A 54,327-nucleotide genomic window follows, 5' to 3' on the forward strand; every position below is an offset into this window, starting at 1 on the left:
CTTGAGGCTACCTACCACACATGGGTCCTGAATACTTGAATGTAGGCTTAGCCAGCTAGTTTAAGGACTTTCCTTTCAGCTGACCTGAACAAGGGGGAGCTCATGGACCCACATACTGATAGCTGGGAAACCAGCATAGGACCAGCTCAGACCCCCTGAACATGGGTCTCAGTTAGAAGACCTGGGCAGTCTAAGGGACCTCTGATAGTGGAACCAGGATGTATCCCTGGTGCACAAAAGACTTTGGGAACACATTCCCCATGGAGGAAATCTCCCTTAACCTACTCCAAATGACTTGACAGATTTTGAGGATCCCTACATGGGGCATCACCCTACATGGGGAGTTGGGGGAGGGTGGGATGGGAGGAGAGGGTCTGTGGGACAGAGGAAGGGAGAGGGAACTAGGATCGATATGTAAAATAAGAAAAAATTATATATAAAGGCTTTCAGTTGGCTCTGGTGGGCTCCCCTTAACACAGAAAACAACATGAATTCTTCAGTTCCCTCACGTTTTTGAGCAAGAATTAAGAAGTTAAGAAAATATGCCATATCTATTTCCTCACTGCCTATCTTTCCCAGTATTCAGACAGAACCATGCTATAACAAAATAGTTAATGTTTGCAGTATCCTAAACCAATCTATGTTGTGATAGGAGAAGCTAAGATTCCACTGACCTTAATAAAGGGCTTTCTGTCTCTTCTTCTTTCAATTAGCAGAGTAATAGAGCCTGTCAAAAGTCCCCTCTGTAGCCTCCCCTCCAACCCTTTCCTCTCCACCCCCAACCCAACCCCCTCCTGCCCCCACCACCTACGTCTCCCCAGACAGTTCTCTTTGTCCCTCCCCGGTCCCTTTCTCCCTTCCTCACCCTTCTTCATTTACACCCTTCTCTGCCCCACCCTGCTCCTTCTAGTTCTTTCTCCCCCTCCCCACCATTTCCTGACCTAGCTTGAAGAATACTTAAAGCTGCCTAGCTGCCTGATTTCTCTCTTTCTGTTTCGATTTCCCAGGCCAGACTTGGCTTTTCAGAAGCAAGATGAACAGTCAGTGGATGCCTTCTCCTAACCCACCACAGTGTTCCCTCCAGGACACAGAGGGTCAAGAAGCAGTCACTGAAAACTGTGCTTTCCTCGTCCTCCCAATGAATCACACTTCTGGTACAGTGCTTACTTAAGAGCACCCAGTCCCATCCTTTCCAGTCCCAGGGGCTCCAGTGCTGCCAAGCTCCTGCCCACCCTGGAGAGGACCTGGGAAGCCTGTGCACTTATCTATCTGCTTGATGTCTAGCTCAGGGCCAGCCCCGACTGGGGTCAGCAATCTCCCGGAGACATAGTCTGGCCAATGAGAAAGCATCCAAGGAAACCCTGAAAGGGGAGTGGGAGTGGGGGTGAAAGGAAACTGCACCCTTCGAAACTGTCTCTGGCGAATCAGTTTGTCCCATGTCATTGCTGCTTTGACTTTGTTTCTCTCCATTTTAGTTTTGGCTTTTAGAAAGCAGGGGGACTGGGCCCCAAAGTACCGACATACAACTGGTTATTTTCTTTCTCTTTCAAACCTGCCAGGCTTTTTCTCTGCTCACCCTACCACCATATCTCAGCATTTCTGTTTCCCCCAGTCCTTTGCTTTTTGGAATAATTACAGAAGAGGGGAGCCTGGCTGTTTCCTGTGTTGCTAACAAATGGGTTGATTTTGTCTGTCAAGCTTAAAAGCATTTCAAAATGTAATTTTATAATTAAAGAAACTTCTGTAGCAGGGCATGTTGGTGCACTCCTTTAATCCCAGCACTCAGAAGGCAGAGGCAGGTTGGGAGGGGCAGTGAGTGGAGAGGAAGCTAGGAGAAAGAGAAGGGGAGGAGAGGAATGCCTGTGGGCCTAGGAAGATTGAGGCAGGGGAGGAAAAAATAAGGGAAAAAAGAGACTGAGAGATGCCATAAAACAGGGAGGTTCTGTGTAAGTTCAGAACCAGCCAGGTCTACATAGCAAGTTCCAGGACAGCCAGAATTACCCACATAATAGAGAAACCCTGTTTCAGAAACCAAAATCCAAACCAAAAAATCCTTAAAGGCATATTTACCTAATTTTCTCAGCCTTTGCCAAGCATAACTAAAGAAAATTGAAGCTACGCCTTCCTTTTTCTTGTCTCTGGGGATAGAGACACCCACAGAGAAGAGCTTAGAGCCCTGCACTGGTTCTAGCTAGGGGTGGGTAACATCAAATGGGGGCTCCCACAAATCTGTTATTAAATACAACTCAGCTTATTTGTCTTTAGGGTAGTGAGAAAAATGGCTTCATAGATTCTTGAGGGAGAAAGGTAAGGCTGAGCTGAGACAATGAATAGTACTCTGGGATGCTGAAGTCTGCTTTACTGTGGGAGATTGGTTAGGACTTGGTAGCAAAGTAAGATTTGTGGATACTAGAAACCTGAGATTTTGAGACAAAGGGTGAAGTAATCTTGGTTTGTAAGCTGTTTTTTGTTTGTTTGTTTTGTTCTTTAATGTTTTCTGTTGGTGGATATTTGGACTTTTGAGGAACCTACTGGGTCATAAATGTTCATTCTCGTCCCTGCTGGAACATTCCTGAGATAGCACACTCATTTTGATGGAAATACTGGGGAAACAGTCATATTAATGAAGTAGTCACCTATGTGACTGTAGATGTTTCCCACTCCTCAGAGCACTGCACATGCCTAAGAAAGAACTCAGTATTTGCCACTCAAGACACTCAAGAAAACACTGTAGGGCTGAAGTGATGCTTCAGTAGTTAAGCAGCCCACCAGCTGCTCTCCCAAAGGGCAGGGATTCTATTTCCAGCACCTACATGGTGGCTCACCACTATCTGTAATTCCTGTTCATGCAGAACCAATGTCCTCCTCTGACTTCTCCAGTCACTATATACATGTAGTTTGTGTACTACATATAGGCAAACGTGTATACACACAAAATTAAAAAATTAAATCTCAAGAACTATGTTTAAAAAATTGTAGTATTAACAATCTGAAAAATAGTGGAGAGGCTACCTTAAATGCCCTTCCCTGATATGAGATTGATGACTAATTTATATGCCATCCTAGAGCCTTCATCTAGCAGCTGATGGAAACAGAAGCAGACACCCACATCTAAACACTGAGCCAAACTTCTGGAATCCAGTTACAGAGAGGGAGGAGTGATGAGCAAAGGAGTCAAGACCAGGCTGCAGAGACAGCTGATCTGAACAAGAGGGAGGCCATGGACCCCAGACTGATAGCTGGAAAACTAGCATTGGACATACCCAGACCCCTGAATGTGGGTCTCAGTTAGAAGGCCTGGGCAGTCTAAGGGACCTCTGACAGTGGAACCAGGATGTATCCCTGGTATACAAAAGACTTTGGGAGCACATTCCCCATGGATGAAATCTCCCTTAACCTAGAGACAGGAGGGAGGGCCTAGTCCCTACTCCAAATGACTTGACAGATTTTGATGATCCTTCCTGGAAGGCCTCCCTGTGGAGTGGGTGGGGAATGGCACAGGAGGATGGGAGGGAGGGGGAACTGGGATAATATGTAAAATAAGAAAAAAGAATTTAAAAAAAATTGCAGTATTATAGGACCAACCCAGACCCCTTGAATGTGGGTGTTAGTTAAGAGGACTGGGAAGTCTATGGGGCCTCTAGTAATGGATCAATATTTATCCCTAGTCTACAAATGGACCTTGGGAGCCCATTCCACACAGAGGAATACTCTCTCAGCCTAGACACATGGGGGAGGGCCTAGACCTTGCCCCAAATGACATGACAGACTTTGATTCCCCCATAGAAGGCCTCACTCTCCCTGGGGAGCAGAAAAGGGATGGGCTGGGGTTTGGTGGGGCTGATAGGGGAGAATGGGAGGGTAAGGAAACTGGGATTGACATATAAAATAACTTTGTTTGAAATTTAAATAAAAAAAGGAAAAAACTTTCAGTATTTGCTGTACATAAGTATTTGCTGTACATAGACATTTCCACATTTCCATTTAGTGGTCAGAAGTTTTTTTTTTTTTTTTTTACAGAAACCCATTTTCTGATAACTAGAATGGATCTCCCTTGAGCACTGCTGAAAAACTTTCAGTGGTTCACTTTTTCTCTTCTCTTTTCTTCCCTTCTCTCCTCTCCCCTCCTCTTCCCTTCCTTCCTTTCCTCTCCCCTCCTCTCCCCTCCCTTCTCCCTCCCATCTTCTCTCCTTTCCTGCCCTCCTCTCTCCTCTCTCTTCTGCTCTCCTCCCCTCCCCTCTCTCCTTCCCTCTCCCCTCCTTTTCTCTTCTGAGCACTGCAGATAGAACACAAGTGGGGCTGCACTCCCCACTCAGGAACTATTACACAGGGATGCACAGGTCTGTCCCATCTGGTCTCCATCAGCCTGAGACTTTCTGCATCCTTCTATTGCCAGTAAGCTCTCCCAAACTCCAGGTCTGTACCAGAAACAAAGGAGTAACTAAGAGTATCTCTTCCAAACCAAGATGTTGCTTTCCCTTGACACACTGCAAGATCTACCTTGCTCCCCAGGTGCAGGAATCCAGCTACTTAAGAAAACAGAAACACTAATGAAACACACATCTGGCCAAGGCAAGGATATATCTCAGATTGATCATTTTTAGGTGGCTAGCAATCTCCTAAGCAAAAGTCCATCATTGACTGAGTTTGTACCATTCCTTGGAGCCAGGGGAGAGCCTTTGCCACTCGGAGTGGGCCACTGAGAGCTCAGCTCCTTCCTCTCCACCCCCCATAGTCACACACTTTGACATTTATTGTCCATCATTTAAAATGGTTAAAAACCATTAAAAAACAGATTTAAATTATTCATAAAACTAAGGCATTAGTTTTTATAGGAATATTGAGCAATTCTTTATCTAATAAGAAAATATAGATTGACATGGGAAATCAGCTTAGCCCTATAATTTCCAAAGATCTATATTCCAGACTAGACTTAAGCATTAGCCAGATATGAGAGGACAAACATGCAATGGAACCTGTCTATATAATGTTGTCCTTTTCTCCTTGAGGTCATCACTGTGTCCCTGAATCAGTGGAAGAAAACACATTATTAAAGATATTATTGGTAGCACAAAACTTTGCAGATCTTTCTTGGTGATCCTATACTAACCAGACACATGTAGAACACCTCTATATATTGAGGTCACATGTAGAGCACCTGTGCATATTGAGGTCACATGTAGAGCACCTGTGCATATTGAGGTCACATGTAGAGCACCTGTGCATATTGAGGTCACATGTAGAGCACCTGTGCATATTGAGGTCACATGTAGAGCACCTGTGCATATTGAGGTCACATGTAGAGCACCTGTGCATATTGAGGTCAAGTTTACCAAGCCTCAACCATGCTTACAATCCTTTTTTAAAAATGTAAATCAAGTTTCTCTCAGATCCTTCCCATCTCCCCACCTATCCAAATCCATACCTTTTCTATTTCTCTCTTACTAGTGTAAGACCCTCAGAATGAGGAGTCTTCCAGGTTCGGTCGATACCCCAAGAACTCAATGTCCAGTCCAGTTGCTGCAAAACTCAAGAGGCTTTAAAGAACAGGAAACGTTTGCGCAAACGGGCTCCTCCAGCACGCAGGCTAGGGAGAAGCCCCCTCCCTTGGGTCCAGGTGTTTTTAAAGGCAAACCCACAAGCTTAGGGAGGGGGTGGGACCCTCTGTCCATTGAGTACGTGACCCTTGGAGGCCGGATGGTCTCGCTATTAGGGTCAGCAGACCTTAGGGCTTCAGGTGTGTTAATTAATCTTGTCTGGGCAAACCAGAGTTACAGCTATCTCTTTGTTTCCTAAGGACCCTATTTACCACCTGTTGACTCACAGGAAAGGAGGGGCAGTGTGAATTCTTCTTATCTCAGGGCCTTGTGAGAGGAAGCTAGCAAATTCCAAGGAACAGATATTGGTTTCTAGGTTAGTCCATCATTAACATTACTTTTTAGGTCTTTCACTAGAAAGCAATCAGGCATCTAAAAATAATAACAAAGTAAAAAAAAAATAAAACAAAATTAAAAAAAACTTAGCGGCACTCTTGGAGGGTCTTTGTCTGAATGCTTTGTCTGGCCATTATTATTAAACCTTGTAGGTATTTTTCATGTACAGTATGGTTTCTGGTTTGTGGTTTGAGGCTTCTGTAATGCAAATGTCTTTCTGTGTCTATGTGTGCTTCTTGGGCTTCTTCTGTTGCTCTTTTTCTTCCATTTGTTTGTATGCTCCTGCCTCTTAAGCATAGCATTTGTCCCCAAGGGCAGGGTGGTACCTCACAACCAGAATGACCACTGGGTGAACTGTGACCTCTACCTTCCAGATTCCTCTTTTCTGGAGTATTAGATTGGGGATGGGTTGTGGGGAGATGCAGATTTGTATAACTGGGCTTGACATACCTCAGAAAGCCATCAGGAGGTTCATGAAGCACAGGACCTAGGAGTCTGGTGGTGGGTGTTGGTTGTCAAGGCTCTGGCCAGCAGCACAGAACAGTTAGCTTCAAGACTGTAGGAAGAACTTAGTCCCAGAGTGCCTGGACTTCATGCTTGTGGAGGAGTGCCAGGTCATGTAGTGCCAGCTGTTGCAGAAGGCAGGGACCACTGTGACTTGGGATAGTGAGAAATAGGGGAGGCCGGGGGTCTAAGGTGCTTCCTAAAGGGCACAATCCCCTGTAGAGGGCAGGCTCCAGGACTCTGTCAATCAGAAGCTTCAGGTGCCCTTGATTTTCTGAATGTACACCAGTGAATGCAGATGTTTCAACCCATATGAAAGAGAAGGTATTTAGTGACATAGTAGTGTGACTATATGATGTAAATGTAAAACAAACATATCACTGTATAGAAAGGAACAGTCTGAAAAACATGAATTATCAAAACATGTATGATGGGAGATGTCGTTCTGTATATGTTTCTCATACTGGTTAATGAATAAAGCACTGTTGGCCAATAGGAAAGCAAGATAGGAGGGACTAGGAGACAAGGAGAAAAGAGGAAGTAGGAAGGAGGAGTCAAGATGGAGCCTGGAGAGGAGAGAACCACCAGCCACCTCTCGCTGGTAAGACCACATGGAAATGGGTTAATACTTAAGACAGAGCTAGCTGATAAGAAATAAGTAACTGGCCAACAGAATTATATCAAATACAGAGTTTCTGTGCGTTATTTGGGGCTGGTGCGGTGGTGGGACAAGACCAGCGGTGGCTGGTGGAAAAACTGTACTCCTTACACATGTATATTTATCATTTGCTGAAATAACTTTTTTGGAATTGAGTAAAACAAAACAAAGTATTGAAAACGATTAACAATTTAAAAATAAAGGAGGCAGGAAGGAAGAGGCACACTTCTCACACATTTATCTTTTTAGTGGGGGCAAGCTAGAAGTTTACACACATCTTCACTTGTGTTGAGGACTGTGTTGTAGTCTGACCCAAGACACCTGCCATCTCAGACAGGCTAGAATTTCTATGATAACGAAGCCTGTGTGTTTGTCTGAAGAAAATGAACTCTTCTCTTATTTAAGCTAGCAGTTTTCAGCAGTTGCACCTATGTGAATTGTGATTGGCATAAAGATGTGGAACATCCAAACAAGATCTGAGTCAGGTGATGGTTCTTACATACTTGAAAAATGTTTGATGATTCAGGCATTATAACTAGTGTCTAATTGTCCAGGAGAAAGTTCAGTTCAACCCAGGTAAAAGCAATGTATTGTAAGGGATCAAGAAAAGGAAAGTTTTAAGATGCAAAGAGCAGGATTTAGGAGGCAACAATGGTATCTCTGGGTCCAAGAACACAATCAGAAGAGAGAAAACTGCATTAGGAAATGGTTGCCATCACGGTAGCTCTTTACAGCATCAAATCAAATGCCATACAATGAAACCCTGACTTAGTTCCTTCTGCTGCCACAGCTCATGGCACCTACAAAATGGATGGCCATACACCAACACCAAGGGAACCAACACTGAGTTCTACATGTTTTTTTGTGACTAGGGTTGTTTGGAGATTGAGCAGGAGAAAGCTGGCCTGTATTTCATTTCCATCCTACACACACACACACACACACACACACACACACACACACACCCCTACCTATTTGTATGGATGAATGTCTAACAATAATAAGTCAGGGAGAGATCATAAATTTGGGATGGAATATTGGGGAACCCAACAAGAGTTGAGGGGCAAAGAGGGAGGTATAAAAATTATGTAAATATAGTACTTGCATGTAAAATTCTCAAAAATAAAATATTAAAATTTAAAAAAGAACAAGGGTAGGAAGAATGATTAATAAAATACCAAAGGAAAAAAAAACTGAGTCTAATTCCAGTGTTTGAAGGTGTCACTTCTGATTATAGCATTCATGATGGCAAGTATACCAAGAGGTATGCTAGCAATTCCACTCTAAAAATAATAACAGTAATGATGAAGATTAATCCTGTTGTCATTGTACAACATTACAAAACATAATGACTGACATTCAATGTGTTAAAGCTCTTTTTGAAAAAAATCATTAATATCTAGGTTTAGAAAGAATATAATTTAAATTCATTTGTCTGTGCATAGAAACTCTCAAAATGCATCTTTTTGGAGAAAATGCTGTCCCAAACATTCTAGTCACATCCCACTGAAGTACTATAGTCAAATTCCAGCTATGTAAACAATTCTGGGACAGTGTTCTAATCTGATGTCTGTTATGATAAATAATATAACCAAAAGCTACTTGGAGGAGAAAAGGGTTTGTTTCATCTTATAGCTGACAGTCCATGATGAATGAAAACCATGACTGGAATTCAAGGCAGGAATCTGGGGTAGAGACCATGGAAGAAGGCTCTCCAAGATTATGGTCAGCTAGCTGTTTTCTGTACTCTAGGGCATTCTGCCCAGGAATAGCATTTCCCCCAGCTGGCTGGGTCCTCTTACATCAATCAACAATCAAGACAACTCCTCACACATAGGCACACAGGTCAGTCTGATCTGGGCAATTCCCCGAGTGAGACTCCCTCAGATAACTGTGGACTATGTCAGGTTGATGGTTGCAGGTAAGTAGGACAGGCAAACATACATAAACTTGCAGTTGTTTTGCTGTGTTTGTTCTTTGAAACACTATGTAGCCCAGACAGGCCTTGGGAAACATGCAGGTTTTCCCACCTCTGCCCCTGGAGGGCTAGGATTACAGCATGTGATGCTTCTGAATTGAAAGGGAAGGAGTACATGTGGTTATGAGGTTTCTTTGTGGTGGAATAGAAGACAGACAATCAGATCAAGGCTAGCTATGGATTGTCTAACTATTGGATATTCTAAATTCCTAGAACCTGGAGAAAGTAAGGTAAATGTTTTGAACTGCATGTCAAATATCTATCACTTCTCAGCCTTCTTGATCAACTCTTTGAGCATTTCAGATCCAGGTAGGGACAGTAGTTTGGAATGGCAGCAGAGCCTGGAGGGTAGAAACAGCTCTCACTGTATGTCAGCAAACTCAGGAGTCTTCGCTACTGTAAGCAACAGGATTTTCTCCTTTCTCTCCAGAAATAAATTGGAGGCAAAACCCTTCTCACCTGCCTAACAATTTTATACTAAGTATAAACATCAATTTTACAAAATGTAAAGCACTATACAAGTATAGGTTATTGTGGTTCAACAGACAAAGCCATATGTGAAATGATGCTCCCATGACATGGAATAGTATTGATTTTGTTCAGTGTACTGATTACTCTAACATATCACATATAACTTTTTGTTCTTGTTTCAAATTATGTCATGACATATTCATTACAACTCCCTCAAAGAAAGAATAACATGGGCAAGAAAAAGTTTAGTGTATGTGATAGATGTTTTCTTGGCCTAGGGCAAAAGGAGGCTAAGTCATCTATGAAGATGTTTTACAATGAGCATTTGCAGACTATAATGATTTATATGACTGTCAGTTCTTCAGGATCCTGAGTTACTAAAAAGTGTGAATGGAAGTTCACAGAAAGCATCTGAGCCTCCCACGGAGCCTTCTGCTGGTGCTGAGTAATTGACTAGAGCTTCAGTGGCTATGGAGAGGCAGTGCTACAGGTCCAGACTCAGCTGCAATTACCTTGTGCCTCCTTAATGGACGATTCCTGCCCACCTCAAAGTCTGCCCTAACTTCACATTACTAACAGGTAGCACACCTGGGGAAGGTATTAACAACTCTGGTTTCTACCCCCTGAAAGGTTGAGAGTGCCAAGATAGCAAATGAGGCCTATAACTGAGACTTCCCTGCCTTACTTAACACATCTATTTAATGTTTCCACCAATGTATTTGAAAAGGACCTTGATTTCTTACTTTCCTGTTTTGTTACTGTCAATACTTCATCAAACTGTTCCCCTGGAATTTGGGGCAACCTAAAGCTGTGTGGCCAGAACACAGTTATGCATATTTGCCTTCTGTATAAATGAGAATTTATCCCCTCTGGGTTAAGATTTATGGATTTGCACTCACACTAACTTCAGAGCACAACTGTGAGGAATTTTCTTGATGGATTGAGGTGGGAAAGTCTGCCCTAAATGTGGGCACATCATCTTGTGGGCTGGGGTCCTAACCTAATGAAAAGAAGTAATCTCCCTGAGTTTCCACAACCAACTATTCTACCACGAGGGACTGGGACCTCAAACTGTAAATCAAATGAACCCTTAAGTTGCTTTAGTCAGGCATTTCTCACAGCAACAAGGCAAGTAACTAATATATAGACATACCTCAGAAAAAATAGTAGTTGATTTTTCACATTTTTCTTCATATTAAATGGTTCTTCTGTGATCTGCACTTATCACAGCTCACAGTGACATAGATATGAAACAGATAGCTCAGCTGAGACACAAACTTTAAAATGGTTCAAGTGATGACTGTATCTTCACAGGGGTCAGAGATTGTACAGAGGACAAGATGAACTGGGGTCCCATAGCCCACATCCACTTTCTGTTCCAGCCTTGCTTGTTCTGGGATATTCTGTGTAAGCAGACAATTTTTCCACAAAGCATAATTGCCCTAACAATAAAAGCAGATCATTAGGAAGTAGACTTAGAGAAAATTATCTCTAACCCCAGAGATGCTGCAGGTTCTATCAAGGTTTTACTTCTAAAAAGGACATCTTGGACAGACCTAGGACATGATGTGCTCAAGCTCAGAGTTGACATAGAGATACAATTCAAATGGAGTTGTCAATATATCACAAAAATTTGCATTTTGGGATTCAAAACTGTGTCTCTCTGACATTGATGTCTTCCTTTAAGGTAGAGATGGGAAAGGGTGGTTGAATTTATATGGAAAATTGTAGAAAAAGAAGTGGGTAGTAGCTTGAAAACAGAAGATATTTGTGAAAAGAATTATGGAAAATGTATCCAATGTGAGACATCTCTCCAGTCATCTCTGCTTCCTTTCAGATACTCCTTTCCCTGCCTCCATTCTTGCCTTTTATGAGCTAATGGGGGCACACTCTAATTGGCCAGCTGCCTGCGTCTCAACGGGATTGCTGGTGCTTCCTTCTATAATAGCACTCCTGATTCAGGGGCTGGATTGAAGCTCAACAGGTGCTAGCTAGGAGGAAGGCAGGAGGCAGGTCTGTGAGCCTGTGAGCTGTGTCAAGAGGTACACAGTGTAGTATTGGCTCTGAAGCACTGGAAACTCTGTGGCTGGAAGAGGATGGAGTTGGAGGCCCTGCATGGCAGAGCTGGATATGCCACATGTCTGAAGAACCCACAGGGCACAGGCATATTTTCAGTGGACTCTTGTTCCACTGTGTGCTGGAGGGAGCCTGTGGTAGATAAGGCAAGGTTTAGATCAACTGTGATTGGTGGCTCTTAGGAAAACCTAACTGAACAAAACTGAAAGTTAAAGAGAACATAGGCATTAAAAAAACAGGAAGTCATGAGACAGAGGGAGCAACAACTGTAAGGGAGAGAGAGGAAGAAATAAGGAGGGGGACAGGAAAAGCAGGTAGGGAGTGGGGTGGTGGGAGAGAAGTAACCAGGGGAGGGTGTGCTGATATACTGTTTATGATTTAATAAAGCTTGTCTGAAGATCAGAATGCAAAGCTAGCCACACTAGCTAGCCATAGGAGCTGGGCAGTGGTGCTACACACCTTTAATCCCAGGACTCAGAAGACTGAGGCAGATGGATCTCTGTGAGTTCAAGGCCACCCAGGGCTACATGAGAGTGGATCCATCTAAACGAGTAACAGAGCTCACACCTTTAATCCATCACTTGGGAGGTATATAAGGAAGAAGCAGAGTCTCATGTGAGATTCAATTTCCAGACACACAGATGACAAGATTTCCATTTTAACCTTGGTAGAGGTGAGAACTACTGACTGGCTACTTTGCTTTTCTGATCTTCAGCTTGAACCCCATTGTCTGTCTCTGTGTTTTTATTATTCATGCAACAGGAGGGGATAAAACATTGCAGAGAAACTGTCAGTGGGGTGGCATGAAACCTTGAATAGAATGTGTCTCTTTATTGCTTTGCAGTAGGAAGGAAAGCAAGTCTTTCGAGTATTGAAGCTTTGCTTCTCCAAATATTACATAGGTAGATCTAGGGTAGCTACAGACATGTCGCATATTAATATAACATAATTTCACCGAATAGTGGAAGTCATGTGTGGGGGGTTAATGTTGGGAGACAATGTCCACATGGGATAGACTGCTCAGTGACCATTTCTGTTAGTGCTGTCATCAATATCAGTACTTAATCACAGAGAGAGTTATTGGCCTGAAGAGAATCTGAATAAGTAACCAAGCAATTGCATTGTGTTTTAAAATTGCTGAAGGCAGCAATTTATTACTTAACTAGAAAAACATCTTGGGGTTTCCCCCTCTGTTAATGATGGCTACTATAAACACAGGTAAAAAGGAAATACAATGAAGAGAGAAAAACATGAGATTTAAAGAGCCCACACCATACCCAAGATGCAGAGGAACTGTTTTGATTCCCAGCACTTACATGGTGGCTAATGACCATGTGTAACTCTAGTTTCAGCAGATCCAATATAGTACTTGTGAAGCTGGCATGCCCGCACACATGCACACAAATTGAATGAAGATTTTTCTTTCTCCCTTGGGGCAAAGACTTGAAGAGGATGCGGAAGGAACTTCAGAGGAGCACACTGGTTGTCACTGAAGGCCGATGATGGCTGCAGAAGTAAAATGTGGGCTCCCAGAAAGCAGTTGCTGAAACGGGGGTAACTAGATAACTGCACTGCAGTTGAAGTAATGAAAACGATCACTTCACAGAACCCTGACAGTGCTGAGGGAGAAGAGCAAGGCTGACCAGGGAGAGCAGCATTTGGGGATTTCAGTCTGGCTCAAGTTCAATCTTCAGTGCAGAGGGCTGGTGAGGACAGGCCAGCAGAGTGGCAAAGGAGGATTTTGAGACCAGAAGTCAAGGAATTCTTTCTTCTCTGTGTAGCCCTGACTGTCCTGGAACTCCCTCTGTAGACCAGGCTGGCCTCGAACTCCACCTGCCTCTGCCTATTAGGGAGGGTATTAAAGGCATGGACCACCATCACCAGGCTGGGAACCTTATTTTAAACTGTTCTTTGTGGTTTTCTAATAAAGAACAGCTAGATACTTAAGGAAACCACAGGAATAACTGGAGATGTTTGCAGTTTTGCAGGCCCTGGCAGAACATTTATGTTGACAGAAATAGCCTAAGTGAGTATAGATGCCTTCCTCTCCCCAGAATGTTAGGCATGTTTAAGAAGTGAGTTTTTGTCACTAACTCGATTTATCCTTGTTCTCCAAAGAAGCACAGCCAAGGAAACATAATTGACTCTGAGGAGGTATTTTCATAAAATGAGCCATAATTTTACAAAAACTGGTGTTTTTTTGTTTTGCTTTTGCTGTTTTGTTTTTGGAGGGGGTGGGTTTTTGTTTTTTGTTTTTGTTTTTCAGTTTTTAGACTGCAGTGTGTTTCTCTTGCATACTACTGAAGAGGAACTTAGGTTCATTTAAGCTCTGTTCTTTGACAACACCCCTCCCCCTTGCAAGAAGAGCATGCTAATAAAGCCTCATTCACCAAGGCAAGGGTCTTTCTAAAGTGCTTAACCATCCCTTTCATTTCATTCTACAGTCAACAAATCCAACCCAAACTTCACATTCTCCCCAGAACTGAGGGAGAAACTCACTCGTGTTGAGAATTTAAAATACTATGTTGTATTTCAGGGCACTTAGTAAGAAATGCACAAAACATCTCCGTAGAATGCACGTTTATTGCATGCTGAAATGCTAACATTTTGAAACTGAATTATTAAAACACACTATTAAAAGTTAATAATAGCAAGAAAAGGGGAAGGGGAAGAAGAGGTGAACTCTGCTGATACACATCTTCCTCTTCCCCGGAGGTTTTCAGCCACCTTGTCCTAGATCTGAAGACTGTGGCACAGCCTGATTGAAAAAAATCTAGTATCTTGTATAGATTAGAGTTTCTATAGGAAAGAAGATTGTAAGTCTGTATAAGAGAATTGACCTTCCTTTTTTAAACTACACACACACACACACACACACACACACACACACACACACACACACCATATAGGAGGTCACCAACAATTGCAAACAAGAAGGCAGGGACATGTAGTTGGTATAGTAAAAGTTATATTTTATTATGCTGAGGGTCATCACATCACATAAGGTTTACATGCTAAGTTCCTAACTATGGACCTAAGTCAATCTCCCCAAGGCTGCTCAGTAATGAATCTTAGCTCAAGGTCAGGTACAGTCTCTAACAGTAGGCTTTTATTTGAAGGTCAGGATCCTAGAGAAGGCTCTCCATCTGTAAGGAAGATCAAGATGGCACCTTTCTAGTATCTTCAACAGCCCTAAAGACGTGAAGAGTAGAGCATTGCTCTTGGTCTCTGCTTAAATACTGTCCAGTGGGTGCTGTAGAGTTCTAGTAGTGTGTTTGGTTATCTTGAGCAAATGATGTCACTGGACTCTGGCTATCAGGTACAGCTTTGGGTGTAGTGGGGTTCCTAAGATATTTTTATATGTCTAAGAGGCCTTTTCTTAAAGAAAAAAATCATGTTCATCACACCAACAATGTGATTTCCACACACTATTTTATCTCTGGGCATTTTATATCAGTTTCCCTAACCCTTTGCATCTGACTTCCAACCCTGTGTTCCTCCCTAAAAAAAAAAGAGAAAGAGAGAGAGAGAGAAAATTTTGTCATGGAAGCTGTACTCATGCTTTAGACCCCTTTGTCCAGAATCTTTATTTGCAAGTGTTCTTGCAGAGAGTCATTGGTCTGGTTTGAGGTTTCTGGTTTCTACCACACTATTGATACTGGACACTCACTAGTACTTTTCTTGGATATCCTATTGTTGCCTTGTGTTGTGGAGATCCTGCAGCTTTGGGTCTGTGGGTCAGGTTCCTTAATGTGCTCCAGGAGATCATAGATAAGGTGGATGTTGTAACCCTGGTGGGTCTGTGCCTGGGTAACTGTAGGTTTGATCTGTCAGATGGGAAACGGGGACAGCTCTCCCATATTCACAACTTCAGGACTGGCTTACCCACACCTGCACTAATAGGATTGGCTTTCTGTCTCTTATGACCATAGGGCAAACTTTCCCATCATGCTTCTACAAGACAGATGATCACCAAGTTATCAAACAATATCTACTCCTGCCTTCAGGGTGAACAGGTGTAATTTCTTTTGTTGAAGAAGAAAGCCTATGTGTTTAACAATTCTCTTTTCTCTACTGCTAGCTGTACGTACGTGAACCTCATGCCTTCTTGCATGAACAAATGTAATTTTTTTCAACATTTAAAAAATTTATTTTGCATCCAACCACAGTCCCACCCCCACTTCCCTACTACCACCCTAATCCACTCCTCCTTCTCCATTCAGATGGGGTAAGGCCTCCCATGGGAATCAACAAAGCATGGTATTCCAAGTTGAAGCAGGACCAAGCTTCTCCCATGGCATCAAGGTTGAACAAGCAGACAGAACTGGTTGCCCTGAGATTCAGGTATTGGTGTTTTAGACACTGAACATCATGAGTAGAGACAGAGACAGAGTAGACTATTCTTCATAGTTACCCAAGGAAGCTTAGTGATTGCTAAGCCCCATCAAAATGCAGACACCCTGGAACATTCTCCTTCTGCTGACAGGAGATGCTACCAGTGGAAAGAAAGGAAAGAAACTCAGATTGTCAAAGGTTTTTGAAATCTTGTTAGCAATCATAAATCACTCTGCCAGTTATGAACAAAGAGCAAACTGAATTTAGAAAAGGAAATCCCAGTTTCTATAAGAGTGTGCATGAACCTTTAAGTAAGGCTTGAGATGGCTTCAAAGTTTTTTGTTTTTTTTTTTTTCATCATTTATTTTATTGTGCATTTCAACCAGTTTCCCCTCCCTCCTTCTTCCCACTCCTCCCCCAACCCCCATCCACTCCTTAGTCTCCACTTAGTTGGGGTAATCCTTTCATGGGCATCAACAAAGCATGGCACATCAAGCTGAGCAGGACCAAGCTCCTTCTCCCTGCATCAAGGTTGAACAAGGCATCCCACCACAGGGGACAGGTTTTACTTTTTTTAAAATTAATTTTTATTTAAATTAAAAACAACCTTAATTTACATACCAATCCTAGTTCCCTCTCCCTCCCATCCTCCCACTGCCTCACATCCCACTGCCCCCATCACTCCTCAGGGAGGGTGAGGCCTCCCATGGGGGAGCCAGTTTTAAAAAGCCAGTGGGAACAACAATTTTGGAAATTGATTGGAGTGCTAATATCCATTTTTCACTGGGGACTAATCCCAGAATGCTGTGCATGCTAGACAAGCGCTCAACCAGTAAGCCATGTTCTCAGTCATCTTTACCCATTAAAATGGATGCTTTCAAAGCCAGAACAAATTCTCCCCATCCTTAAATGTCTACACTAGGCATTTCTATATCCTGCTGATTTATATAGGATTCACTGTCCATTTTTACATCTTGTTCATTTATATCAGCTTCATCACTGTTCATTTCTACATCCTGCTGATTTACACAAACTTCATTATACCATTCTTTATGTTTTTGTTTAATATCCTCAAGGATGGACTCCATCCTTGTGCCAAACTCAATGATATTATAAACTCCACTTTCATGTTCAAAACTGAAGCCAGCAGTGTGCATGGCCAGCAGAGAACCTTTACAATCAAATACTGGAGATCCAGAAGAGCTGCAATAAAAAATATTATAGGTAAAGTCATTAGAGTTGTCAATCTCTTGGAAACTTCTCTTCGTGTACATAGGGAGGGACTTCAAAGAATGGTTATGACTTGCTGCTTCTGTTCCATGAACACATTGTTGATTTTTCTCTTCTAGTTTACCTTGAGGGATCACTGTACAACGGTCAATAACCCTTTGTCCATTTTCATAGCCAATCATAAATACCAATTCATCACGAACTGTAATAGCTATTCCATTATACAGCCCAACAGGCACTTGTTGATCATTTTCCTTCAGTTTCAGGACAGCATAGTCAAGAGTTACATCAGATATGACAAACGAAGGTTCAATGCAAAAATAACTGTTGAAGTTTGAGTTTGGCTCTTTACAATCATCATCAAATGTCACTCTTACACATCGGCTAATTAGGTCTATGCATTCAAGTGGCTCCTTTCCTTCTCCCACAATGTCATTTAACACATGCCTACAAATGAAAATGTACAACCCTCTAAAAACAAAGCAAGTGGCACTACCTCGGTTTCCATTATTGTCCCAAATTAGGAGCCCAATGGAATCAAGGAATTGTGAAAGAAGTTTGTTGGTTGTCCCTGGAGTAGAATTTTTTGTCAGGTCCCCGAACTTTCTCTTATGGGTTTCGAAAAGAGACTGTTCTTTACTATTTTCACTTTCTTCCTTGATAAGTGATTCTATTTTCTCTCGTTCTCCTTTCAATGTGGGGTACAAATTCACAATGTATCCTTTTATCTCCAAGTTTCTGTCCTCCATCTCAGATTTCTGAGTTGCCGTAGCCACCCAAGGGCTCTCCTTTCTCTCGACATCAATCTGAAAGAGCTTGCCCTGTAACACATCAACTGGCTGGGTGTTTTCTATGATGGTGTCATGGTTAATGAGTTTCCAATGGGCATGCTCTACAAAGGAATCAAACCTGCCATCCTTCCTCAGAGTGGCCTTGATGGTCTCTCCTTTGAAGCCATAGACACAGAGTTTGGTCCCCTCCTGGTGAAGTTCCCTGCCACTCAGAATCCTTTGTTCCCTATTCCCAACTGCATGTATGTAAAATATAACACACTCAGCAGGTGAGTAGTCAAAGCGATAATTATTTTCTTTCTCCTCACTTTCAGTTTTGGAAAATGTAATGAGCACATGGCTGTCTTCTGGAAAACAACGGAGGGGCATGCCAAGGTTTATGTAGCCTTCTATTCCTTTTATGCCACACACCAGCATTTCTTTGCCTTGCTGTCTTTTTATCTCTCTTTTGACAGGGTCAAGGGTGTTCAGAGCTTCATATATGCTACATGTCCTCTCCTGGATGAAGTGGTACATATATGTCTTTGGGTTTCCCCCCAAGGTGATGTTGATTATCTTAGTTAGGGGAGTAGTCAGATCTCGTCGAGTTTTCTTAGAACAGAGTCCTTGCTCTTGGGTGTTAGGTATCTCATTTGATCTTTTTTGGGAACTCATTTTCATTTGCAACTTCTTGGGATCATTCTGCTCTTTTTGAGGGACCTAAAAAAGAAATGATAGATACTTTAAGATTTGGATTCCAACTCTAATCCTTAGTTCCTTGTATGTAATTTAAAGAATCAATTAATATGTTTAAATCAGGATCTAACCCAAGATCCAAAATTTAAGCCTAGCCTCTCTAGGTTATCCATCAGATAATCTCTTCCTATTGCACATGGCTCCTTTCTCAAACAAATGGACAGTAAGAAACACAATTGTTCCCCAGATGTTTAACTGTCTATCAGCTTCCATAAAACCCTTTTCAAGTATTTTATTTTATTTTCATCAATGCAGCTTTTATCTTTGCCAACTATAGCAAGCAATGGTATCTAAATTGGAATTTGTTCATTTTTGCTTTTGTAAGAGTTTTTCTTTGTATTTTTAATTATGTGTGTATGTAAGTGTAACTATGTGGGCTTGTGCATGTTAATGCAGTGCAAGCAGAGATCAGAAGAGGTCATCATGTCCCCTGGAGCTAGACTGGCAACCAGTTCTAGCTTCATGATGTCAGTGCTGGTCAATGAGCTCTAGTTCTCCTTAAAGGCAGAACATTCTTTTAAACAGCAAGCCATCTCTTGAGCCACCTATCGTAGTTTCTCTGAGACCAGATTTCATGCTGTAGTTTAGACCACTCTGGAATAAAATATCTAACCCAGGCTGGCTACAAACTCATGATTTTCATTCCTCTGCTGTGTTCAAGAAGCCAGGAATGTACTACCATGCCCACCTTTAGTGAAGTCATTAAAAAAAATTAGCAGGGATATGTTAGTGTGATTTATTATTTTATTTTCAATTTCATTTTCTTTGTGTATGCATCTGTTTGTGGAGTTTGAGAGTATATTTTTTGTGGGTATTCCTATGTGTATGTGCACATGTTTCCACAGCATATGGAGTAAAAGGCTAAAGTTGGGTATCTTCTTTGAACATTCTATCTTTATATATTGAGTCAGAGTCTCTTCAAAACAGAATTTTCTTATTAAGACAATCTAGCTAGCCAGTATTCTTCAGGAATTCCTTATCCTTCCTCTCCTGTACTGGTATTAGAGTTGGGCTACCATGCCCGTGTCCTGGGGATCCAAACTGTCCCACACACTTCTGTTGCCAAAGCTTTACATACTGAGCCACCTCTCCAAGTGCTATTTTATGATTTATTTTTTTAGCCAGGAGTGAAATCTAAACCAGTTGATCATTACTTAAGTTAATTACTTCCTCATGAAAAATCCATACATTGATTCATCCACAACTAACTACTATGCAAAGAGCTCGATGTATTTCCTTTATTACATAAGTTCACAAATCCCATGTATGGCCTCTCTTTTTGATGGAGAAATTGAGGATCAGAAATTTACCTTCTAAGTGCTTTTCCTAATGTCCCATAATAACCAATCTGAATTACAAATGCTTTGATGTCTTTTCCCATTAGACTACTCATGGTATTTGTAAACTTTGCACCCATATCTCCCATATTTATAGACTACTATCTTAAGATTCAGGGAAGAAGAAGGAAGGGAGAACCAAGGTTGATAATTGAATAGCAAAAGTGAACAAAAATAAAAGCCTTTTACCCCATGTTCCTACATCATATTTATCTTGGTAATGGTTCACATGCCAGCAGTATACTCACTGGTAATAGCAGGGACAGTGGTGGAATACAGTAATTATTAAGCCTGCCATCATTTTCTATAACTGTTATTCTGCTTTAAACAATGCCAGGTAATATAAATGTCCTGTAGGCATGCATAGAAAATCTCAGAAACCACCTCTTCAGTCTAAATGCTGTCAGAAGTATCTGTACACTGCCTTGCAGGGATGCTGTAGCAGACTTCCATCTACCTAGGTTTCTTGGACAAACATAGACACTTTTTAGTTGTTGTTGTTGTTTGTGTTGTGCATTTGAGACACTGTAACCCAGGCTGGCATGGAACTTGCAATCCTCTGCCTTGACCTGAGATTATAGGTGTGAGGAACCTTGCCTGCTTGACATTTTTGAAAGGGATAGACAGGTCGTATGTGCTGTTCCTAACTTGCTCTGTCACGGAGTAGAATAGAGAAAACAAACTGACCTAGAAACAAAACCCTCATAGATTTTCTAGCTGTTTGAATCATCAACCTTTCTAGAACTTGGACAAGAGGAAACAAGCCTAAGGACTGGCAGTCTCAGTTTCTTACTATCGATTCAAGAAGTGCTTTAGAATAAGAAGAGAAACAGAATCTGCCATGTCAGCAGAGCTTGCAGAGCTTTGACTTCAGGTGAGCAACCTTGTCCAAGGCTCTATTTTGCCTCAGGCTCTATTTATTGCCATAAACAAATTAGAGGTAGAATCCCCTGCATCCACTTAATGAGGTAAGGGTAGGAACACATGTACAGAAAATCATATTTGTAAACTGCAAAACACTTTCAGAAGATTAGCCACACTCAGGGTAGGATTTCCATGTTATTAAAGTACTATTAATTTTGTTATTTCTACAGTTTAATCTAACACTTTGGATATGACCTTGCAAAAAAAAATTTGTTTTAAGGATTGAAGTGTCAGCTCGGTGGTTAAGAATTCCTACTGCTGTAACAGGGGACCCAGGTTTGGTCACCAGAACCCATATAGCAGCTCACAACTGTCTGTAACTCCAGCTCTAGGGAATCAGATGCAATCTTCCAGTCTCACACATTTCAATGCACGTAATATTCCCAATACTAATGAGTCCTTGTCTTAGCAGGAGGATTATCTGGCCTGGGAGCTAGAATGCTATATTCTAGTATGAAGACATCCCACAAAGTACACAATTGTTTACAGACATACCTGAACTGGATGGTACTTGATTTTCAAGGTTTCTCTTAAATCAGGATGGACCTTCTGTGAGCTGTGCTTGCTGCAGCTCATGGTGGCTAGGAGATGTAACAGATGCTCCAACTGAAACAGTAATTTCAAAAAAGTTCTTATTACAGTAGTATCTTCCCAGCCATCACATGGTGTATCTAGGGAAAAAGTGCCTGAAGTCCCAAATCATATCTTTCTTCTTTGGCTTTCATGCTTCAGGATGGTGTTAGCATGAGGTAGTTTATCCACCAAGCATAATGAGCCAAATAGTAAAAGCAACTCGCTATATGTCAGGCATTATACCAAAATATCAAAATCTTAATAGAAATTGCCTCTAGCTTTTGTCCTGCTGGGACTGCTGCTCAGGGTGAGCATTGGACCAGAGTGTGGGTCCAACAACCCCTCCACCTCCATGGAACTTCCTGCATCTGCTCTGAGCACACTGGACCTACTTATCCATGCACTACCACCTTGAGGCTGCACTCACCTGATCTTTGGACCCCATTGCCTGCCTTCTGCCAAAGGAGAGACTTCCAAGAGAACTTGGATCATCCAGAGTTACATTGAACTCCTGACCCACCTACACCCACTGGGAGAGCAGGGTAGAGAGAAAGAGAGAGACTCCACCTGCACCCACTGGAAGAAGCAATGGGAAGACGACAATACAAGAAAACACCCAACAATAGAAAGACCAGTATGACCCCACCAGAATCTATGGACTCTACACCAAATAGATCTGAACACACCAAAGCAGATGAAGCAGAAGAGAATGACATAAAAAATAAATTCATAAAAATGATAGAGGCCCTCAAAGATGATATGAGAAGATCCCTTAAAGAAATGGAAGAAAAAACAAACGAAAATTGGAAAAAATAGAGGAAAAGACTAAGCAAAAAAAAAAAAATGCAAGAAATGAACAAATATCTTAAAGAAAGTAAGGAAAGCCAAGGGGAAAAAAAAAACATCAAACAGATGAAGGAAACAATTCAAACAGTTCAATACCTGAAAACTGAAATAGAGACAATAAAGAAAACACAAACTGAGGGAATGCTAGAAATACAAAAACTGGGTAAATGATCAGGCACTACAGATGAAGCATAACCAACAGAATACAAGAGATCGAATAATCTCAGGCGCTGAAGATAAACTAGAGGAAATAGATTCATCGACCAAAGAAAATCGAAAATCCAACAAATCCCTAACACAAAACATCTGGGAAATGTGGGACATTGTGGAAAGGCCAAACCTAAAAATAATAGGCATAGAAGCCTAGCTCAAAGGTGCAGAAAAACATATTCAACAAAATCATTGAAGAAAACCTTTCCAATCTAAAGAAAGACATGCCTATGAAAGTACAAGAAGCATACCTAATACCAAATAGACTGGACCAAGAAAAAAGAAAAGTTCCCTCGATAAATAATAATCAAAACACCTAACATACAGAATAAAGAAATAATATTAAGGGAAGTGAAGGAAAAAGGCCAGGTAACATATAAAGGCAGACCTATCAAAATTACACCTGACTTCTTCATGGAAACTCTCAAGACCAGAAGGTCTTGGATAGAAGTTCTATAAATACTAAGAGCTCAAGGATGTCAGCCCAGGTTACTATACCCAGCAAAACTTTCAATCACTATAGATGGAGAAAACAAAATATTCAATGACAAAGCCAGACTTTCACAACACATATCCACAAATCCAGCCCTACAGAAAGTTCAGAGAGGAAAACTCCAACCCAAGGAAGTTAACTATACCCACAAAGACATAGGTAATAGATAATCCCACTTTACCAGAACCCAAAAGAAAAAGTGGGGCAAATATACTCACAATACCATGGCCAACAACAAATCTAAAACAAACAAGAATTAACAATCAATGGTCCTTACTTTCCCTCAACATTTATGATCTTAACTCTCCTAGAAAAAAACACAGGCTAATGGAATGGATATGAAGACAGAATCCATCCTTCTGCTGTATACAGGAAACACATCTAAGCTTCAAAGACAGACATTACCTTAGGGTAAATGGTTTGGAAAAGATCTTCCAAATCAAATGGACCCAAGAAGCAAGCTTGTGTAGCTATCCTAATATCTAACAAGTTAGACTTCAAACTAAAATCAATCAAAAAAGATGAAGATGGTCATTTCATATTCATCACAGGAGAAGTCCATCAGTACAAAGTCTCAGTTCTGAAAATCTATGCCACAAATACAAAGACACCCACATTCGTAAAAGAAACCTTACTAAAACTCAAAGCTCACATAAAACCTCACACACTCATAGTGGGAGACTTCAACAACCCACTCTCACCACTAGACAGGACCACCAGACAGAGACTTAACAAAGAAACAAAGAACTAACAGAAGTTATGTCCAAATTGGGTTTAATAGACATCTATAGACTATTCCACCAAAACACAAAAGAATATATCTTCTTCTCAGCTCCACATGGAACCTTTTCTAAAATGGACCTCATACTAGGCAACATAACAAACCTCAGCAGAAAGGAAGAAAGAAAAGAAAAATGGAAATAGTTCCCTGTATCTTATCAGACCACCATGCTTTAAAGTTGGAATTCAACAACAACAAAAATTGCAGAAACCCTACAAACTCATGGAAAGTGAACAATGTACAATTGCACCATTCCTGGGTCAAGGAAGGAATAAAGAAAGAAATGAAAGATTTCCTAGAATTAAACGAGATTAAACTTATGGGATACCTTGAAAGCAGTGCTAGGAGGAAAGTTCATTGCACTAAGTGCCCATATGAAGAAAACGAAGCACACACAGCCAGCCTGAGTATCAGATTCCCAAGAGCCGACTTCTGCTCTCTGTGTCCTTGTTTTACTCAAGGATATTGCTGCTTACAGGTAGATTTTGGGGAGGCCAAACCTAAAAGCTTTTCAACAACTGATTATATAACCACACATATTCCTAAAATGCTCTTTACCAGTAGAAATAAAAATATCCACAAAACAAAGCAGAAGCAAAGTGATTAATATAACATCTACTTTCTTGTCTCTGGAACCGAGGCAAGGTTGACTTCACTACAGTACTCACAGGTACTGTGGATGTTGACTTTGTACACACAAACCTGGGGTTACTGCTCTTGGGGGAATGAGAACAAGAACTTCATACAGTCCTAGAAGTACTGAGAGAGAACATGGTTAGGCTGAGACAGAGTGTAGTACTATGGGACTTTGAGGTCTTGTTTAACTCAGGCTTTAATTGGGGAGGGTGGATGGGGTGGTTGGTTAGGACTGGGCAACAGATCTGGATTGATGTCTATACCAAACCTAGAATTTAGAGGCCAGGATTAAAAACTTGTGATATAAATTGTTCTTTGACATCTTCTATGAAGAGTGATTGGATACTAGTGGAATAAATGATAATTACATTTGCAACTTCGTAAGTCCCCCTCCCTCCCCGCAGAACACTCCTCAGCATTAATGGTGATTTAAAGAGCAGGAGAGTAAGTCAGGTTATTGTAGTAGCCTGCTATGCAAGAACCATTGGCAATTACTTTGCAAACTGAGCATGTCTAAGAACGAGATCGGCCTTTGTCACACCTTGTATCCTTATTCAAGACAGAGACCCACTCAAGAAAATATATTTGCAGATATTTGCTACACACACATTAAGACCCTGAGAAATTAATTTTAGGGGTATTTCTTAAAGTGAGTCACCTTGTTTACAGATGCCAGGTTTTACCATCAGAATGTGTACTTCCTTGAGCCCTGGTGTTCCTTTTATTTTTTTTTTTTCAGAACGTTTTTTAATTTGTTTTTTCTTATTTTACATATTGATCCCAGTTGCCTCTCCCTCCCATCCTTCCATGCCCCTCCACAGACCCCCTCATCCCATCCCCCATCCACTCCTCAGGGAGGGTGAGGCCTTCAATGAGGGATCACAAAGTCTGTCAAGTCTTTTGGGGTAGGACCTAGGCCCTCCCCCCCTTCCCCCCCCCCCCCGTGTTTCTAGGCTAAGGAAATATCCCTCCATGGGGAATGGAGCCCTGGTGTTCTTTTAGTACCCAAGAACTGCAGATGGATTCAAGTGGTTCCGAGCTCGGTGCCATCTTCCGGAGCCATGGCATCCAGGTGCATTGCTCTGCCTTCCTGACGCCCGTCTAAATGAGGTTTTTCTGCATTATTCCACCGCAAATAAATCCTCCCAAGATTTAAGTCAGCCCTGACTCTTAGAGTAACTCACCCAAGCAAAGAGTTCTCTCCAAATAGCGCTGTCACTGGTTTCTGTTTGACTAGGACTCACAGGCTGTCTGTCACAGCAGGCTCCGAGGACGTCTGCCACAGCGTCTGGGCTTCAGAAAAGCGCGCCAAGGGATCGTAGTAGAGTGGGAGGAACTTACAGCTCTTGGCGCCAAAAGGAACCTTACAGATCTCACTGGTAGCACTTGCGCAGCAGTCAGATGATGGCAGGAAAGGGGTGATGCCACTGGGCCACAAGAGAGCACTCCTGGCCTCTGAGCATGCTTCTCCGCGTTAGAGGATTGAGAATCACAGCCTGGCTGCAGCTAAGTAGAACAGGCCTTTCCTCTGCAAGGTTCCTCTTTATTCGTAAGTATTTGAACATCCCCCGAGGTCGGTAGAGGGCCAAATACAGATCTGACTGTGAGCTAAGGAGGGGAGCCAGGGAGCAAGAGATCCTGCCTCAGCTCTACTCACAAGGTGCCACAGGCAGGAACTTGGTCCTGAAGTCCTGGCTAGAGAAAAGATGGGGGCCCTGGTCATTCCTACAGGCACATCTGTTGCAGAGATACTAATCTCTGTGGCCAGGTAAGTGAGTGCATCCAGGGAAGGAGAGAGCGACAGCGCCCTGTAGGTGGCCACTGAAGCTTTTGAGGTCAGGGAGAAGCTATAGGACAGGTGCCTTCAGAGCAAATGCACTTAGCATTAATCTGTTTCCCCGAAGGAACCCGAGTGCCTGCTGGGTTTTTCAATCCTGATGAAGATCATGGTGCCCATTCCAGAGCCATAGACCACAATGTGCTGTTAAGCATTTGCCGTGTGTCAGTATCAACTGAGAAATGACATAAATATAAAAATAGACCACTGCATGAAAAGGAACTTGGTATGAAAATCGTGGGATATCCAAACACATGTAGTCACTATGCATTGAAATCATAAGGTTTTGCAATTGAGTTAAGTAAATTATAGTACAAAGAAACTAAGACAGTAAAAGGGGTCAGGGAGGAGGAGGCACACCTTCCTCATTTTGCTCTTACCCCTGGGTGATGCACGACTGTGCTGAGTAGAAGTTAGTTTCTTTCTTCTTTCCATTTTTTTCTTTTAGTTTTTGAGATTTATATAATTACATAATTTCTCCCCTTCCATTTACTCCTTTCAGTTCCTCCACAACCATTTTGTCCTTTTTCAAATACATAACAAAGTGTGTGTGTGTGTGTGTGTGTGTGTGTGTGTCCGTGCGCACGCGCGTGTGCGCACGCGCGCGCGCGTGAATATGTTCTGTTCAAATATCAAATAATGGTATGTATGTTTTTAGGGGTGATCATTTGGTATTAGATAACCAAACTGTATATTGGTGTCTCTTTCCCAGGCAAGACTATTGCTCCTGATCTCAGCAATCCTTAGTCACTTCACTCCTTTGTCTAGGTTGAGGCCTCATGAGCTTCCCCCTTTCCAAGCTAACATGTCTGTTGATGCCGTCTTCATTAGGTCTTGTTCAGGTACTCATGTTCGTGAGACCTCATAGGTATAACTTCAGACATTCTGGGAGAAACCATCACACAGCAAATCTCCTGTTCCCTTGGCTCATGTTCTTTTTGACCCCTCTTCAGCAAAGATCCCTGAACCTTAGGTGCAGGAGTTGTGATGTAGATGTCTGTTGGGACTAGTGTCTACAACTCTACATTTTGATCAGTTGTGGTTTTCTATAGTGGTCTCTGTTACAAAGAGAACCTTCCTTGCTTGATGAGGTGTGGAGGTACAGATATTTGTGAGCATAAGAGTACCATTTACAATGTAGTTCATGATTATGCTAGTTTAGTAAAGTAGCAGTTTCAGGTTCACCTCCAAGATCCATGACTTCACCCGCTCTAACTAGCTGGCTAGATTTCTAGGACCAGACATAAGTTCTGTCTAGTTGGGCAAGTCTTAAGTTCACTTTATGCCACTGTGCACCCTTAGGATTATTGTTCCATGTTGGCCACTATTGTGGTTTATATGCATTCTACCTGGGTAGCACTAGTGGTTGCATCCTTCCTCTGGAAGTTTACATGACATCTGATTCCATGAAAGTTTGTCCTCAAGGATGAAGCTTTCAAAGAGCTATCTACCAATCAAACAGGCATCTGGTCCATGTTGAGGACTGTGATTTAAGCTGCTTGGAAAAATAAACTAATTATCTTGGTCAGCTGGAATTTCTGTGAAACAGAAAATTGTATGTGTGTGTGTAAGAGAAGTTAAGAACTCTTGTTTAAAATCCATTTTTAAAGAAATTCAGCAGTCAGTGATTCCTGTGTAATTTGTGATAGACAGGAAAATCTAGAGTATGCAAACGAGATCCATGAGCCTGATATATGATTCTTTCATAAAGAAACATGTGCATACTGAGACAGTCCAACTAGCTGTTAACTGTCCAAGTCCGGAACACAAAATGAAGGACCCTGCGCAGAAAATGTTTAGGATGCAAACATCAGTGGGTTCTCATGGCAGCAGTAGAATCATTAAGTTCAAGAACTCGAGAGTCAGGAAGCTGTACTAGGAACCAGATTTTTATCAAAGTAGCATACTTATAGCATCAAAGAAAATGCCAGATCCTCCAACCCTGATGAGCTGCTGCTGCTAGGACTCTGGTTACCCATGAAGCTGACTGCTACACATGGACACTGACGTAATCTATACTGTGGTTTCTACACATTCACCTTTCTGTGGCTTAGCTTTCCTGGAAATGGAGTAGAAGCAAGATGGCCTGCACTTTGTTTCTGCCTTTCATACAGTATGGAACTGTAGACGAATCCAATTTAGATTAAGAAATTAGTTGCCTGAGATTCAGCCTTTGGTATTCAAAACGATGAACATCATGAGAAGAATGTGGCCCAGAGTGGGTGACTTTTCTTACCTGCCAGAGAAGGGTTAGTAGTTGCTGAGCTGAGGGCAAAGAGCAGAAACCCAACATTCTCCTTCTACTGATGGTAGAAGCTGGTGCCATAAATGATAAGAAAGGAAGAAAACACAGATTACCAAAGGACATTGGAATCTTACCAGAAAGTAAGACTCTCTCTGGCAGTTGTGATAATGCATCACCCTAAGCATCTAAAATAGGAAATTTAAGTGGTTTTGTAAGGTACACAGTACATGGACTGAGCATTTTAAGTAAGGATTGAGATGTTTTCTAATTTAAAAAACCAGTGAGAACATCTTAACTATTGTCTTGAATTCTCATATGTACTTTTCAGTAGGGATTAATCTCAACACCTTGTGTATGCTAGGTAAATGTTCTACTGCTGAATCACATCCCCACCCCACTTAAAATTTCCGATTTGGGGACAGAACTTCAAGGTTGGCCTTTAGCATACTCTGGAGCTCAGGCTGGCTTGGAACTTGTGATTCTCCCTCATTAGCTTCCGGAGTAACTGATTACCAATTTGTGCTATCAGGCTCATCTGTCAATATCTTTTTTTTTTAATAGTCCCTGGATCAGTGTTGTGAGTTTGAAATGAAGTCTTCTTGTTAGTTTTCTACTTATGGTGACTGTCTTTTGTGTCTTCAGTCAACATATTAACTAAGCTTTCATTTTTTTTTTCTATTTAATATTGAAAAGAATGGAGTACATAGACCAGCCACAGTCAGTAAAGGCATGAAGTCTATCTTGACATTTATAAATGTACCCAATCATATATCAGCAGGAAACCTTCCAGATTTCTACACTGGAGAACATGAAGATCCACTATAGTAAAAAGTTTTATGTGGATGTGTGCACACTGCAAACCCCTGACAGAAACTTTCTTTGTGTAAAAGCAGACAAGTGGAAGCATGGAATTCTTTGCTTGTCTTGCTAATGGCCTGGGGTATCTTCCTAACCTTGGTGTAAAACAGTTGATGAGAATGGCCAATAGTCGCTGAACAGGCATTTGAGGGATAGGGACCTCAGTTCTTGTATAGAAACTGGGTAAGTCCTTGATTCTGTCCTGGCTAGATGCCAGAAATGCCAGGAAAGCACCACAGTTCTTGTTCTGGCATTTTGTTACCTTCCTGCTTCATTTACATAACCTCAATGCAAGCCCCACTGGCTGGAAGGCACACTGACTTCATGATTGAACTAATAGGCACTTGGACACCTTGTGGTTAGGCTGACTGGGCTGAATACCCTCTTTGGCTCACCACAGTTTCTGCCAGCCCCTAGAATAATAGTTTTATCATGTCCTATTTCCTGGGATATCTGTGTTCTTTCCTTCTTCCTCTAATCCTATATTTCATCTTCTTTCTACAAACCATCCTCCCTTGGGCTATGAAATTCCCTTCTTAAGTTTAGAAGACATGGGTTTGGAGTGGTCCTGGTGGCTGTTGATTTATCAGGCATCTTAGCTCATCAAGCTATACATACCTGATGTGGGACAGTCTCCCTTGCATCCAAGAGCTACTTGTCCACCATTTCAGAATCACAGCAGGACCATTACTCCCATTTTTCTTTCCCTCTCTTCTCCCCCCTTCTTTTTCCCCAAGATTCTAGAAATATACTCAGGCCCTTGTGCATGTGAGTTAAGAACTCTACCACTGAGCTGCAATCTCCATACTTTTCATTCATTGGATTCTTTTTCTTTCTTTCTTTCTGTCTTTCATGAAACACAGGACAGGATCATCTGGTCATATAGATATATGTGTATATATATACATACATATATATATACACACATATATATACATATATCTATATGTATGTATGTATATTTTTTTCAAGAGCTGTTTGATTTACTGAACCTGTACATGGATTTCCAATTACTTTTAGCATGATAGATTTTTATAGAATATTTATTTTTATTGTCTCTATATGTATGTTTGCCTGTACATATGTTTGTGCAGCCCATGCATGCCTAGTGTCCTGGAGGAGGACAGAAGAGGATGTTGGATCCCCTGGAAGTGAAGTTACAGACATCTGTGAGCTGCTTGCTGTGAATCATACTGAGTTTCTAACAAAGCTGTAAATCCTCTTACCATTGAGCCTAGTTAGCTTTTCCATTGCTGCAATAAACCACTCTGACCAGAAGCAACTTGTGGGAGAAAGAGTTTATTTCACTTTATAGGTTGCAATCCAGCATCAAGAGAAGCCAAGGTAGGAACTCAAAACAAGGGCTCATGGGAGAAAACACATGAGCGCTGTTTACTGGCCTGTTCAGCTTCCTTCCTTATACAATCCAGATCCACTTACCTATGGATGGGTCTACACACAGTGCCTCTCCCCTTATACATCAATAAGAACTAAGAAAATGCTTCACAGATATGGCGGCAGGCCAGTCTGATCTGGAAAACTCATCAGTAGTTTTCCACTTTTTCAAGATGACTTTAGGTTTAGGTCAACTTGACAACTAAAGCTAATTATGATAGTATCCATTTGAGTTCACTTAGGTCAGACCACAGTTGGCCAACTTTGCAGAGCTTTTTGATAGTCTCGCTTCTCAGGCGTAGATACAAAATATACTTCCTTTTTACGAAATTCCTTCATCCTCCAGTATCTTTACCCTCCTCCCAGAGCCACTGCAAAGTAGGCATTTGATCTTCGATAACCAAAGGTTCCTTTAAACTGAGAACCTTGGAACACTTGGAACAACCACTTCAGAGACATCCTCAGATATATATATATATATATATATATATATATATATATATATGCGCCCTTGAATTGTGTCCATGAACAACATCAATCATATTAAAATAATTCTCTACACCAAGTGTTACTCGATCTTGGGGCTGAGTGGAGACCCAACAGCTTCACCATAGGCTGCAAGTACAGTGTGCTCTAAGTAGATGAAGCTTTCATTTCAGGCAAATGTGAATCAATATTGTTCATCATTATCCATATTTGAATCCCAAACTTCAAGGACTGCTTCATGCTTGTTGACATCATTTCTGCTGGCTATCTGAAGAATAAATGGAATTGTGGGAAAGCGTTGTTAGTTTGTTCTCTACTACCAACTGTATGAATATTTCCAGCATGAAACTCAGTTCTGGAGAATCAGTGCAATTGCTGACGAGTGGTATCTGCTCTCAACCTTCCCACACCATTGCTCTCAGTCCTTCCACCTTCTGTGGGTTCTTAGACACACCATAGCTGCCCCCCAGTAAAGCATTGTCCCTGACCCATTGGTATGATTGTGAGATTGCTTCCTCATCACACATCCTTTTCTCGAAGAAGCTGGACTCTGACTTTCACATATATGAATACTGAATTACTACACTGAAGTACCTACAACATTGCACGTCATATATATGTATGAATGTGTATACATATGCATATGTAGATATATAATTTTTCAAGACAGGGTTTCTCTGTGTAGCTTTGTAGATGAGACTGGCCTTGAACTCAGAGACCCACCTGCCTCTGCCTTCCGAGTGCTGTGCTATACTCTTTTGTAAGTCATAAAAAAGAATTTTAACTCATGCTTAATTTTCAAATTCTGAATTCAAAATTCTACCTGTTATTTTTTAACACAGATGAGATGAAAGTATGACAGACACTATGGGGAGTAGTGAAAATGAATGTTTAGGAAAGAATGATGACAGAAATTAAAACTGACCAAAAGGTCACACTGAAAGCTTTGGATGTAAATTTGGGTGGAGGTAATCATGGTTAGATGCAGGAACTAGAAAGGGGGTCCTTGAGATGGAGGGGCCAGAGAAGATCCAGAAAGACTTTGAGGGAGATGATCAAGGAGATCTTTGGGAAAAGACATCAAAGTGGAAGGAGGAATTCTGGGAGTAGGAGGGACATAAAGTGAGATGGGTGGGAGGAGGAGTGGATGGTAGGCCGAATGAGCCAAAACTATGTATGAAAATGTCATGAAGAAACCAAATTTTTGTAAGTTGAAGAATTGAATACATCCTTTGGAGAGCTGACTATGAAGTCCACTTGGTAGAATGCTTACCTAGCATGCTCTGAGTTTTGGTTTGGTTCCTGGCCCCTCACACACCTGATATGATGGCATATTCCTAGCACTTGGGGGAGGAAGTCAAGGGGGTCAGAGCTTCAAGAACTTGTGGAAGTGAGGAAGCAGCAGTTCCAAGGGTGGAGAAATGGTTCAGTCCAGAAAGTGTTCACTGCATGAGTATAACAGCAGATTGAATAATTAGTACACAGGGAAACCCAGTTGATTCCGAACTTGTCTGTAATTCTAGCATTGAGGAAGCCAAAGAGGCACAATCTTGGGGCTTGCTGGACAGTCAGTCTGGCCAAATCAGTAATCTCCAGGTCCTGTGAGAGAAACAGACTCAAAAATTAAGGTGAAAAATAAATGAGTGAGACACCTGATGCTGGCATATGACCTCCACACACTCACAACACATCTGTGCCCACATAGACATATATGCTCAATCACGTACATATGCACACACCCAAAGATATACACCCATGCCACACAGACACAGCTACACATACACAGAGATATAAGGTAATTCAAGGTCAACCTTGTAATTATGGAAAGATTGAAACTAGCTTGGAATACCCGAAATCCTGCCTCAAAAAATTAACTCATTAATAAAACGAATCAAGAGAAAATAGAAATGTCTTTGTCTCACTTGGAATGTCTACAGAGAATATAAGCAAAAATGGAAATATGGTAGTTTATTGTAGAAAAGGAAAAATTTTTATACCTGTGCCCAATTTTAATGACATTTTGAAAATTAATTTTAAATTAAATTTTAAAATTAAATAAAAAACAATCTTATTTTACATATCAATCCCAGTTCCCTCTCCCTCCCATGGTCCCACTCCCTCCACCATCACCCCACTCCACTGTAAAGGAGTAATGTTTTTCCGCCCGCCGCCTGGTCTTGTCCCGCTGCTGCGCCAGCCCCAATAATGCACAGAGACTCTGTATTTGATATAATTCTGTTGGCCCATTACTTGTTTCTTATCGGCTAGCTCTGTCTTAAGTATCAACCCATTTCTATGTATTTCCACATGGTCTTACCAGCAAGAGGCGGCTGGTGGTTCTGCCTTCTCCCGACTCTCCATCTTGACCCCTCCTTACCCCTTCCTCTTTCCTCCTTGTCTCCTAGTCCCTCCTATCTTCCTTTCCTATTGGCCAACAGTGCTTTATTCATTAACCAGTATGAGAAACAAATATACACAATGGCATCTCCCATCAGGTGTTGCTTCCCATGGGTGATCATCAAAGTCTGTAATATGACACTCTTAAGCATACTTTTCTATGATGGCAGCATCTGTTAAACAGGACAGATGAAAAGTCACCTATTTTAGCTGGACAAAAAACATTGACAGTTGGATTTTTTTAAAGAGCATTACTTGTGGGATAGAGAATCCATAAATGGTTTAGCATCAGTGGCTAGTAAAGTTGTAAGATGTTGTAATCTCTGTCACCAACACATTAAAAATGATAATTTATGATTATGTGTTTGTGTGCATGTAACACATAAGGTCTTCTTATCTATAAGCAATAGTAGTCCTCAAAATACAGAGTATTTTCCCCAGATTCCTGTATTTTTGGGGCTAACATTTGCCAACGAAAAACATGTATGGGCATCTTGGAAAGTGGAAACCTAGTGGTGGACATTATTACTCGAGTCAGGGACATGAGACACAGCATTACAATATCTTACTTATAAGTAATGTAGTTGTGATTGCTCCATAAGTGGTCAGTGTCATGGTAAGAAGTCACAGCAAGTCCTCAGACATCTTCACTTCTGTCAGGGTCTTTTCTCCCTCTTCTGCTTTGGGCTGACACTCTCCAGCTGCAGTTTAGAAATATCTTCTACCCCTCTCCTCCTCAAAGAGCCCCTAATGCCTAGAGTATCTGTAGTAGCCCTATTAGCCCTATTACATCCCATCTCACCCCAAACATTCTCAATTTCTTCAAAACAAAACAAACAAATGAAACCCTGGTAATCCTTGAAGATTTCCAGACATCCCAGTTATATTGATTACCTCAAGTACAAATCAATCACACAAACCACAACCTGGAAGATGATAATGCCAAATTGGTGGAGGAGGTTGGAATAGTATGTCTTTTGTTGAGAATAAGAAATGCAAAATTACAAGTACTTTGAAAGTTTGGCAGATTTTTGCAAAGTTAAATATTGTTTTAGTGTCGAATCCATCAACCACATCCTTTAACTGGTATTTAGTCATTAGTATTGATATATATCGTCAAGATAACCAAAACACGGAGATCTTTAGCGTTTTTATTAATAACCACAGCAACTATGAGGTTCTTAAAAGGTGAGTAAATCTTTTTAAGTGATAAATTCATCCAACATTTATCAATGACAAACAGAAATGAGCTGTCAAAGAACAAAATATAGAAGTCATGAGTCAGTCCCAACAGGTTACATAGTATATGATTCTGTATAATATGGCACTCTGGAATAGATGAAATTGTGAGCACAATAAATCTTTGGTTCACACTGGTTCAAAAGGGAGAAATGAGACAGACAAATCACAGGCTTTTAGGGCAGCCAAACTTCTGTATGGCAATCTAAGGACCAATGTGTGACTTTACCCACTTGCTAAATCCAGTAGAAATTTACAGTGCACAGTGAAACTTAAGGTGTGAAAACTTTCAAAATCATTTATGAAATCAGGGTGTCAAAGGAAAGAAAGTATGTGTGCTTTGAGAAGTTAATAAAATTTGATTAATTGTGCTCTAAATGTATGAAGAATCTCCTTGTTGGGAAGAGGCCCTGGCTCAAGCATGTTTAGAAAGAAATGGCATGTATAAAATTAAAAGCAAGAGAAAACTGGGTTGGAGATATGGCCCATTAATTAAAAGTACTCACTGCCTGCTCTTCAAGAGGACCTGGCAATTTCCAGGATCTACATGACAGCTCCCAATCGTATGTAACTCCAGTGCCAGAAGATATGATGTCCCCTTTTGGCTTTTTATAGACATATGTGCAGACAAAATATACTCCATACACATGAAAAGAAAAGCAAAAAAAAAAAAAAAAAAAAAAAGAAACAAACAAACAAAAACAGCCTGGGCACATTATCTAGTTGATGTTATTTTCCATCCAGGTACAAAATAACACACGTGCATATTTACCACTGGTGTCTTTATATCAACAACATTGATGCTCATGTAGATGTTTCTGTTTCAGAAATTATTACTGTACTTCCAGGACTCATTTATTGAAATATTTCTTAATTAACTTTTGATACTGGGAGACCCAGCCTGTTGCAGGGAATGGCACCTTTAGGCAAGTAGTTCTGAATTATAAAGAAAGCAAGCTGAGCAAGCCTTGAGAATAAGTAAGTCAGTCAGCAGCATTCCCTCCTGGCTTCTGCTTCAATTCCCACCACCAGGTTATTGCCTTGACTTTCCTGAATGATGGTCTACAAGCTATAAGCTGAAATAAACCCTTTCCTCCCCAAGCTGTTTTTGCTCATGGTGTTTTAGCATAGCGATAGAAACCCCAACTAAGACAGGTATTGATAGTTAGTAAGTAAACCCAAGAATCTGTCAGAATTAACTGATCCCTGCCCCAATCCTAACTATGGAGCTACGGAGAGTTGATGGCTTCTAGGAGAGTCAGGGTCAGTTTTCTGGGTGTGGCTTTTGGTAAGCAAACCACACTCCAGTGAGTGGCCCCACATTTAGAAGTATATGGGCAGAAAAGGTGGGAATCTGTGGATTACTAAATATAAAAAGAGAAGAGACCAGAGTTGGGTAGGTGGAAAGATGGGAGTGGATCTGGGACAAATAGGAATAAATATGGTCAAAATACACTGCCTGGAATTGATAACAATTATTTCAAACTAACCAATGCCTCACCATTTTACTGCCAACTTCTCTTTCCTTACTAAATCTCCACTGTCACCTCTGACATTTTTCCTATGAAGATGAATACTTTAGAACCCTTTAAGCAGTTGATGGTTGGAGACAGATAGCTTTGTTTAGTAATCAACTAGGTTAGTTCATAACTAAGCAGAACAATACTGCTGATGAGTTTACTCAAGAGGTGAATGTCTGGGTGTTAGAGTTAGGTTCCATTCTGTTTCTGTGATATAAAAAAATTAACAATGACAACCCCCCACCCCAGAAAAAACAGTATAACCAAAAGCAATTTAGGGAGCAGTTTTCAGCTTCATATGGAAAACAACAACAACAACAAACAAACAAAACCAGGAAAAACAAACAAAAGAAACTCCAGGATAATAAAAACACTCCTGACTAATAAAAGAACTTAGGATATCACTATGCCTGACCACTATGCCTGTACTATAGAGCTATAGTAATAAAGATGACATGACATGGTATTGGCATAAAATCAGACATGCTGATAAATGGGATAGAATTAAAGTCCACACACTTATGAGCACCTGGTTTTTGTTTTTGTTTTTATAAATAAGCTAGAAATATACACTGGAGAAAATACAGCATTGTCAAAAAATACTGTTAGTGATACTGGATGTATCTATGTAGAAAAATGCAAATAGATCCATATTTATCAACCTGAACAAAACTCAGCTCCAAATGGATCAACCTCCTTAACATAAAGACAGAGATACTGAGGCGAATAGTAAAGAACTCATTGGTACAAGAAAAGACTTCCTGAACATGACAGTAATAGCACATATACTAAGAACAATAATTAATAAATGAGACCTCATTAAACTTAAAAAACTTCTATATAGCAAAGGACACCATCATTTGGACAAAGGAGGAGGCTACAGAATGGAAAAAGATTTTAGAAACTACATCAGATAAAGGGTTCATATCTATATCTATGTCTAAACTTAAAAAAAAAAAACCTGTATATCAAGAAAACAGATAACCCATTTAAAAATGGAGTACATATCTAAGTGGAGAATTTTCAAAAGAAATTCAAATAGCCAACACTCTTAGTCATCAGGGAAATACAAATCAAAACTGCTTTGAGATTTCATCTTAATCCAGTCAGAATGGCCAAGATCAATAAAGCAAATGACAGCTCGTTCTAGTGAGGATATGGTGTAAGGGAAACACTTATTCCTTGCTGGTGGGAGTGCAAGGTTGTTCAGGCCCTAAGAAAAAATGTAATGGAGGTTCCTTAGGAAGCTGGGAATAAGTCTACTTCAGGATCTGGCTGTACCACTTCTGGGCATACACCTGAAGAACTCTATATACTACTACAGAAACACTTGATCGACCATGATCAGTTGGAAACAGCTTAAATGTTCATCAACAGTTGAATGGAGGAAGAAAATGTGCTATATTTCCAAATAGAATGTCATTGAGCTGTTAAAAAAAAATCTTCAAATCATGAAATTTGCAGGTAAGTGAATAGAGCTAGAACAAAGTCACCCTCAGGTAACACAGACATGAAGAGACAAATATGGTATGCATTTGCTTATAGCTGGGTGTTATGTGCTTTATACTTTTTATACTATTAATTTGTATGTTAATGTGTGTTCCTCTGCGTTTTTTTTTCTCTCTCTTTTTCTGTTTGGTCCTATTCTGTTTTGTTTTGTTTCATGTTATTTTATTTTTTTAGATGAGTGTTATAAGAGAGAGAAAAATTATGGCACAGATTTGGGTGGGTGGGAAGACCAGGACGATCTGGAAGAAATTGGGGGAGAGGAAGCCATGATCAAAATATACTGTACAAAAATAATTGTTTTCAATTAAAAATGGGTGGTATATACAGGAACTAGACTAAGACATCAATTGTTTATGAAAGAAAACAGCATTTAAAGGTTAGTAAAAATATTGTCAGTGCCTACAGAAAAACAATACAGAAGCAACTGCCTTAATAGTACAAAACTGACTGAATTCTCAGTCCTCAGTGTTCTAGACTCAGTATTTCCTGTTGAATACACAAATTTCATTGTACCATCTTTCATGTTTTTGTTTAATATCATCAAAGATGTGTTTTATTGAAGAGCCCAATTCAACGACACTGGAAACACCACTTGCATACTCACAAATGAAGCCAGCAGTGTGCATGGCTACAAGTGACCCTTTAGCATCAAATATAGGAGACCCAGAAGACCCACAATATAAAGTGTTATCCATGGTAACCAAACCAGGTTCACTGATTTTTTCCTGGAAACTTCTTTGGGTATACATATAGATATATGGTGTAGGATCACTGCCACCCATTGCTTCTCTTCCCTGAATGGCCTCACATTTCCTCTTTTGCTCATCTTGAGGTATCACAGTACAACCATCAATAACCTTATACTTTCCTTCTGGGTGACCTATCATATATATAAACTCACTAAGTGATCCAGAAGGTGTTCCATTACAGAGTCCTATAGGAATGTGCTGTCCACTTTTCTTCAGTTTCAGGACAGCATAGTCAAGAGTTACATCAGACACCTCAAACCAAGGTTCAACAGAACAATAGCTGTCTTCCTTTGCAGGGAACACATGAAAATCAAATGTCACTCTTATACACTCACCAATTATATCTGCCCACTTACTTGGCTCTATGCCTTCCCCTACAATGTCATTTATTACATGCCGGCAAGTGAAAATGTACAGTCCTTTAAAAAGGAAGCAAGTAGCACTACCCCTGTTCCCACTGTTGTTCCAAACTATGAGCCCAACTGAGTCACTGAGCTGTGAAAGGAGTTTGAAGATTTTACCTGGGGTGGAGATTTGAGTCACCTTCCTGAAGTTTTCTCTATGTGCTTTGAATAAAGAGGTTTCCTTTCTTTTCTCACTTTCTTCCTTGATGTATGCTCTCAGTTTTTCCCGTTCTCTTTTCAATGTGGGGTACAAATTCGCAATGTATCCTTTTAACTCGAAGTTTCTGCCCTCCACCTCAGATTGCTGAGTTGCCGTTGCCACCCAAGGGCTCTCCTTTCTCTCGACATCAATCTGAAAGAGCTTGCCCTGTAACACATCAACTGGCTGGGTGTTTTCTATGATGGTGTCATGGTTAATGAGTTTCCAATGGGCATGCTCTACAAAGGAATCAAACCTGCCATCCTTCCTCAGAGTGGCCTTGATGGTCTCTCCTTTGAAGCCATAAACACAGAGTTTGGTCCCCTCCTGGTGAAGTTCCCTACCTCTCAGAATCCTTTGTTCCCTGTTCCCAACTGCATGTATGTAAAATATAACACACTCAGCAGGTGAGTAGTCAAAGCGATAATTATTTTCTTTCTCCTCACTTTCAGTTTTGGAAAATGTAATGAGCACATGGCTGCCTTCTGGAAAACAACGGAGGGGCATGCCAAGGTTTATGTAGCCTTCTATTCCTTTTATGCCACACACCAGCATTTCTTTGCCTCGCTGTCTTTCTATCTCTCTTTTGACAGGGTCAAGGGTATTCATTGCTGTATATAAACTAGCTGTCTCCTCATCTGTGATCTCATGGGTTGCATGGTTTATACCAAAAGTGATGGTAATATTCCTATTTTGGGGAGAGTTCTGAACTTGTGGAGTTTTTAGTTCCAAATGTGATCTTTGTTCCTGGTCCATGGTCACCTCCTTTGGTCTTTGTCTACATTCCATTTTCATTTGAGAAATTATGGGATCATTTTGTTCTTTTGGAACCTAAAGAGAAATAATAGACACTTTAGAAAACTGGCTAAAACTGTATCCCTGATATTTTTGTGTATAATACATGTCATATTTTCTCAATAAGCAGGCAGAAGGAGCATAACTCATCCCGATGTCTCAAAATCTACCAGTTCCAATAGAAAGTGTCTCATTTGCATCTTGTTTATTATTTTAAATGGTAGATTAAAATTTTTAAGCACAACACATTGCTTAGAATTCTTTTGTAATTTCTTTGCACATATATACACACAACTGAGAGGCAGGGTCTCACTGAATAGCCATGGCTACTGTGGACCTAGATCTGTAGCCCAGGTTGGCCTCAAGTACACAATATTCATGGATCCTCGATAACTTGGTTTAACCAGCATCTACCACAAAAACACTCACACGATTTGCTTTTTTTCATGTCAGTTCTCAAACACCATGAAATATGCAGGAGCAACAACAACAAAAATGCCACTGTCCAGTAGATGAGAAGATCAAGTATGTAATGTTCATTTTCTAAGTTCTTTTTCGCATTTTAAAAATAACACAAGAAGATGGAACAAAGATCAACACATCAGAATTGAATACAACAAACAGAAGGAAGACAGCCTAAGAGGAGGCACAAGAATCAGAGACCTACTCATTGGCACACTCAGGAATCCCTTGCAAACACTAAGCCGGAAGCAGTGGTATATAAAGAGGGCCTGATGCAGACCCATGCTGGCCCTGTGCTTGCTGTGTCGTCCCTATGAGCTCACCAGGACTTCGGCTAAGTGCCTTTCTTAATCACAGGGTAACCAATAAGGAAGTGAGTTTCTGAAGCCCAGTCTAATATATTTTCCATTAGACTATGTGTTCTGTTCTGCAAATTTGTATTCAGAACATCCATGTTATGAGACATTATCTTAAAACCAAGAATGGGAAGAGGGAAGGAGCTAAAGGGAAGTTATCAAAACTGAGAAAATGATTTAAAAATTAAGGCATCTGATTCCCATGTCTGAAAGGTTCAATTTCACTGTTGGTGTAACAGGTACGGTTCACATACCAATGATGTCACCCATGACAAAGGGAACGACAGTGGTGGAGCATGGTGAAAACTAAGCCTGTCACCTTGAGTAACATCACTGATACCCTGGTTAAAGCAAAACAACATATGGTGATACAAATTTAAAGATGCTTGTGTGGGAAGTCTCAAAGAATGTCTTTTCAGTCTAAACACACCGAAAAACATTCACGTCTCACCACTTGAAAGAGCTAGGATGCACCTTCGACTATTCAACAGAGACACCTAAAACCACCATTAGTGTGTGAATGTAGGCCTGAAGCATGCTGTGCCCCTAATTTGGAGGGGAAAGAACAAATGTGTGGAGTCAATTCTCTTCTTACATTCCAGGTATCTAAATCAGGAGGTTAGGTTTGCACCTCAATGCTTTCATTCCCTCAGCCATGGCAGAAGCCCTAGATATGTATCTAAGAGTTCTGTTTTGATTGTTAAGACACTGTACCCCAGGCTGTCCTCATTATGATCCCCTCCCTTCTCTGTTCAGAGTTCTCAGATTACAGGCACATGCCATCATGCCTGGCCTGGTGCATATGAGAGAAAAGAAGAGGTTGTGGATGTGGATGTGGTTATGAGCTTGTGCATTCTTAGAAAACAACAGAGAAGGGGTTGGGGGGAGGGGCTGATCTAAGTTTCTCAGCCTTCTGCTCCAATCAGGGAGCCCTTTATAGTCATGTCACTGAGTCGGGGAGGAGACCTCACAGATCCACACATGCAACAGAGGTTTTAGAAGCAAGTCCTTCTCACATGCCTAACAGGGTTATAGTAAGAATGAATTACAGTCATTCTATAAACTACAAAGCACTATGCAGACAGATTCTTAGAATTAAATAAATCTGACACACTCAGAAAGATAGTTCCATGCTAGGGAACTTTGCTTTTTCCCAGTTTAATCTAACAAAATGCATCTGATCTGTTTTTCTTTATTGTTTCATTGACTTTTTTTTTTTTTTTTTTTTTTTTTTGGTTTTTGTTGTTAATTAAAGGCTACTTTGACACAGATGACATCTGTTCTACGATTCCCTCCTTCAGTACCATCCTCCAAACTAGAAAGAAGAAAGTGGACAAGAAAAGTCTGTAATACTCCCAATACACAATAAGATGGCTTCTTGGCAGGAAGAACCTTGTGACCTAGGGCCTAGGGTGGCTAAGTCTGCTATGAATGTGCAGTATTTGTAGACATACCTGAGAAAAATAGTGCAGGGTCTCCATATTTTTTCTTTGCATGAACTAGGACCTTCTGTGAGATATGCCTGATGGATTAGACATGAAACAGGTAGCTCAGATGAATTGCTAATTGAAAATTGTTTCAAGTATCTTCATAGACGATGTATACTGTATAGAGGGAAGTATTTCCTGAGGACCCACACCCCACCTTTCCCCTCTGTTCAGTCTTGCTTCTCATAGGGTGATAACTTCACAGCAAAGTTTGTACATCAAGCAGAGCCACCAGCAATCAAAGCAAGGTACTGTGTGTCAGGAACCAGAGTAAACAGCCAAGAGCAGATGCAAATCCCAACATAGGGTTGCAATTGGGGAGCCCAGCAGAGTGTTTAAATTCACATTGATGTTAAAATCTGGTCTTCACTTAAGGAGGGCATGGAAGGATGATTAAAATACAGGGGGATAGGCAGGAAAAAACTGGTTAGTACCCTGAGAATGAAAGAAATTTAGAAGGACATGTGGGGAAAAAAAAATCTTGAAGTTTTTCTAAAGTGATAATCAGGAAACATAATATCTACTTTAGAGTTTATTTTGTTAGTGAGGGGTGTTGTTTGTTACTTTGATTGTGTGTGTGTGTGTGTGTGTGTGTGTGTGTGTGCGCGCGCGCGCGCATGTGTGAATACTTTCCAATAGAAATGGACAGAACAGAAAGGGGATACAAACAGAGAAAAGAATTAGTTACAGTGAATTTCTAAACACCATTCCCATAATTTATTGTTTCTTCTTCTTCTCCTCCTCTTCCTCCTCCTCCTCCTTCTTCTTCAGAAAATGTCTTATGTTGCTAAGGCTGGCCTTGAAAACTGAACTTCTAATCTTCCTGCCTCCCAAGTGTTAGCATTACAATTATGTGGCACCATGTCAGGTTCATATGATGCTTAGGGTCCAAACCAGGGCTTCATGTGCTGGGCAAGAAAGCTACCAATGGACAACACCCTGAACCCCACACTCACTTTTAATTTTATCGATTACACTCAGAGACACTGAGACTATAACCATATCACTTTCCATCTCTAAAAGTTCAGGAGTTTTTTTTTCTCATAATAACAATGCCAGTTTGTTCACATCAAATATTAATATGGTACACATATCACCTTTACAATTTTTTAAAGACAAATGTTTCTCTGCTGCCTGGGAATGGCCTCAAAGAAATTTTTAAATAAACATACAGACATTTCAAAATCTGGTAATAGAAGGATGTATTAAAAGGTACCTTTACCTGTAGGAAGAAAATTAAGAACTCATGAAACAACAAAAACACACTGAAAAAAATCTAACACAATAATGCCTTTCTTACCTTTGGGGACAGAGTACATACACACTTGTTGTAGCTGGAGGTTGATAATGTCCAATGTAGCCTCCCAGAAACCTGTTGATAAAACCAAACTAAACTTATTGCCATGGAGGTGATAGCTACTTAACAACTGTTTGGTCTTGCTGCAGTAGAAGAGCTAGGTTGAGGAGAGACAAAGGGATCCCGTATTATAAACTACAGTGTAACTTGGACTATAATGTGGAGGAATGGTAAGGATATGGTAACAGATGAGGACTGTGGGTATACTAAACCTAAGATTTTGAGGTCAGGGCTACAAAGAAATATCTTTGATATTTTCTACTAAAGACAGTAGCTGTATCTTTGAGAAAACGACTGAAATATCAAAGGGACTTGCAACGTTGTAATTCCTGGAAGAACATTACTACTGCCTGGTGCGTTTGTGATGATGTTAACAGGTAACATAGTTAACTCAGAGTCGAGTTACTCAGGGACCTGCTAGGCCAGTACATGTGACTGGACCACTGGAGCATGCTGACCTTGCCTGAGAAAGAAGGTAGTTTCTGCCAGCTACTCCCTACATTGTTATACTGGGGAGAAGCACAGACAGGAAACCACATTTATGATGACTATTTGCAGCTCACAAACGCGGGTTGGTTCATTTTAGGAGGCATTTTCAGAAAAAAGAACAGTGGATTTTACAGATACCAATTTTTTGTTTTTGTTTTTTTTTTTTTTTCTTTTCTAGAGGCCTTATTTCTTGAGCACTGGGAAAAACAAACAAACAAACAAAAAACACCTTTACATCTTTTCTCTTTGGCTTTGTTCTTTAACTCACCCAAGAACTTCAGACACCACCCAAAAGGAACTGCCCTCACTCCCCCCCCCCCCCCGACACTTTCTGAACTAAAAATGCTGGAGGCTTTTCTGTCTGTGTCGTCCCACTGCCCGCAAGTCCTACCAGGCTTCAGGTCGGCCAGGAGGTGAGGAGACAAATCCTCACAAAGAGCTGAGTTTTCTGCAAATTCAACTGTCACTCATGCTTCTGTAGCGGCAGGACGCTTACCTCCATTCACAAAACTGCCTCACTGCCAGAAAAGGAAAGAAAAAAAAAAAAAAAAGCGCGCGTAACTAAGTAACTAATGGCGCCTCTTTAGGGGCTGGCAACTCGTGGATTGGGCTTCTGCGAAGCTTGTGAGGTGGAACACAGCCTCCGCGGAGCCAATCGCCAGCCGTGCGACACCCCTATTCTAAATCCACCCCCCACCTCCCATCCTGGCCACCTTGCCCTCTCATCCCTAGTTTGTGAGATCCAAGGCAAGACCAACCAGGCTGCGCAAGGGGTCGATGTCAGTTCTACTTTCCAGATTTGTCTATCTGGGGTTAGAGTTGTCTCAAAGTGGCACAGAACCCAAAAAGATATGACTGGGCGGGGCTTGAAAAACGCGCGAAAAGCCAGGAACCTGCTACTGTGCAGCCTTGAGTTGGGCACTCGGGAACCACCTACTTCGGGATGGAGGCAGGAAGCTGAACTCTGATTGCCTCATCATCAAGGCTAGGGCGGAGAAGTCAAGACTCTTGGTTCTGCAGCGCCATCTATCGCGGCAGAGGGTCCTTTGCGGCCTGCTGAATCAGCAGGAAGATGGGAATTAGGACAACTCAGGATCCAGGATCGAGGTGACAGACCAAATACGCTTGTCACGAATCAATTTTCGAAACAAGCATCAGTCTATGTCGCTTTTTCTCCTTTTTGTTTCAGACATCATAGTAATTTTAAAAAATTAAACGCTTATTTAATATAGATGAAATCGTTTAACAACTGTGCTCCCCATACCCATCTACCATAACAGAAAGAATAAAAGTGTCTGAGAATGTTTCAGTGATATAATATTCCCACTATACAAGGAGGCAGTGTCTAAGCAGACATCACCATGTGACTCAGAACATAGAATGGCTGAGTCTACTATGGTTATAATGTAAAAATAGTATGTATAGACACACTTCAAGAAATCTCAAGAAAATAATGTGCCAGAAATGATCTCGGCTTGCTAACTTCCACAACTGCATGGGAAGTGGGTCCTATGTAGATTTTGCCTTAGGTGAAAGTATCTCCTCCAGCTTAAGGGCTGATGTGTCCAAGCCCACAGCTTGGAACAGAGACACAATTCAATTGCAAACATCAGTTCCTTGTAAAGCTAAGGATTTCAAAAATATAGTCTACTTACCTTGATGCTAAAATCTGGACCTCCTTTAAGATAGAGGTGAGGATGGTAAACTATGGGAAAACAGGTAGAAAAGGAGCTAGTTAAATGTGGAAACAAAGTTGTAAAAAGATATCAACAAGAACTCAAGAAAGCTTATCTAAAGTGATAGTTAGGAACCTAGGTTACTATTTGAGTTTTGTTTGAAGAAGTATGTCCTCTGTATCTTTCAAACAAATGAATAATTTAAATAAAACATCCAAAACTTTAACAGTGCCAAATAACACTAGAAAAAGAAAGACCATTAAGGATAAGAGGAACCAGTCTTTAATATTTCACCATCTAAACAATGCCTGGGAATGGCATTAGTTATGAAATTCTCATGGAATTACTAAAAAAATCTATTTGAGAACACATAATCCACAGATGAACAGAGTAGGTATGTGTTATGCCATACCATGTTTTAAGTGCTTTTCATATAAAAAGCCTCACATAGTTTGTTCAATCCTAAGATATGACATCATTAATCCTACTTTATCTATAAAGGACTGAAAATCCTAAAGAGGTTAAACTCTTACTCTAGGTCACAGAATTCCAGAGAGCATATTCTAGAGAGCTTCTACTGATAACATTTTTTTTTCTCCAGGAGATGAAAATATGGGAGGAAGAGGAAGGGGGAGAAAAAAGACCCTTGAACTTCGGGTCTTCTCAACTGTCCTTCCACCTGCCTAGACTGAAAGCACATGCCACCACATTTGTGTTTTACAGTATAGGTGACCAATCCCAGGGCTTCATGAATGAAGCACTCTACCAGCTGAGCCAAAACTCCAGTTCTCTGCTGTTTATTTTACTAGACTCCAGAAACAGGCATTGCGGCTTTTTAACATTAAAACTTTCCATCTCCAAAAGTAAGGAAATTTTGTCATAGCAACACAATGACAATTGTTTCACATCAAAATATTAGTAATATTATAGAAACCACTACCTATAGTTAGAGATTAAAGAAGGCAAGGTTCTTCAATGGTACTTATCTGGCCCTGTCTACTGCTCAAAGCTAGCCTTGAATAGAAGATTTTACTATGTATGCCTGAGGCTTGGGCAATCCACATTCACTGTCATCCTTAAATTTCTCAGGTCCCCACCCCAAGTCACACTTTTAACAGTTTAAACAGAGACAGGTGAATGTAAGTCCTTCCACTTTTAGGCAGTTGAGAGATTTTTATTGCAAAGATATTGCCAGAACAATTTCTTAAATACACCAGTTCTGGGTCTCTCTCTCTCTCTCTCTCTCTCTCTCTCTCTCTCTCTCTCTCTCTCTCTCTCTCCTTCCCTTCCTCTCTCTCTCTCTCTGTCTGCCTCCCTCTCTTCTTCCCTCCTTCCCCCTCTCTGTGTGTCTGTCTGCCTCTCTCCCTCCCTCCCTTCTGCCCTCCCCCTCCCTGAAATAACTTTTACTTCACTTTTCATGCCCACCTGAATAAAGCACTGGGGACTTAATGGCAGAACAGGATTTAAAGATGTTTGTGACCTCTTGAGCTGCCTACTAGAGGCTTGTCCTTTGATATGGGAATGCACCTAATGGCCTGTTGGAGGTCAGGATAATTGTCTCCTTTTGCCATGAGAAAGCAGCCTAATTGGAGGTCAATCTTGGTGAATAAACATTAGCAGAAACCTTTTCAGCAAGCCCCCTTTCAACTATGGTACAGACTTTTCTTTCTCAAGGTTTCTAACAAATATGGTGAATACACTACTTATCTTTCAGTTATATTGGAGGTAGTGATCATTTAGCTAAATTCTAGTTTGTATAACTTAATATTCCTAGGCAAGTGTATTAGTAAATTACTTTTTTTTATTTATTCACTTTTTTCTATTTATTTATTTTTCCCATCCCAACTAGTTTTCCCGCCCTCCTCTTCTCCTTTCTGTCCTTACACCCACCAAACCCCTGTCCATTCATCCTTTTTTCTCTTCAACAAAGGGCAGGCCTCCCAGGTATACTAACCAGCTATGGTATATCAAGTTGCCACAAGAATAGTCACCTCTTCTCCTATTAAGGCTAATTGAGGCATCCGTGTAGGAGGTAAGGGTCTGGATACAGGCGACAGAATCAGAGATAGCCCGTTTCTACTGTTAGGAGTTATACAAATAGACCAAGTTACACAACTGTAATATATTTGCAGAGGGCCTGGGTGAGTCCCATGCAGGCTTCCTGCTTAGCAGTTCAGTGTCTGTGAGTCCCTTATGAGCCCAGGTTAGTTGGTCCCTCTGACTCCTACAATCCTTTCTCCCCCTGTTCTTCACAATTCCCCAAGCTCTGTCTATTTGGCTGTGGGTCTTTATATCTATTTCTATCTGTTGCTGGGTGAAACCTCTCTGATGACAGTTGGGCTAGGCACCAGTCTCTGAGTATAGCAGAATATCATTAAGAACCATTTAATTGACTTTTTTTTTCTTTTTTGCCAGTTGTATTTGGTTCTATCATAGATCTCTGGGCTATCCAGCCTGTGGGCCCTGACCTTCTGGGAAGTGTCAGGGGAGGGCTTCCTCTCATAGTATGGGTCTCAGGTTGAACCAGTCATTGGTTGACCATTCCCACAATTTCTTGCCACCTTTATCCCAGCACATCTCATAGAAAAGACAGATAGGTTGAAGGTTTTGTTTCTGGGTTGTTGTTTCAGTCCCTCCACTGGAAGTCTTGTCTGGTGACAGGAGATGGCTGGTTCATGCTCCATATCCCCCACTGCTAGGAGTCTTAGCTAGGATCACCCTCATAGCTTCCTGGGAGTTTCCATTGCACCCACCAGGTTTCTAGCTTGCCCCAAGGATGCCCTCCACACACCCCAATTCCAGCTGTCTCTTACAGTACTCTTCCCTTTATCCTATCTCACCTGATCATTCCTATTCTCACCACACCCACCCCTATCCAGACCACTCCCCCTTACCACTAGCACTGTCTATTCTATTATCCATCACAATGAGATTCGTGTTTTCCCCTGCCTTGAGCCTTCCCTGTTACTTAGTTTCTCTGGGTTTGTTGATTATAGCATGTTTACCTTTTACCTTACAGCTAATGTCCACTTCTGAGTGAGTACATGCCATGTTTGTCTTCTGGGTCTGGGCTACCTTACTCAGAACTATCTTTTCTACTTCTATCCATTTGCCAGCAAATTTCATGATGTCATTGCTTTTAACAGCCTGGTGATACTCCATTATGTAAATGTACCACATTTCCTGCATCAGTTCTTCACTTGAGGGACATCTAGGTTGTTTTCAGTTTCTGGGTATTATGAATAAAGTTGCTAGGAACATAGCTGAGCAATTGTCCTTGTGATATGGTAAAGTTTCCTTTGGATATATACCCAAGAATGGTATACTGGGTCTTGAGGTAGATGAAGCCTCAATTTTCTGAGAGACTGCCATATTGATTTCCAAAATGACTGTAAAAGTTTGCACACCCACCAGCAATAGAAGGCTGGTCCCCTTTCTCCACATCCTTGCCAGCATGAGTGGCACTTGTGTTTTTGACCTTAGCCATTCTGACAGGTATAAGATGGAATGTCAGTGTCATTTTGATTTCCATTTCCCTGATAGCTAAGGATGTTAAACATTTCTTTAAGTGATTCTGAGCCATTTAAGTTTACTCTGTTGAGAATCCTCTGTTTAAATCTGCACTCCATCTTTTAATTGGATTGTTTGGTTTGTTGATTTCTGAGTTCGATGGATGGTTTTTTCCTTGGCTTCTGTTTCTTCTCTGATCTTCTGGACTGAGTGGCCTGGGGTTCAGGTGACCAGTGAGTTTCCAGGGCCAGTAAGGTGTCTCCACTGAGGTTTTGGGGGTCTGTATGACCTTTGGTGTTTTGGGTGCCAATGTTGCTTCTTGGGATCCACGTACCTGTGTGGCCTCTGGAGTTCTGAGTACCTGCTTGGTCTCTAGGGTTCCTAGTACAGTGTGACCTCCAGTGAAGCAGAATTCTTCTGCTAAAGTTGTGGGCCAGGATATGGAGCTCAGAGGAGGGGGTGAAATTGTTGGCTGTTGAGAGGGCTTTAGGGGTGTTAGCTGTCAATGGGCGGTGTCTTATCTGGGGTCTCTAGATCATAGTAAATTATTGATAGCATTAATTTTATTACTCCAAGTTTCTTCCTGCATCAACACTACTGAAGTGTATACCTCACTTTTTTCTTTTTTAAGACATCTTCTTGTGTTGCCCAACGAGGATTTGAGCATTGTATTCAGGGTGTGGTGTTGGCTCAGTGGGTAAAGAATCTGCCACACACATGAATACCTGAGTTTAAACCCAAGAGCTCACATAAGCAGAACAAGTGTTTTCTTGTATAATCCCAATATTCCTAAAGTGTGATGAGAGGTGAAGACAGAACCCCAGAAGCTCCTGGACAGGTAGCCCAGTGTACAAAGAAGTGAACAACAAAGAAAGTCTGCTTCAAACAACATAGAAAGCTATAACCAACCCCTGAGGCTGTCCTGTGACTTACATACATGCACCATAGTGCATGCCTGTCCTTGCTCCCACACATCATGTAAATGCACACAGAACAAATAAATATGCATCTGTCTAAGAAAAAGGAGAAAAACAATGCTATCTTCTTGCCTTGCCCTCCTGAACACTCAGGTAATAAATTTGCACCATTTCACATGGATTTATTATGCTTTCTAAATCTCTTTTATTCTACAGAAAACACTGTTGAAAAGAACAGAGAATTCATCTGCAGAATGTTTACTCTGTGATAGTTTCTTCAAACTGTTATATAACTAATGTTGAGTGTCAAATGAAGCCATCTAAAGACTGTGTATATATCTTACACCCCTTCACTACAGAGGAAAACCCCAAGCTTTCTACCCAAAACTATTGGTTATGAGCCTCTAAAGAAATCCACTTAGCCTCGCTGGGCTTCAATGTCCTGTTTGTGAAAAGGAGCAGCAATTGTAATGACACAATGACATCCTATGAAAACATGCAGACTGGTGTGTATGCTGATGATACTGGGTTCTGCTCAGACAGCTTGCCAGCTGGGTGACCTCCACATTAGGTCTCTAGGTTCTATGTCTAATCTTGTACAAACTGGACACAGTGGCACACACCTTAACCCTGACTGTTGTAAAGATTTAAAACACTTCATGTGGTCCCTAAGAGGAACACATGGATCGCCTTGGGAAGGTGAATTAGATGAGCTCTCCAGGGTAAACCGGGAATGGGGGTGGTAAAGAAGAAGGGCTGTGGTATGAGAACATGAAAGTCAAGTTGGGAGAGGAATGGAGAGCAAAAAAAAAAAAAAAGAGGGGTTTATTTTTTGTTTGTTTTGTTTTGTTTTTGTGTTTTGTTTTTCAAGACAGGGTTTCTCTGTGTAGCTTTGGAGCCTGTCCTGGAATTTGCTCTGTAGACTAGGCTGGCCTCAAATCCACAAAGATCTACCTGACTCTGCCTCCCAAGTGCTGGGATTAAAAACATTTGCTACCACCTCCTGGCTGAAAGAGATATCTTGATAGAGGGAGCCATTATGGGGTTAGGGAGAAACCTGGTGCTAGGGAAATTCCCAGGAATACACAAGAATGACCCCAGATAAGACTCCTAGCAATTGTGGGGAGGGTGCCTGAACTGGCCTTCCCCTGTAATTGGATTGGTGAATACCCCAACTGTCATCATAGAACCTTCATCCAGTAATTGATGGAGCCAGATGCAGAGATCCATAACCAAGAACCAGGACAAGCTCCAGGAATCCAGTCAAAGAGAGGGAGGAGGAAATACACGAGCAAGGGAGGTGAAGATCATGATGGAGAAATATACAGAGACAGATGAACCAAGCTCCTAGAAACTCATGAACTCTAGATCCACAACTGTGGAGCCTCCACCAGACTCAGCTAAGGCATCCATATGTGGGAGACAGTTGTATAGCTTGGACTGTCTGAGGGGCCCCTGACAGTAGGACCAGGATTGATACCTGATGCATGAACCAGCATGTGGGAATCCATTCCCTATGGTGGGATACCATGCTCACCCTTAATGCAGTGGGGAGAGGCTTGCTCCTGCCTCAACTTAATGGGCCTTGCCCTTTGGGAGGAGTGGATGGTGGGCAGCCTAGGGAGTTAGATGAGGGGGACAGGAGGAGGAGTGAGAGGGAGAACGATGGTTGGCTTGTAAAATGAAGTGGAAAAAAAAATTCAAACAAAAAATACCTCATGTAGGTAAAATCTTCAGACAATGGCCATATGTGATGACTGCTCAGTGAACCTTACAGCTGGTGCTTAACTGCAGGGACACTCATTAGGCTGTAGACATCTGGGAAAACAAAAGTAAGAGAATGAGGAACTAGACTAGGATGTTTTCAGTTCTGAAAGCAGAAATTCATTGTTAGTCAGTCAGACTACATGAAGTCCTGCATCTGCTGGTGACTCATACAATGGGCATCTTTTTCAAAGTTGGCAGAAAGAAATAGAAATTATGCAGTTCACAGGCTTATATGCAAATGGAAAGGATAAAGAGGTTAAAAAAACATGTCACTTCCAGTGTCTATTCTGAATCATATTATACCAAATTATGTAAAGCCTTGACCAGTCCATTTTTAATTTTTTAAAATTTAAATTAGAAGCAAACTTTTTTTTTTTACATCTCTATCCCAGTTTCTGAACCCTCACATCCTCCTCTGTTCCCCCCACCAACCCCTATTCCATCCCCTTTCTGCTACCCAGGGAGGGTGAGGCCTTCCATGAGGCCCTCCCTTCAAAGTCTGTCATATCATTTGGAGCAGGGCCCAGGCTCTCCCCCATGTGTCTAGGCTGAGAGAGTATCCTTCTATGTGTAATGGGCTCTCAAAGTTCATTAGTATACTAGGGATAAATACTGATCCATTACCAGAGGCCCCATAGACTGCCTAGTCCTTCCAACTAACAACAAACACCACATTCATGGGTTCTGGGTCAGTCCTATGCTGGTTTCCCAGATATCAGACTGGAGTCCATGAGCTCCCCCTTGTTCAGGTCAGCAGTTTCTATGTATTTCTCCACCCTGGTCTTGACCCCTTTGCACATCACTCCTCCCTGTCTGCAACTGGATTCCAGGAGTTCAGCTCAGTGTTTAGCTGTGGGTGTCTGCTTCTGCTCCCATCAGCTACTAGATGAAGGCTCTAGGGTGGCCTATAAGGTAGGCATCAATCTCATTATTGGGGAAAGGGGGTTAAGGTAAACTCTCCACTCTTGCTTAGATTGTTAGTTGAGGTCATCCTTGTAGGTCTCTGGACATTTCTCTAGTGTGATATTTCTCTTCAAATCTATAATGGCTCCCACTATTATGGTATCTCCTTTCTTGCTCTCCTCAGTCTTCCTGTTCCATCATGCCCACCTCTGTCCTCTTCTCCCTAACTCCCTCTACCCTCCTCCCCCATGCTCTCAATTTTCTTGGGAGCTCTTGTCCCTTTCCCCTTCTCCAGTGGACCATGTGTATCTCTCTGCAGGTCCTCCTTGTTTCCTTGCTTTTCCACCAGCCCATTTTATATGGAAAAGTCAGACCTGATTGAAGTACTTGCTATCCCCACCCCAATTCCAGAATGGCTAAAATTAGAAACACCAGTGATGACTTATGTTGGAGAGGATGTGGAGAAAGTGGAACACTCCTCCACTGCTGGTGGGAGTGCAAACTCATACAGCCATTTTGGAGATCAGTATGGCGGTTCCTCAGGAAAATGGGAATTAGTTTACCACAGGACCCGGCAATCCCCCTCTTAGGCATATACCCAAAGGATTCACATCCATGCAACAAAGACATCTGTTCAACTATGTTCATAGCAGCACTATTTGTAATAGCAAGAACCTGGAAGCAACCTAGATGCCCCTCAATTGAAGAATGGTTAATGAAGATGTGGCACATCTACACAATGGAATACTACTCTTCAGAAAAAAATAATGGTATCTTGAAGTTCGCAGGCAAGTGGATGGCACTTGAAGAAACCATCCTGAATGAGGTATCCCAGTCACAAAAAGAGGAACACAGTATGTATTCACTCATATATGGATTTTAGACCTAGAGCAAAGGATCACTAGCCTATAATTCACATCACCAGAGGAACTAGGATACAAGGTGTATTCTAAGAGATTCATATAAAGTCCCTCACAGAACTGGGAAGGGACAAGTCCCCCAGAGCTCAGGTTAAGTGGGGGGGCAGCAAATGGAGAGAGAAGTAGGAGAAAATGAGGGGGAGGAAAGGAAAACATGTGCGACCAGGAAGATTGAGCCTGGTTAGAAATAGAAGACAGGAAAGAGAGAGAGATACAGAGACACAGAGAGAGAACATAAAAGAGGAAGCCAATATTGGTTTGAAGATAAAATTGAACACAAAGAAAGGTCTAGAGAACTACAAAACTGCTCCCAACTAACAATTTGAGCTTCCGTGGAAA

The 54,327-nt window shown here is 41.3% G+C and overlaps 2 protein-coding genes across 3 annotated transcripts; both read right to left on the reverse strand.

Moving 5' to 3' along the window:
* Positions 1-16,625: 16,625 nt before the first annotated feature.
* Positions 16,626-31,305, reverse strand: LOC127227855 (serine protease FAM111A-like). Its single transcript, XM_051192169.1, has 4 exons — positions 31,202-31,305; positions 25,696-25,804; positions 21,468-21,578; positions 16,626-18,675 (listed from the first exon to the last, which is right to left on the reverse strand). Exons 1-4 carry the CDS (start codon positions 31,303-31,305, stop codon positions 16,861-16,863), a joined length of 2,139 nt encoding a protein of 712 aa, XP_051048126.1. The 3' UTR covers positions 16,626-16,860.
* A 1,282-nt stretch (positions 31,306-32,587) lies between these two features.
* LOC127228892 (serine protease FAM111A-like) lies at positions 32,588-44,854 on the reverse strand. Of its 2 annotated transcripts, XM_051193998.1 has the most exons (5): positions 44,687-44,852; positions 43,750-43,821; positions 42,417-42,484; positions 39,268-40,180; positions 32,588-32,931 (listed from the first exon to the last, which is right to left on the reverse strand). In XM_051193998.1, exons 3-5 carry the CDS (start codon positions 42,456-42,458, stop codon positions 32,915-32,917), a joined length of 972 nt encoding a protein of 323 aa, XP_051049955.1. In that variant the 5' UTR covers positions 42,459-42,484; positions 43,750-43,821; positions 44,687-44,852; the 3' UTR covers positions 32,588-32,914. The 2 variants fall into 2 exon arrangements, with proteins under 2 accessions (XP_051049955.1, XP_051049954.1); XM_051193997.1 differs by lacking the exon at positions 32,588-32,931 and having other exon boundaries at positions 35,679-40,180; positions 44,687-44,854.
* Between the last annotated feature and the right edge of the window lie 9,473 nt (positions 44,855-54,327).

This window comes from Phodopus roborovskii, unplaced genomic scaffold (assembly GCF_943737965.1).
Source record: "Phodopus roborovskii unplaced genomic scaffold, PHOROB, whole genome shotgun sequence".
NCBI lineage: Eukaryota > Metazoa > Chordata > Mammalia > Rodentia > Cricetidae > Phodopus > Phodopus roborovskii.

Bases quoted from the DNA above. Each gene is read 5' to 3' on its own strand.
- LOC127227855 (XM_051192169.1), bottom strand. From the start codon at position 31,305: ATGTCTCTGAAGTGGTTGTTCCAAGTGTTCCAAGGTTCTCAGTTTAAA. The intron at 25,805-31,201 runs GTAAAGATACTG...GCTTTTCTGAAG, and splicing joins GCAGTGGCTCTGGGAGGAGG to CCCAGACGCTGTGGCAGACG. The intron at 18,676-21,467 runs GTATGTCTGTAA...TTTCTTTTTTAG, and splicing joins TCAAGTACCATCCAGTTCAG to GTCCCTCAAAAAGAGCAGAA.
- LOC127228892 (XM_051193997.1), bottom strand. From the start codon at position 42,458: ATGCAAAGAAAAAATATGGAGACCCTGCACTATTTTTCTCAG. The intron at 40,181-42,416 runs GTATGTCTACAA...ATTTCTCTTTAG, and splicing joins CCCTGCACTATTTTTCTCAG to GTTCCAAAAGAACAAAATGA.